Source organism: Solanum dulcamara, chromosome 11 (assembly GCF_947179165.1).
Source record: "Solanum dulcamara chromosome 11, daSolDulc1.2, whole genome shotgun sequence".
In the NCBI taxonomy this organism is placed as follows: domain Eukaryota; kingdom Viridiplantae; phylum Streptophyta; class Magnoliopsida; order Solanales; family Solanaceae; genus Solanum; species Solanum dulcamara.
This window is the reverse complement of record NC_077247.1, coordinates 59,996,431-60,048,435: the sequence shown is the minus strand read 5'-3', so window position 1 is coordinate 60,048,435 and position 52,005 is coordinate 59,996,431. Positions and strand designations below refer to the sequence as shown.

General features: G+C 32.9%; 5 protein-coding genes across 7 annotated transcripts; 2 read left to right on the top strand and 3 right to left on the bottom strand.

Moving 5' to 3' along the window:
• Positions 1-991: 991 nt before the first annotated feature.
• LOC129873200 (uncharacterized) lies at positions 992-14,953 on the bottom strand. Of its 3 annotated transcripts, none has more exons than XR_008762672.1 (8): positions 14,834-14,953; positions 13,012-13,091; positions 9,128-9,184; positions 8,872-8,969; positions 8,339-8,493; positions 5,960-6,073; positions 5,670-5,753; positions 992-1,611 (listed from the first exon to the last, which is right to left on the bottom strand). XR_008762672.1 is itself a non-coding variant. In XM_055948243.1 (7 exons), the coding sequence occupies exons 4-7, from the start codon at positions 8,914-8,916 to the stop codon at positions 1,506-1,508; spliced, it is 390 nt and encodes a 129-aa protein (XP_055804218.1). In that variant the 5' UTR covers positions 8,917-9,046; positions 9,128-9,184; positions 13,012-13,091; positions 14,834-14,953; the 3' UTR covers positions 993-1,505. The 3 variants fall into 3 exon arrangements, 1 of the variants encoding a protein (XP_055804218.1); XR_008762671.1 differs by having other exon boundaries at positions 995-1,611; positions 8,872-9,046; XM_055948243.1 differs by lacking the exon at positions 5,960-6,073 and having other exon boundaries at positions 993-1,611; positions 8,872-9,046.
• A 10,430-nt stretch (positions 14,954-25,383) lies between these two features.
• Positions 25,384-25,837, bottom strand: LOC129874087 (uncharacterized). Its single transcript, XM_055949312.1, has one exon. The coding sequence runs from the start codon at positions 25,728-25,730 to the stop codon at positions 25,530-25,532; it is 201 nt and encodes a 66-aa protein (XP_055805287.1). The 5' UTR covers positions 25,731-25,837; the 3' UTR covers positions 25,384-25,529.
• Positions 25,838-27,719: 1,882 nt separating this feature from the next.
• On the top strand, positions 27,720-28,800 carry LOC129874921 (casparian strip membrane protein 3-like). Its single transcript, XM_055950312.1, has 3 exons — positions 27,720-27,978; positions 28,316-28,439; positions 28,540-28,800. Exons 1-3 carry the CDS (start codon positions 27,767-27,769, stop codon positions 28,753-28,755), a joined length of 552 nt encoding a protein of 183 aa, XP_055806287.1. The 5' UTR covers positions 27,720-27,766; the 3' UTR covers positions 28,756-28,800.
• A 143-nt stretch (positions 28,801-28,943) lies between these two features.
• Positions 28,944-31,130, bottom strand: LOC129874920 (pentatricopeptide repeat-containing protein At5g15300). Its single transcript, XM_055950311.1, has one exon. It carries the CDS (start codon positions 30,944-30,946, stop codon positions 29,372-29,374), a length of 1,575 nt encoding a protein of 524 aa, XP_055806286.1. The 5' UTR covers positions 30,947-31,130; the 3' UTR covers positions 28,944-29,371.
• A 16,332-nt stretch (positions 31,131-47,462) lies between these two features.
• LOC129873199 (NAC domain-containing protein 92-like) lies at positions 47,463-49,113 on the top strand. Its single transcript, XM_055948242.1, has 3 exons — positions 47,463-47,897; positions 47,983-48,260; positions 48,356-49,113. The coding sequence occupies exons 1-3, from the start codon at positions 47,711-47,713 to the stop codon at positions 48,854-48,856; spliced, it is 966 nt and encodes a 321-aa protein (XP_055804217.1). The 5' UTR covers positions 47,463-47,710; the 3' UTR covers positions 48,857-49,113.
• The last annotated feature ends 2,892 nt before the right edge of the window (positions 49,114-52,005 follow it).

Here is a 52,005-nt window from a genome sequence, read left to right as displayed (position 1 = left end):
TGCGTGTTGGATTGGTTGTGGGGGAGGGGGAGGAGAGAGAGATTGAGTTTTCTCATATTCGAGATTAAATATTTATGTATTGCATCATAAATGCTTTTTTTAAAAAAAATTGATACTCCGTAATAATAATATTTTCTAGAACTAATTTATCGAATAATTTCAGGACAAAAATTTACTCTAAAAAAATTAATATTATTATATAATATTATTGCTTAAATTATTACATTGCTTATTGAGAATCAATTTTTGTATTTTTCAAATATATGCAATGACCAAACATTTTTTTTAATGTCTATGAATGATTTTAAGAAGTTTATTATCCCAATCAAATAATAAACAGATACTGTTCGTAGCGGTTATCTTAAGGTTGGGAAGGGAATAACCTTTCAGTTCACTATCAGTAATTTTATAGCTATCTGAAAACACACTTTCTTTTTATCTTGAGCATCCCGACTATTCCTTAATGTTAGCTCAAACACTAGGCAATATAGAACGAAGTTAGTTCCTAATCCCTACATTTTTTGCAGTGCTTCTTCTATCCATTTCGATCAAAAGCCCCTTATTTTCTTGTCTAAAGGATCTTTTCTTTCGAATTTCTTAATAGAAAGAGAATTTATTGTTCAGAAGAGAATATAAAAAATTCACGAGGAGCTAAAAAAGATTATTACCATCTAGCTATCTCGAAATTCAATGTATGAATAAAGGTCAAATTCAAAAATTAAGGTAATTGAATAGAAATTATCTGAACTTCAAACTTTTGCTCCGAAGTAATAGGTTTGATTATTACTGCAATCCATTATTTTCATTAGTCATACATATATTTACTGGATAGGCATATGCCGTGCTAAGCACGGGCCCAACATTACAACTTACATTTATACAATCATACAAAAATAACTCCACCAATAATCAAATGACATTCGATTCACCTATAAAGATAAACATTTTGCACCTCTGCTTGATTAATGCCAGATTCTTCTCCTATTTTTTTCACTTCTACTTGGACAGCTTTGTTGTGGATCTGATAAATATACTGATACATACATGTTTGTCTATACAAAGAAATGTTTAAGTTCATATATACTTTGGATTTCACATATACCCTTTGCTTATATTAATAAGCACTATATGTGAAACTTAAAGCTTCAATAACTGAGCATGAGGTAAGAGTAAGAGTGTAAACATACAGCTAAAACGGCAATGATAACCTGCCTAGTTGCCCTCAGATTAGCAAAATTCTTGTTACTTGTTCATTCTTCTAAACTCAATATATGATATATGAATGGTAAATCATGTAATGTAAGCATTAACAGATTCAAAAAAAGGGCCAATATATAAACTCATTAACCTCCTAATGGACTCGAAATCTACTTCTTGGCCAATTGGCTCTCCACCAATTCCCTCTTTGTAGTACTCTCATCTCCAGCATCAAGATAGGTCTTTTTTAGGTGATTTGTACATTGTTTTGTGAAAAATTGATGAATAGTCGTAGCTCTCCATTTAGCTTATATCGACCTAGAAATCTTGACTTTACTGCCCATGGTACCTTGTACCTGAATGGAGTTCTTGCTGAGCTTCGAAGCTAATTGTAGTTCAAATGCAAAGGCATTCCTAATTAATGATTTGCAAAGAAGAAAGAAGAAAATAGTGATATATAAATTAGAAAAGGTAAACTTGAAAAGAGAAATTTGTACACGCATATACACCATACAACATAGTGGACAAAAAATGAATGGACTTAAATTTTCAATATCTATACAACAACAACAACCCAGTGAAATCCCACAACATGGGTCTGGGGAGGGTAGAATGTACGCAGACCTTACTCCTACCAAGGTAGGACGGCTGTTTCGTGGAGACACTCGGCTCAGTAAAAGCATAAATGCATAAAAAATGTTAGATAAGAATAGGAAATTAAAAGCTTTATGAGAAAAACAACAAACAAATAACGAATAGATAACAAATAAATACAAATAAAAAATAACGATTAAATAAATAATGATAGCGTCACAGGTAAAATAGAGTAATCAAAGCATAGAAAGTAATAAATAATAACAGAAATAACAGAAATCAGAAGTCACAGCGCAAGAGATCGTAATGCACTACTACGCCTATGAATAGAAAAGAATAACGAGACTATGAACTAGCATTCTACCCTAATGTGGGTCCTCCACACCCTCCTATCTAAGGTCATGTCCTCCGTAAGCTGTAACTGCGCAATGTCCTGTCTAACCACCTCTCCCCAATACTTCTTCGGCCTACCCCTACCTCTTCTGTAACCATCCATGGCCAGCCTCTCACACCTCCGCACTAGGTCATCTGTGGCTCTCCTCTTCACATGTCCATACCATCTCAGTCGCATTTCCCGCATCTTGTCTTCCACCGAGGCCACTCCTACCTTGTCCCGAATAGCCTCATTTCTAATCCTGTCGCTCCTGGTGTGCCCACACATCCATCTCAGCATTCTTATCTCAGCAACTTTCATCTTTTGAATGTAAGAAGTCTTAACTAGCCAACACTCCGCCCCATACAGCATAGCCGGTCTAACCACCACTTTGTAGAACTTGCCCTTAAGTTTTGGTGGCACATTCTTGTCACATAGCACTCCGGAAGCGAGCCTCCATTTCATCCACCCTACCCCAATACGATGTGTGACATCATCGTCAATTTTCCCGCTTCCTTGCATGATAGACCCAAGATACTTGCAACTACTTCCCTTTTGGATGGCCTGAGCACCAAGCCTAACTTCAACGCCAACCTCCTGAGGTGTCTCACTGAACTTGCACTCTAAGTACTCTGTCTTTGTCCTACTCAACTTAAACCCTTTAGACTCCAAGGTATGTCTCCAATCCTCCAGCTTAGCGTTAACTCCGCGGCGAGTCTCATCGATCAGGACTATATCATCCGCGAAAAGCATACACCATGGCACCGCATCTTGAATTTGTCGCGTCAATCCATCTATCACTAAGGCAAATAAAAAAGGACTGAGAGCTGATCCTTGATGCAACACCATCACCACTGGAAAGTGCTTTGAGTCCCCTCCTACTGTCCTTACCCTGGTTTTGGCTCCCTCGTACATGTCCTTGATCACCCTAATGTATGTCAGAGGTACACCTTTAGCCTCCAAACATGTCCATAGTATTTCTCTTGGGACTTTATCATAAGCCTTTTCTAGGTCGATGAATACCATATGCAAGTCCCTCTTCCTCTCCCTATGCTGCTTCACCAGTCTCCTCATAAGATGAATGGCTTCTGTAGTTGAGCATCCCGGCATAAATCCAAACTGGTTCTCTGAAATAGACACGTTTCTCCTCACCCTCATCTCTACCACTCTTTCCCACAGTTTCATAGTATGGCTTAGTAGCTTAATACCTCTATAGTTGTTGCAACTCTAGATATCCCCTTTGTTTTTGTATAGAGGGATCATTACGCTCGACCTCCATTCTTCGGGCATCGTTACCGTTTTAAAGATGACATTAAATAACCTAGTCAACCACTCCAAACCTACCGAGCTCATGCTCTTCCAAAATTCTCCACGAATCTCGTCAGGTCCGATTGCTCTTCCCCAGCGCATCCTACGAACCACACTCTTAACCTCAACGACCTTAATACTCCTGCAATACCCAAAATCGCGACGCCTCCCTGTATGTTCTAAATCTCCCAACACAAAGTCTCTGTCCCCTTCCTCATTCAATAGTTTATGGAAATAGGACTGCCATCTCTGTTTAATGAGGGTCTCGTCTACCAATACTTTTCCATGCTCGTCCTTAATGCACTTCACTTGGTCCACATCGCATGCCCTTCTCTCCCGCGCCCTGGCTAACCTGAACAATTTTCTATCCCCACCTTTCTCTTCTAGTTCAGCATAAAGGCGTTCAAAAGCTGTTGTTTTTGCCATCGAAACCGCCGACTTCGCCTCCTTTCTTGCTATCTTATAAAGTTTCATATTCGTCCACTTCTCCACCTCATCTGTGCTTTCTATCAACTTTGCATACGCCATCTTCTTTGCTTCCACCTTTTCTTGCACTTCTTCGTTCAACCACCAGTCTCCTCGATGCCGACTATGACTACCAGTCGAACCTCCCAACACTTCCCTTGCCACAGTCCTAATACAACTAGCCGTCCTATCCCACATACTGGTCGCATCCCCATTACTATCCCAAGCCCCCATGACCTCCAACTTCTCTCCCATCTCCAGGGCATTTGCAGTGGTCAAACTCCTCCATCGGATCCTAGATCGATCATCCCCAACCCTCTTATTCCTCATCATCTTGATCCCTAAATCCATCACCAAAAGCTTATGTCGGATTGTAAGGTTGTCTATCGGAATGACCTTACAGTCTTTGCAAAGACCTCTATCGACCTTTCTCAGGAGTAAAAAGTCTATCTGAGTCTTAGCCACCGAACTATGGAATGTTACCAAGTGGTCTTCCTTCTTTGGGAAACTCGAATTGGCTATGACCAACCCAAAAGCTCTTGCGAATTCCAAAAGTGAAATGCCTCCTCCATTTCTGACCCCGTAGCCAAAGCCTCCATGCACATCATCATACCCTCCTAAAATAGACCCGATGTGCCCATTGAAATTTTCTCCCACGAAAAGCTTCTCAGTAGGTGGTATATCTCCCACTAACTCGTCCAAATCCTCCCAAAAGCGCCTCTTATCCTCCTTTCTTAAGCCCGCTTGTGGCGCATAAGCACTAATAATGTTGAATGTGTTTCCTTCAACGATCACCTTAATCGACATCATCCTATCGTTGACTCTCCTAACCTCTACCACCTGATCCCTTAGATCATTGTCTACTAAAATGCCTACCCCATTCCTATATTTCGATCTACCTGAAAACCAAAGCTTATACCCGTCTACCTCCCTAGCTTTAGAACCTACTCATTTGGTCTCTTGGACACAAGCTATATTAATCTTTCTCTTCTTTAGAATCTTAACTAGCTCTATGGATTTGCCCGTTAACGTTCCAATGTTCCAAGAACCAACTCTCAGTCTAGACGCTCCTTTAACCCACTTACCCCTCTTTACCCTCGTCCCCGACCCCGTCCCTGAATGAGAACATGACCTTAGTCTACCATCACTATCTAAAGCCACGAAAATACGTAGGAATTAATAAGTTATTCAAAAATTTAAAGTTAGCAAAATGCAACGATAAGTGTATGAACAAAAATATAGGTAAACCGGAGGTACCAACTCCAGTTGAAAATAACCTGATTCACGCCGGAAACACTGTTCACGCCGGAAACACTGTTCACGCAGAAAAACACTGTTTACGCCGTAAAAATGGAAAACCGCGAGACGACGTCGGAAATCAATAGATCTAGGCCAAATCTGAACAGATCTGGAGGTATTCGTTGGAAAACAAGCAAAAGGAAAGAAAAAGAAAAAGAAAGAAGAAGAAGAAGTAGTTCCGGATCCGGATCTGAAAGTTCTCCTGGCAGAGAACAAATAATATCTATTGGCTGTTTAGAAAGAAGAGCAGAGGAACTTCGAGGAGGCAATGGGTAAGAAATAGGTAAGCCTTATAACTCAACCATTACTTTGCAATTAGATGTAAACCATGAATTTACTCCAATATGGTTGCTCCATAAGAAACCGACATTGGCAACTTTCTACAAAGACCTGGAAGGTTACGGTCACACAACGATGAAAATAAAGTCCATACCTTCCAAAGGTATAAGAGTGGCAACAAATATCATCTATGGAATTGAAAGAACAACTGGATAATCCTTGAATCGTGAATGTTAACCTGTTAGTACGAATCACCAGAGTAAAACTCAAATTGAAATTCTGAACTTCTAAAAAAAAAATCAGAAATGAAACACAAGATTGAAATATTCCGTATATAGATCGATATATAATTTAAGCATTCAAAAAATGGTAGAAGAACAAACAAAAGGGAACTCATTCACAAGAGTGGATAAAACTTCAGCCTGAGAAAACAAAATTATTCACCTTATAATGGTCAAGCAGTAATAACCTTTTCAATTTGAGTATCAGCACAACTAAATTTGTTGCAGTGACAAAATAATTCAACTACATATGAGTTGTGTGTCACATTTCACGACCCTGCAGATATACAAGTATTTTTCATATCAAAAAAAGAACATGACAGCGGCATAGGATGGAAGAAATCAAAATTGATAACATACATGCTTGTGTTTCCAGATACTGCCACTAAGTTCATATAATATGTACTTCATTCCTCCGAGTTCTTGTCCAAGGATGGAATCCTCAGTTTCTTTTTTTAAACTACCTAATATTCAATTTTTCTTTAATACCATAGCAAACTAAAAGGATTTCAAACTGCTTCTTTATACCCTATTCAGAGTACCAAAGGTGTGTTAAAAGAACATTAAGGGTCTTGCACACAAGAAAGCAGCCAAAACAGAAGAGAATATCATAATCGGGCTTACCGTAAAAAAATAACTTAGAGCTTGTTTGGATTGGCTTAAAAGTTGGTTTGACCAATTTTTAAGTCATTTTTAGCTTATGAGAGTATTTGGCAAATTTAAAAATGACTTAAAAAAAGTTAAAATTAACTTAAAATAAGTTAAAAATCAAAACTAGGACTCTCCCTACTTTTTATTTTTTTTAACTTATAAGTCATTTAAGTTTGACTTTTCATTTTTTGACTTAAAAACTATTTTTTTTTCAGTCAATCCAAATGGGCTCTTACACCTATCTTTGATGAAAGAAGTCGCAGGTTTGGGTAAATTTAAAATAGTGGCATCAACATTATAGTATAATTTTTTAAAGCTTGTTCCTATCTCATGTATAGGTATTTTGAAAAAGGATCATATTGCAACTCTTATTAAAAAAGTGTTCCTATCCCTTTTCCTCATCTCTTACCTGAATTGACAGAGGATAAATCCATTTTTTTTTCTAATAAACAGTCCTATTTGACCGCTAAAAATTATTTTTCAATTCACAACTTTGTACACTATTTCAGGTGTACACACAGCTATGTACCAGTAACTATTGGTAGAGATACATGTTGATGCAATTTTCTTGTAAGATCTTACAACACTGATCGATTTCTAGAATTAACACCACTTCTGATACCACTATACTAACAACCAGTCAGCTTACAAAGACATTACACTCCTCAACTCCAAACATTGAACTAAATTTTGTCTGAAAAATGAAAGAATTTCAACTATAGTTATTGCATAAGTTTTGACGATAAAAGAAATCAATTATAGGATAGATAAGGAAATAGTGAAATATATCCATTGTTATTCAGGATGCAACCTGACAGCTTGTTTGTGGACCATTTGTTAGTAAGTTACAAGATAAAATAGTAAAGAAGTAATTTAACCTCTCGACTTTCATAAAATCAAAAGGAATTACATGCTCGAATAATGCTTTCTAAGCAAAGAATTATGTTGGATAAAATTTCTAACATTCACTATTTAATGAATTTATAAGACTGAAAAGAATTAAAGTCCGTTTGGATAAGCTTTTTTTAAGTTGGAAATCTCAGCTTTTCACTTTCAGCTTATTTTAAGTTATTTAAAATTATTGTTCAAAAGCAGTTTAGCCTATCCGAACAGACTCAAGACTCAAGTATATTCCTGAACCTTTCAAAAGGTTAAACATTTGTCTAGAAAACCAAATGAACTATACTTTGAGAAACTGTTCCGATTGAAAGAGTTCTGCATCATTTTCACCATGTGAAAGAAAGTAACAAAGGACAACACTATTATTAGGGACTTCCACTCCAATATACTCATTTCGTTTTCCATAATGAAGGCAAACAAAAGGAATAAAAATAGCATAAGGATATAAAAACAAAAATTCCATAATTAGTTAGACGACATATTCACGTCGTAACTACGGATGAAATCAAATTACTAAACTTTGAAAAATACTCTAAAACTCAAAATCAAAATAACTGATAGAATACAAATGCATTACTGACCTCAAAGAATTTTGTTCACATGGTCTTCTTCTATTCTCATTGAGTTACTTTTAGCATCACAGGTTGCTACCAAATTAATGCAAAACAGTCATGAAAACAAGCATGTGCAAAACTCTTTTTAAGGAGCCAAAGGCTTAAGAAATTCAATTATTGTGTTTTTGTATTGGAACCAGCGGTGATGGAGGACGATTAGACTAAGGATAAAAGGCAAAATCTCTAAAACAATGACTCATCGCAGGATGCTCAGATCTCTAAAACAGTAGTATGGTGAGAATTCATGAGGGGCCCAAAACATTAGTGGCCTAAAGCCAAAATTGTATGAAGTTTCTTATAGCCAATCCATTTAATCTTATATGAGAACTTTACATTTTCTACAAATAATAGTTAATATTATGAACCTTGAACCATACCAGATAGGCAAAGTGTAACTGCAGTACATAATATCAGAAAGTGACCCAAGACCTAATCCATTTGTCAGCCCTTCATTTGAACCTGAATGGTAAGCTTTAATAAGGGACTCGTTATAGCTGGCCGCAGCTTGCTTCTCATCTGTAAATGATGCAGCCTGAGGAGGAAAAAAGATACATATCATACTTCTACTGGAGGTGATTTTCTGAGAAAGTGAAAAAAATTGCTCTACTCCCATGCAAATTTCATCAGAGCATGGCATCCCAATAATTTAAACTTATATGACATACTATTCTAATAGAGACAATTATCAGTTCAACCACCGTTATTACCTTGGCATAAACATCTTGTCCACGGACACCATTCTAAATAGGATCAGGGATATAAATTCCTCTACCTTCCGCAGTTAAGGAAATAACATCAAGTATAGAAAGAGCACTATATCCTCCCAAAGTATCTTTTATGCAAAAAGTGAGTTACTATGTAATAGTTTCACAAAAAAGCACTTAGTAGAGTTGCTTTTCAACATGAGTACCTTTTCACCTATTGCTCCTTGTATAAGAAGAGTGTCACCAGACATCTGCCCAACCACCTCTCTGTATTTCTTTCCTTATCATAGAAAGCAATATCTTGCTGCAAAATAGCTTTTAGATAGAGACTTCTTATTCGAGAAGCCTGTCTTTCACCAGAGATCATCCAACAAGCAATCTCTGAACAACACTCATATTAATTTAAACTTCAATAATAATTCACAATTGCCTAAGCTTAGTAAGGGCAGAATGAAACCTTACCCAAAAAAATGCAACTGCTCCACATCACAAAAGTAAGTAGACAAATTTCAGTGAGACCTACATGAAATTACACATATAATTAGAAGATCTCATTTTCAGGAGGGTACTACTCAGTTTACAATAGATAAAATAAGGAGTTACGGTATTTGAAAAATGTTTATGAAAGCATTACCCTGGAGACTATAAGCATATAATGTGAGGATTGATAACCAGGTAAAACGTTTAAGTATGGAGAGCTCAGCAATATATATGTCGCAGCCAAAGGTTTCTCATTTTCATCTTTTAACTGTGAGTTGTATGTTGGAAGAAATTGAAGTTTCTTATTGCGCACCTTTTCTTATATTGCTATTTTCTGTCTCTTTTGGGACTATTACAATCATGCAAGGAAAAAAAATAGAAATTGCTTCATGGATTACCTAAGCTTTATTTTTAAAATGATGATGTTGATTATTGAAATTTTTTAACCTGCTGCTGATTTAGGTGCTTCCTCACCAAATATGTTACTTACTTGGCTAAGTCATACCTTGAAGGTCTTGCAATATCGTCATTCTAAGATCAAATCATTTTTATTGGAACCAATTTGATGATGCAACTATCAAGAAAGGAATAGATGAGAAAAGGAAGATACATCTATGAAGAATAAATAGGATGAAGAAAAGGATATGCTGGAGAAAGTTGGAAAAGAACAATGAGCTTATTTGTATAGCGAAAAAGATTGACTACTTCCATTATGTTGTTGCGAGCAAATGCCACTATTTGGTAGATGTAGACAAGTAAACTAACTCTCCAATGATCGAGACCACAGAATAATCAAGTTCACAAGCAAGACACGGGAACTAAAGAGAGAAATCACTTCAGAAATTATATAAAACAGTATTCAAGCACCCCCAAAACTATACTTTCTACAGAGTGCAAATTTTATTTTTATGTTGACTACACTTTAAAATTAGTAAAATAGGGAGGAATATAATGCTAAAAATTAGTCTTCCCGCGAACTGATAAACCCCATTCACCAATATCAACAAACAAAAGGTACCAAGATTAAAGAAATATTCAACTCCTTGGATCCGAGATAAGGAGTTGATTTCTCATTTGATCACTCAAATCAACTAATAGTTATTATCTCAAAAAGTCACCTTTTTGTTGGAAAAAATTGAAATTTAAAAAATATGGCTTTGTGAGATAATAACTACCCATTAGTTGAGCGACCATATGAAAAATTAACCCAAAAAGAAAGAGACATTAGAAGCCATTTGCCGAAGCACAAATACCAATTATATTATAGAAATATAACATTAAAAATCTAGTAGCAGCACATATACCTAACTTCTACAACTCATGAATTAAGAATTATCACAACAACAAGGTCTACTCGACACGAATTCCGCGTTAATGAAACTTTTCACAAGAATCTTTCACAAAATTATCAATCTCATTCTAACTAAGGATTCTTGTAGTTCCGGAGGATCCAACTACAAATAGATATATGAAAATTCAAGAAATTCGTTTTCAAAAACCCGGGATTTCAGAGGCGAACGACGACATAAAGGTTCTCCAAGTCATCCGTGGCGGCCGGGCAAGCTCTCCGTCGAATTCATTTCAGTTTAGTCGATATGAAAGCTAGCAGAGCTCATATCGCATTTGAAAGCAAGTGAGATATCACTATTGATTGATTGATTGATAGAAAGCCCTAAAGAGCTACCACTTCCTCATGAATTTATCTTGAATCGAGATCTTTTGGCTCAACTTTATCCCACCGAGGGAGCAACGTACCCCCTTGGTTTCGGGGTGGACCTTTTCACTCTATTTATTATATACGCTTAGCGAACCAGGAAAGGAGGGCTTTCCCCCCTTCCGCCCGACTCCTTGGTCTTAAGAACGTTGGTATTGTAATTATATAGACTATGCTTCCATACCAGAAAATTTTTAAAATTCTTTTTTGATTTTGGAGTTCTCAACAACAAATACCTACCCCTCTATTAGAATAGAAGCTCGTAGCATTGGTCCCGATAAACCTCAATTTAATGTCTTGTCTCTCCCAATAATGCCTACACCTTCAACTAGTTCCAATGACTTAAGCCTCTTTCTTCTTCTTATAGGGCGTTTAAAGAGCGTGACTCTTTAGTCTAATTAAGTTCCAATTTGAAAAATGAAAAGACCCCATTTGATTCAATTCATGAATTAGCCCACAGGCTTCCGCTCTTCTTTCTCAAGGGTTGAACATAGCAATTTTAAAAAACTTTAGAAGTTCAATCGTATCTCAAATACTTCATTAAGAACAAAATTACAGCACAATGCACTATAATATGCAAACAGTTAAAGAATGTAGATGTCAACCAAACTAAACTTTAAATTAATTTACTGAATTGCCTAAAAAAAGTAACACATAGATGAAAATAAATGAAGATTACTCATCTCAGATAGAGCTTGAGAGGAATGAAATCTCAAGAGAAGGAGTAATGTTGAAGTCAATTTTTGTGTGGAGTTGAAGGGACTGCTATGAAAGGTTTAGATCAGAAAAAGGAGAGAAGTGGAAAAAGCAGTACATATTTCTATGGCAGTAGTACACGAGACTAATTGCTAGAATCTCAAAAGTATTGAGAACATGCCCTTTAAAGTTGGGGCTTTGAAGCAAACATTTGATGATATGGAAAATTAGAAAAATTGTTTGTCGAAGCGTGATCAATTTGCGCACTGGGTTTCTACTTTCAGAAGGTTCAAATCATTGAAAACGACATTTCTCAAATTCTTCCCAACTCATTAGGCCCTTGGTTCATTTAAGTTGATAATATCATAATTGTGCTTCACCTAACATATGAAATCCAGCCACTTTAACCTTTTTCGCTTCGGTTGTATGTTGATTTTCAAAAAATTATTCACAAATGCCCAAATTAATGGGTCATTTGTGCCATTGTAAGTACAAAAATTCATCTTTGCATACTTTGCTACTGTCGAATATGAATTACCACTTGTTGGATGATTCTGATGGGCCAGTTGAATAGGCTTATTGCTTCTAGTAGATCTACCTGTCGTCGGGCTCGACTCAGTTCCATAGGTTGCAGATTTTGTGGAGCCAATTCAGACCACATAGTTCAAATGACAGCAATTTATATCAAGAATACTCATCGCTAATCAACTTAAGTAAGGAAACTAAGAAGAGAGCTCACTACATTGCAGCTTGTGAAAAATATTGTAGGAGTATAACCTAAGGCTATGAGTAACAACTATTTGTATTTTTACATACATTATCCAGAAGGATGCATTATTGATACAACATAACACGTCAAATCAAGTACACAGTGAAATACATATGTAGTTTCACTTCAACTCTACCAAACATGAAATTTTCTCACCATTTAATCTTTAAAAATATGCAAATTCTCGATCAAAAAATAGAATTTCACTGTCAAGCATAATTATGATTAAAGATAGCATGATTCACATAAGTAATAACTTTCCGCGAACATCATAGTATGCTATATTAGCTCAAGTTCTGAAGCAGTCATCTTACAGGTCACATAGTGAAATATTTGTGGCTCTTTAATAACCATGTGCATCAGATTGTATTGTTCCAATAAGAGTGTGCCAAATCCATCGGCAATAATCCAAAATTTTTTACGTGTTCATTGTGAAAGAAAACATCAACTAACATCGGAATAATTTACTAATCTGCATACATTTAGTGAGAAAGTCGAACTTAGACAATCCACAACAAAATTGATATTGGACTTGGCTTCTTCAAGATATATTGTACAAATTCTTTAGTTAAATCTGCATATAGATCTTCCACAAATATAATTAAATCCGAGCTACATATTATGACAGATATATACAATTGTTGGATTTATATGAAGCCATTAAAATTTATGCAGTAAGAATTTTACCTCATTGCTCTCAGACAGTCAATAAGACGAAGTTGGAAAATGAAAGATCATATCCACCAATGCTATTTTTCAAATTACAACTGAAAACAAAGTCGATCATCTATTATAGCTTAATTCGAACTTCTCGTGAGATGAAAAATTACGGATGGAATGAAAGAAAAATCAAATATAAAATTATTAAATAAACAGAAACACGACGACTCACACCTATAAAGGAAACCATGAATAGGAAGAAATTAAAATAGAATGTAAACAACTATCATTTAAAAATCGTGACAAAGAAAATAAAAGAAGTTATAGGCAGTTTACCAAGTAGATGCTATGTGAAGAAAATAAAGATGACCGAGATAGGTAACATAGGCCTACATGAAAGTTTTGTTTAAAAAATGCATAAATCTCCATAGGTTAAAAGTATAAAATGCCCTCAATGTATTTTTTATCGTCAATGAGCACACACAACGAACATGGAATCTTTTTTCCAGATTTCTATATAACAGAAATTTAAAGAATTACGGAGTTCAAAAGTGAACATAGAAAGACATGAAAGTTAATACTAAAATGGACATGTAAAAATAATCTTGATAAGTAGTAACTTTGCGCATCTATACATACAGCACATCAGCTAATATATGCATTACATGTTCATGAATATGAGATTTTCACTGGATATGTTGTTGTTGTGGTGCTCAAGAACATGATCTCATCTATCAGCCAGGCACAAAATTGAAAAGAGATCACCAAAAGAATGAACCTCATTTTCCTTTGCAGCTATCTAACATGCAAAACTGTTTTTTAATTGAGGCTGCTTTCTGCTTTTTTCGGATGAAAGGAAAAGGCTTGAGCATTTGAAAAGGCTACTGAAGAGATTGATGGACCATCGACACTCACATAGTAAGAGTAATATAGTGATACAGAGATGCAAAGAAACATTTTTCAGTATATATACTTATAGGCATCTTCATGTCGTTCCCACTTACATGCCCTTCAATTTAATAGACTTTTGACAAGCTCTCCACCGGGTTTTTTTGAAACTCAAGTCTCTGCCAATGAACACTATACAGACTCGACCTCAAAGTAATGATCGATTGATGTGGCCGAACAAATTATAGCACAGTTATTAAAAGCTTCATTATCGACATTTATAATCACATTAAATTAAAAAAAATCAAACTATTAAATCAATCACTAATTTTTTCGAAAAATTATAGTTCAAATAAGCAAATCCAACCTAGATGGAAAATAATATAATAAGAGCCGACATCGAAAATAAATGACAGTGTTTTTACTGATCAATACGCTGAAACAAAACTTGTATAAGACATAGTATAGGTGAACTTAACCATTTCTTGTTAGAAAGAGAAATGGATTATATGAGGGTTCAATTTATAACAAAGCTGAGAGCTAATGAAAAAAATAGAAGCGTTTAGGATAACTAGGAAGCACTTATCGGAGCCGAAAAGACAAAACAAACAGACGCAGAAACAATTGACAAGTACCACACAACCAAAAATTGACTCTTTGGGAGAAATCAATTGATATATCCTTGGCTCGTAGGAATTAGAAGAGACATATAATTAACATAAAAATTCACCTATTTAATTAAAGGAAAAACCCATGAAACATGAATTCAGGGCATGCAACAAACAACAACGGAAGCACTAAATAAACAGTAAAATTGAAACAAAAATCAAGCTAATCGAATGGAAAATCGACAAAAGGAGACATGAAACCAAAAAGAAATTAAGCATAAACAAATAGAGGAAGATGGAGAAGGAACTGTTAGAGGCTAGTTAGAAATCGAAGTAGAAATTTTGTGCTTAACCTTTGTCACCATGGAGGAACTAATCGTGCAAGAGAGAAACGCATAAGAGAAGGAATGCTATTGTGTCTAGACTCTGGATGCTTGTTCTCCCTCTCTCTATATATAAAGATTAGTTTGAGCAAAATATTTAGAATGTCTTCTGGACTAGACCCCCCCTATTCCACAAGTAGTTGGAGACCTGGAGGGTCGGAAACCCCAACGGGAATACGTTTAGATGAGCTTAAAAATAGTAATTTTATGTATGAAATACTTTTAGAATTTTGAAGTATTGAAAATTATTTTTATAAATAAGCAGTTGAGTGTTTGGATAAAAGTGCTGAGGAAAATGATGTGAATTTTAGGATTAAAAGAATAAAAAGGTAGTTTGGAAATTTAGTTAAAATATAAGGAATATAAAAGTAATTTCTATGGTCAAAGAAAATAATTTTAAGCATTTAGAAAAAAAAAAGTTAGGAATCCTAACTTTTCATTATTGAGTGATTTTAAGAACTTTATGACTTTAAGTTAACATTAGACGAACACGTCCAAAAGCTAAAAGGGGGCTTTAAATTGGTTTTGACCAACTTAAAGCCCATTCAAACGGGCTCCTAAAAACATAGTGAAAAAATTACCTTTTTAGCCTTGGTCGTCCTTGGCTTAGCTTTTCTATATAATAGAAATACTCTGCTCCTTTTAAAAACTTAACTGAATTATTATTATTTCTTTTAATTTTAATTTGATATTATTACTCTTCATCTCACCATAATAATTTCGCTATATATCCACTTTACTATATAGTAGAAACTTCTATAAGCACATACCTATTTATCGACATGTGTGCTTGCAGTCAGGGGTGATTTTTTAAAAATGTATGGGCCGACTTCGATATTCTTCGACATGTCTACTTATAGTCAAAGGTATTTCTGAAAAATATGGTACTGTATTCATTTTAATTTTTTGTCTTATTTTTTTTAATCTGTTATAAATTTGGAAGTTAGTTAAAAATAACATAAGTTAGAATAAGTGATAACTTAAAAATATTTTGTTTTATATTTAAATTTATGTAGAAAGTAGTAAAGTACCATAATTTTTTTGTGTTTTAGCAATTCTTTAATTACAACTTTACACGTGACATATTTAATACTACAAAATTAATAAACATTCTTAAATTATATGTCAATTCAAAATAGACCAAACAAATTGAACGGGGAAGTATTATTATAAAAGTGAATATGAAAGAAAATAAATTTATTTTAATTTTTAAAAATAATAGATAGGATAATTATTGTTATATCCCAAAAAGAAACTATTTATAATTGGATACTCATTACTTTCATACCCCTTATTTTTAACTATTTCCCGTATCTAATACCATGAAAGTATATAATATACTCTAATGGTATCAAACAGTTTCACTGAAGCACTGTATATACTCTGATGATATCAAGAAGAAACTGCTTGATACCATCAAAGTATAATATATTCTGATGGTATCAAAGAGGAACAAAGAACGGGACACTGGCATAAATACACGTTTAATATCATGAATAGATAAATGGTTTTACAATTGTAATATTAGGTGTAATTTTCCCTAGTTTAAACCAATTATATTTAGTAGACAATAAAAAAGGGACGGGTACTAAAGCTAAACTACTAGCAGTTAGTTTCTACTGAAGCGGAAAATAATTCGATCCACAACTGAAAGGAGAAAAGAACCGCGATTTCCACCAGGAGCCAACGAGGTGCGTGGTATATATATATTATTATTATTATTACAGGAAGAGGAGCGATCGAGCTCACTCCTGCGCGACGTGATCGGTCAAAACTCAAAACCTTGGCTATTGATCAACAACTGCAGCAAAATACGTGCTGCATTTGATGGATTGGAATCGATAAGTTGTGCAGATACATTAGCATTATCCAGCAGGTAGTTGAATCCACGGTATTCATCATTTGAATTTACAATTATACAGACGTAGTCTATTACGTACATTGAGAATTGAGATTAACGCATCTTAAACATTCATATTGAATTTCAGATCTGTCGGATCCAGTATGATTCCTTAAGATAGTTTATTGGATTAACTTTGATTGCTATAAGTTTACAGTGCCTTTAATTTCAGTAGACAAAAATATCATACCTCGTAGGCGCGAATTTCAATTTCAGGTCTATCATGATTTGTCATCCGAGGATGCATGTTTCGTTTGTTCATGCAATTGTAGTGATTCATTTGTCGTCAGGATTACTACAGGAAATCTTGTTAATCTAGAATCGATAGCTCCAGGTTGCTATTGTTAGCAGCTAGCTACATGTTTAGCATGTGAGTGACATTGATGTAATTGCAAGATTGTTGAATAGATATGTCTTCGGATTCTTTCTCTGGCAATAAATTGTTCTGAAGATCCAATGTTGTATAATTCTTCAGGGATACAACAATATGGTAATCATAATCTTTTGACTTGTTGCAATCTTTCAATGATAAGCAGAGTATTTTGTGATGGCTGGTCAACGAAATAGCTACGGGAAGCGCTCCAATTCGCAGACTGATAATGCTGACAATGAGAGAAATAAAAGGAGAATTACTGGCTCTGATAAGGATCCTTTCTCTATTGGTCCTGACGACACAGTTTATCGGTACTTATGTGCTGGGAAGAAAATTGGAAGTATTATCGGCAGGGGAGGTGAGATTATTAAGCAATTAAGGGTGGACACTAAATCTAAAATCAGGATTGGTGAGACCGTGCCTGACTGTGAGGAACGTGCTGTCACCATCTACAGCGCAAGTGAGGAAGCTATTAGTGGTGGCATGTGCTGTGCACATGTGATGCAAGTGGTGTGATTAGTTAGTTTGTTAAGGAGTAGGACCCGCATTAATTAAGTTGTTAGGTGTGTTAGGTACTTAGCTTAACTAAGCATAAGTAGTGTACAGCTATAGATATTTTTTACTTACTTCTCCTTTTTCTTCTTCAACACAAAAAAAAGGGCAGTCCGGTGCACTAAAACTCCCGCTATGCGCGGGGTCCGGGGAAGGGCCTGACCACAAGGGTCTATTGTACGCAGCCTTGCCTTGCATTTCTGCCAGAGGCTGTTTCCAAGGCTTGAACCCGTGACCTCCTGGTCACATGACAACAATTTTACCAGTTTCTTCAACACAAAAAGAAAAGTAAAAATTCTCTCTCAACTATTTCTCAGCTTCCTTTTCAACATGATATCAGAGCGGGTCACCGATTGAAGAATTGGAACTCGTCGGAGAAGAGTACATCTGTCATCGGAGCTCGAAAGCTGAAAACATCGGAGAATTGAAGACATCGGAGAGGAAAATTGAAGAATAATGGCTGACCATTCACAATCGCAATCGCCGACAGAAAAAATAGTTATAGAACATGGTCATCCCTTGGATGTGCATCCATCGGACACATCGGGATGCGTGTTAGCACCGGTGAAGTTCACCGAATCTGAAAACTATGGAGTATGGAGTCGAGCTATGAGAATCTCTCTTCTAACTAAGAAGAAGCTAGGGTTTGTAACTGGGACATGCACGAAGAAATCGTTTGATGAATCGCTTCATGAGCAATGGGAGATAGTGAATGTGATTGTACTCTCGTGGATCATGAATATAGTCTCGTAGAACCTATTGAGTGGCATTGTATATGCGTCAAATGCACATTTAGTCTGGGAAGATCTGAAAGAAAGCTTTGATAAGGTGAATCGAGCACGAATTTTCCAAGTACACACAACTATTGCAAATCTTAAATAGGGAACCAATCCAGTGTCAATGTATTTCTCCAAACTGAAGGAGTTGTGGAGTGGGTCTGATTTGATAGCTCCTTCTTCGAATTGTGGCTGTCCAAAGTCTAGGGACTACATTGAATATCTACAAGAGCATAGATTAATGCAATTTTTGAGTGGTTTAAACAAATCTTATGATCAAGCTAAGCGGCAAATTCTGATGAAGTCTACTGCACTATCTGTAAATCAGGCCTATGCCCTGATAGTGCAAGATGAAAGTCAACAGGTAAATGTTGAGAAGTCCAACCCCATAGCAATGCAAGTCAGAAGAAATGATGACTATAAAGGAGGCAGTTCAATGTATTATGAGAATTGTCACATGCGAAATCATACAAAGAAGGATTGTTACAGGCTTGTTGGATATCCTTCAAAAAGGATAACAAAGCTAACAGAAAAATGGAAGGAACTTATGATGGTTACAAGAAAGATAATAACTATCGTAAAGGATGGAGGAAGGACAGATACAAAGAAAGGTATAAGAGGGATAACAATGAAGGATAGAGAAAATAAAAACATGCTGCAGTGGCTAACAATGTAGATTTTGCTCAAGGGAAATATGCAAGTAAGGCTGATAATAGGGGTCAGCATGCTGATGAAAACAGAAGAGATAATGGCAAAAGTAATCACTATGATTCAGAAGATCAGTACAAATATGATTCTGGAGAATATCAAGCTCATATGACATGTATTGTGACTTGTCTAATGTCTCAACTAGAAAAGTGTGAATGGATAGTTGATTCTGGTGCATCTCACCATGTTACTGCAAATGACAAGATACTAAAGAACATTCATAGCCTACAAACTAATAAAGGAGTAAGGATGCATTTGCCAAATGAAAGTACAGTGCCAATTACACGTACAGGATGTGCAGAATTATTTGGCCAAGAAAAGATTACAAATATGTTGTTTGCGCCCGATTTTAAATATAATTTACTGTCAGTGTCACAATTAACCAAGAAACTATGTTGCTCAGTCAATTTTTTTCCTGATCACTGTATCTTTCAGGATCTCTACAATGGCAGAGTGAAGAGATTGGTAGGTTGTAAGGAGGCCTATATATTTTTCAGGGATCAGTTAAAGACTCTGATGAATGAAGAGGAAATATAAGACAAGTTTACCTAGCAGGTGCTGATGAAAGGTGCAGCTTATGGAATAGAAGACTAAGTCATCCTTCTATATTCACAATGAAGACTATGATGGAATTCAAAAATAAGATTGACACAAATGTGCATAATAATTGTAGGATTTGTCCTTTAGCAAAACAGACCAGATTACAATTTCCTTTAAGCATTTCTAGGGCTGATCAGCCTTTTGAACTGGTTCACTAGATTTGTGGGGTCCTTACAAAACTCCTACTTTTGATAAAAAAAGTTATTTCCTCACTATTATTGATGATCATACCAGATATAATTGGATCCATTTAGTACAACTAAAGACTGAAGTAATTGTTGTTTTGAAGCAATTTCTTGCCTTTGTGAATACTCAGTTTAATTGCAAAGTCAAGACCATTAGATCTGACAATAACACTGAATTTTTTAACTCTCAAAGCTGTGTATTATTACAGAGCCTAGGGATAATTCATCAAAGTAGTTGTCCTTATATACCTTAACAAAATGGGGTGGTTGAGAGAAAGCATAGGCAGATTTTGGAGATGGCAAGAGCTATTAAATTTCAGGCTACTTTTTCAACTAGGTATTGGGGTTTTTGTGTTGAAACTGCAGTGTATCTTATGAATAGGCTGCCATCAAGAGCATTGAAGGGTTGCACTACTTATGAATTGTTGCATCACAGCAAGACCTCTCTTGATCATCTAAGGGTACCTGGTTGCTTGTGTTTTGTCACTACATTGTCTAAATCAAACAAGTTTGCTTCTAGAGCCAAAGAAGCTGTATTCATGAGTTTTTTAGAGGACCCAAAAAGCTATATTGTTCTTGATTTATCTACTAACAAGTTTTCTGTTAGTAGGGATGTGGGTTCAAAGAAACTAAATTTCCTTTTAGTAACACTGCAAATTCAGATGGTAGAACATTTCTTCAACTAAGTCCTGTTAATGTCTCACAAACCTTGCATCCAAAAGGTGGTTGCAAGGGCCCGAAATAAAGTGAGAAACTTCGTGTGGCTCCTCTATCATGGCAGGATTCCCACAAATCATAGCCTTCAAAAGAAAGGCATGAATGTTGACCCCAAATGCAAGGTTTGTAAGGCACCTATTGAGGACATCAACCATATTTTCTTCCAATGCAACATTGCAACCACCTTTTGGACCAGAATCATAAATGAAAGCTCTGATAATATCACTTTGGACATCAGCTCCATAAACTCTAGGAACTGGACTAATATTTGGCTGAGTACAAAAAGGAAATGTTTCAATAAATGGAACAACTGGGATAATCTCATCCCCTTTTGTCTTTGGAATATATGGCTTATTAGAAATAGTAACAATTTCAACATCAAAAAGGATGTTGTTGACCATAACCATTCTATTGCGTTGGTCACTAAGTTCCATCTCCTGGTTACTAAAGGCAACAAGAAAGCTACCCAAACAGCCACCATTCATGTCAAATAGGAACCCCCCAAGTTGAGTAACTATAGGCTTAATATAGACGGAGCATCCCCTAGGAATCTAGGCCCTGCTGGGTTAGGAGGAGTCTTCAAAAACCACCTGGGACAATGGATACTGGGTTTCAATGAAATCATCCCCCACACTGACCCTATAGAAGCTGAGCTTCATGCCTTAAGGAGAGGTCTCATGTTGGCAGTCGAGTACAGTTTTCAACCCCTGAAAATCAGCACCAACTCAACTGAGGCCATTAGAATGATCCATTCTAACAATCTCATTTATGATAACGTTCTTGATGAGTGCAGGTACTTAATGCAGAAGGTGGACGTAAGAGGCCAATCTCATGTGTTTAGAGAGTAAAATGGAATAGCAGATGCCTTGGCCAAATCTGAATTGGAGAAGACATTTTTTGATGAATCAACACTTTTATTAATTTCTCCAATGTTTGCGAAAAGGAACCGAAAGCAAACATTTTAGGAACTACTTTTGTAAGAAAAACAAACAATATTTCTCATATTTCCTAGGATTGGGATGTGGCCCAAACTAACACTACTGTAAGGCCTACACACGTAGGTGTCTGTATTGCTAATGACTGCTAAGTAATATAAATTAACTCCTTTTTGCACCAAAAAAAAAAAGAAATCTAAAACAACATCGCCTGTAGTTCTGAACATGACATGGCATAATTAGCTCCCAACGCCTGTCTAGCCGAATAAAAACAGAACTTCGTGTAAAATGTACTATAAGGTATGACTTGTGCCTTAACCAAAGTGGTGGAGTGTTACTTCTTCGTCCTTAACCAAATGTCTCAAGTTCGAGTCCCTCTAAATATGGAATTGTTTTTGCTAGGGAGCTATTTACTTTCAATATGGGATTTTTTAGCGCGAATCCGAATTTAGTCGGGCTCCAACGTGGATACCAAACATCGAATGGAATACAAAAAACAAAAAAAAACTTGTAAATTTGTGGATTTCAAATTAATCCGATACTAAGAACTCTTAACTTTTCCACACAAAAATTGCTGCTAGTCTAAAATAATCCATTTATTGATACATTAGTTACAACCTCACTTATAGATTACTAATCATGTATGAAATACAATACAAGTGAGAATCTACACACTTTGGTTTTATGCATTATTTATTTTTTATGATGCGGTGAATAATCTTAAAAGAGTTCCGAGTTTAATTGTGTAAAAAAGTTTGTGTTTGTTAGTGTATATAAATTAAATTCATACGACCATAACTACTATGCAAGGTGGCAATGCAGTTTCATTGCTGGGTCAAACAGACCAAAGACTGCAAAAGCTGAATCAAGGAAATTCCATGAAAGAGAGGTTGGCTAATTGATATGTCTCCAGGCCAGCTTGGTAAAAATATGTAGCAGTAAATTCGTGTACCTAACTCCACGCCGACTGCGTTTATTGTCTTTGATAACATTTTTTGGACTGAAGTATTGGTACAACACTTTTTGGGAAGGTGCTTTTGGATTCACTGTCTCTTTATATCAAGTTATGGGATGATAGGGACTGTGGCTAGTCACCACCAAACCCTAAGAGCCCCTCCAAACTAACTTTGCTTTTTCCCCCTTTTCTCCATTGGGCATTACATAGAAATTGACTGATCCATACCTATCATTAATGTATTGGTAGATTTCCTTTCCCATACAAGAATCCATTATTTATCTACAGCTCTCCTAGAGGCAGCATAATTTGCTTCAATCCTCATTCATTTCATGCACTGTCAAATTAAAGTTACTAGTTCTTTTTTCTTTCTATTCCATCCAATGAGCTTCTCACAACTTGTTTTCCTTAGATGAAATAGGAAACCACTCTTTCTATTTGCAATAGGGAATGTTAGATTTCTCCTTCTGGAAACTTCAATAGACTGCTAGTTATATTTTTTTATTCATCTTAAAGTCTCGCATGAGGGAATAAGGTTATTGAATTGCAGCCAAGGATGACTTGCCGGCAAGCTCGACCAATTCTGCTTCTTGACTACTTTTGTAGTTCACAACTTAAAGAGCGGAGATAAACGACTGACTGGCAAGTCATTTTTGGCTACATGTCTGCCTCATTTTCTCATGCCAGATTTTTCGATGAAATAGATATTGTTGAAATCAGGAATTGTGGACAATAAAGAATCTATGAGACCACGGGTAGACTATGTCTTCCTTTCCTTACATTTTGATTTGTGAAGTACATATATACACGTCTGTAGTTTATCTAAGTAACTTAATATGCAGGGAGAAAGTATCTCTCAACAGGAATTATCGGTCGATTCGTGAAGGTTTTGAAATCGATGTTATGGACATATGACATGTTGTGGATCATAGACCAAATATTTAACCTCCTAATTAATGTGGGGAAATATGGGCTGAGAGTTTAACACGAGCTAGCGGATGCTGCTACAGCTTTACGGTTTGTAACAAACTTGCTCGATCTGATATCTAATCTACCACGACTCTAAATTGTATATACATCCAACATCACTTTCTCAGTCGAACAAAGACGATTAATATTGATGAACGCCCTACGTCGAAACACTATACTCTATTACTTATATATATAATGAATTTTAAAGACTCTTAAGGTTATTCTTGGCTTCGCAACATCCTAACAAATACAATTAAGTAATATTGGTCACAGTTTAGATGACGCATCCGATAGCTAGTTACTCTATGTTTTAACAGTAAATCATGTGTGGTTGGTTGGTTTGGTAGGTCATGGACCATGAAACATTTGCCGACTAAGAAATGTGATGTGAGATCACGGGCGGCTCTACAAGCTTACAAAAAAGATAGTTGATGACCTATTTTTATTAAAGAAGTAATAAATATTTTGAAAAAAATAAAACTAGTAATATTTATAGAAAAAATATAAACTTTTTATATAAGAGAAAAGAATTATACGAAGTTTGACAATTTAGAATACTATATCTCAAAAAAAATTAAACGAATTGACTTATAATAAACTTCATAAAAAAATTTAGAAATATTAAGGCCTCCATTCGAATGACTTCAGGCCATATATATATTTAAGAACCTGTTTGGATGAACTTATTTTAAGTAACTTATAAGTTGAAAACTGCTTATGTGTTTTAAAAAAATAAGCAGGTACAGTCCAACTTATTATTTTTTTTGACTTATAAGCTGTTTTCAACCTATAAGCTGTTTAAAATAAATTCATCCAAACAAACACAATTATTTATTGAGGCTTATTTTAAGCACAAAATAACTTTAAGTTGGTCAACCAAACACTCAAAAATGCTAAAAACAGCTTATAAGTAACTTATAAATCAATCAACACAGGCTCTAAGTTGCCCCTATGTGAGATAAATCAAACGACAGTACTATGAACTAACAAAAAAGAAACGACTTGTATTTAATTTTGTGGAAAAGATGGTTTCTAAAACTGATTTTTCATTAGCCAGCTCCCTAACCTAATGATACCAAAAACAAGCTATCCTTAATTTGAGAGTATGTTCAACAAGTTTGATAACAGCGAGATCTAAAATTTGAAGTTTATGAGTTTTAAAAATAAATTTGAGTTAATAAAATACAATAAATAATTGTGTTCAGAAGTCAAATACTTGTACATATTTAATAATTTTTTTAATACATATAGTACGTAAACAGATCTGCCCCCAGGTAAGGCGGTAACAACGTAGTATTCCATTAAGCAATAGTTTGATCATTTTGATGACTTTTTAAAATTGGCACCAGAGTGTTACAAGTTAAAAATTTAATTAGCTAATACCAATACTGTTTATAACATGGTGGCCCATTATTCCAAAGTTTCATTTAGTAGTATTTCTCTTTCATTTCCACTGTGTTGTTCGGTTGAGATCTGATGAAAAATAAATACTATTTGAAGTGAAGTTGGAGAAAAAAAAAAGGATATTTCAAAGGTTTTAATTGTGTGAGGCCATGAAAACATAATTATTATTTTGTGAATAAAAACGTTTAAAACATGTCCTTCAAGCTTGGAATTATTTCTACATTTCAAGTTCGAAATTGAAATACTTGATCAATTTGATAAAGAAACACTTATTTAAAATATCATTTCAAATCCTTGAACCAAAATCTATGCCCACGGTTCGAATCATATATAATAAGTTCTAATTTACATGAAAAAAATCTATTCCCAAAATATTTTACCAATTAATCTTCCATGAAAAGGACCATATAAAATCAATCTCCATATCACAATCGGACGAAAAGTAATAACAAAATTAGTAATCGATCAACCACATAAGCTCTGTAATATGATTTATTACACACTAGGACAAAAAAGAGTAAATTAAGTAGAAAACATAGAATTAGAAAAAAGGATGATCATAACCATATAGGAAAATAAAAAGGATAATTTAAAGTGAGATGAAACCTTCACGGACGAGGAGACCAAACATGAGAGTTACAAGACCCATTGTTATGCTTTGTGTCGGAGTCATCCATGTTTGGGAATATGCCCCGAGCGTAAAAGTAGCCCCAACTATTCCGATCAAGAACGAGCTTATGTTTTGATTCATGATTTTTATTTTTTCTGATGATGATCTAATTCTCTCCATTATTATCGTTGAATAAAAAGAGACAACTAATAACCACCCAACACTCTCAAGGGCCAAAGTCAACTCTACCTTGGGGAGACCAATACGCTTTTGTTTACTATATTTCTTTTTCCTTTTGATGCAGCTTTTGTTTATTACTATCCACTTCCTAACACAATTCTAAACAAAACATTTATTTATAGTGTATTTTATTAAATTAATTTTTTTTATGAAATTTTGAAATTGTAATTTGACTATTACTGTTTTATTATGTAGTTGTTTAATATTAAGGGTAGAACGAGAAAAATATATAAATCTCTCTTGATTATCTAAATTAGATAAATAAAAAAAACTATTTATTTTCGATATACAGATTAAGTAATATGAAATAGAGGGAGTATTGATGTGACTATTTATATTTGTTATTGCACCTGGAATGCAATTTCTTACATTTTCTGTGGATACGAGTTAGGTGAGCAAATCTGAATAATTCTATGTATTTATACTTTTTTATATATCTGTTGAGTTATCTAATCACGGTTGTTTATAGCAATTATCTAATATTGCATGGAGTTTAATTAACTTGTATACACTCAATATGTTACCAAATCATCTAAACAATAATTATAGGAAACTAGCACATAATAGGTTAAGTTAATAACTCATAAAAGAAGGCATCCTACCTGGTATAAGAAGTTGAAATAAACTGACATTGTAAAAAACAAATTGCAGAATTATCAATTAGTTAGGCTGTATTGCAATTAATCTAATGCTACTAAAATATTATCACAGTATCAATTTACAAAACTTAAGCACCTTTGCGAACTGGGCTTCATCACGGACTCTCAGCCCATTAAAGATTTTGTGACGGAAGCCCATAAATAAAAGACTCATGATGTCCAGAGGCCTATTAATGATTTCGTGAGGGAATTAAGCCCATAAATAACTCACTACATGGAGAGGCCCAAAATTTGACATTCATTTCAAGTTCCAAAGATTCTGACTTAAACTTCCCTTCCATAACCGGAGAAAGGAAATGAGTCCAAATATGATTAAAGAGATAGTCAATCCACTTTTTGATTAGATTGTCTTACATAAGTTGTTTAGGTCTTATTATTTTTTAGATTATTCCATTTTATTAAGATTTTGTTGAATTAATACTTAGATCTTTCATGTGTCGATATGCTATTACTCTCCTAAATGACCTTTTTCTTTTAAGTTATTTTTTAGTTTTATGTCATTTTTTTATTTCAATTTTATTCTCATGATTTTATATAAAAAAAATAATTAAAAGGCGACTTCATTGTTTTGCAAGAAAATAAAAGGTTAGGATGCATATCATGAAAAAAATAATCGATTTTGATATAAAGTTTATTAACATTGGTGCTTAAATAGGAGTATTTACTTAATTTTCTTTCCAAATTAAATGCAGGTACAATCTCACTTGCAAATTAATCAAGTCTTTTGCAAGTTTAGCACCTAACGTTTTTGATTATTGAGCAAGCTATTTTTAAATGCCCTATTGACTGTTTTGGTTATCCTTTTAAAAAATTTAAGTCGATGATTTATCCCACGGAAATTGAATGTTATCTTAATGCTCCTTCATCTGCTAATATATGTAATGCATTTTCACCTAATTATTCAGAACTAAAACAGGAAAAAATAAATTAATGCACTAACTGGAGAAGATGAAGTTTATATTGTAGTTATAACAGCTTTGTAGTTGCAACTCACCTTTTATTTATTAGAAACGATTACAAATTTAGTCATAAATCAACCAGATTGGCTTTAATTTAATTTATAATAGTAATGTGTAGTTGCCAAACAGCCCAAACCAATGGGACGAATTAGGAAAGTAGGATTTTCAAGACCAACCATTCCACTTATTGACTTACGTATGCTTTATAGTGGATTCTTGATTGTACAGTTTGAAATTAACAGATTTTTTTCCTCGTATAAATAACATGCTAGTATTGCTCTAAGTGTACCATAACAAAAGTTCACAAATTATCGACAATTAATTCGAGTATATAGCAAACTAATAAAATAAGGAGAAGATGGGTGCTAGTGAAGCTGGAGATGATTCAAAAGATTCAAAGCCAAATGGGAACAGAGGAATTTCTTTTCTTGATTTTCTTATGAGAATTGTTGCCATTTTAGGTACCTTAGGAAGTGCAATTGCCATGGGGTTAACATCTAATGAAAATCTTCCCTCCTTCGAGCAGTTCATTAGGTTTAAGGCTGAGTATAAGGACCTTCCTACTTTCACGTAAGATAATACTCTATTATTCTATCTTTTTGTTTCGAATTTAACTCATATACATGGACAGTATAAAGAACTTTCATACTATTGTTATTGCAATTTAGCATGTTATAGTAGGTTGTATGTTTTACTTTTCCGGTAACTTGTTTAACACTTATTAGGTGTAGTTACTTATAGTTATCTTAGTGTAAAGATTGTTTACGGTATTGGTGTAGTTTAACCTACCATAGCAAGTTTATTAATTGTCATTTTAATCAGGTTACTCGTTATTGTTTATTATGGTGATTTACCTGTAATTACGTTATAACTGACTTGGTTGTATAAAATTTATAAAAATTTGTAGGTTCTTTGTGGTAGCGAATGGCATCGTTAGCGCGTACCTTGCTGTATCTCTTGTCCTATCCATCTTGCACATTGTGATGAGTGGTGCAAGAATAACTAGGGTGGTCTTGATCTTCTTTGACACGGTAAACTAAAATCTTGAATGTATTAGCTTTACTTGAATCCTCCATACTTAAATTTTTTGTTAGTACAATAATTTCTTAGCTGATAATTAATCATTATCAGGTGATGATGGCATTTTTAACATCTGGAGCATCAGCTGCAGCAGCCATAGTATATTTGGCACACAAGGGAAATGCTCGTGCTAATTGGATTGCTATATGCCAGCATTACAACTCTTTCTGTGATCGTGCATCTGGCTCTTTGGTTGGATCCTTCATTGGAGTTCTTGTGTTTTTGCTGCTCATTATATTGTCAGCTCTGGCCCTATCAAGAAACTGATTTCGTCCCATAATGATTATCACTTCCTGCGCGAAGAAAGAACATGTTTCATCATTTGATAGTTTGTTTCATTCCAAGAGGTTTTTTGAATGATTCTTGTCATCTTAGTAGTTCCTAAAAGCCGTTATAACATCTGTTTGTCTTAGTGATTCTTCCTCTCAATCAATAAAATTGATGTTGCATTTGTTCTGATAAAAATAGATAACCATTTGTTCTGTTATTACATCTGTTTTTCTAAGACTGACAACTGTTGTCCTGCTGAAAACCAACAAGTACACCAAGTTTCTGTATAAAGTTTAGGACCATATCAAGCAATAAATTTTATTTGGAGTTGCAAGTCCTAAACTACCTGATACAGCCCTAGCCATCCCCAAAATATAGAAGGAAATATAAATTAATGGTGTTTCATGAACTACAATGGTCTACAATGTGAATAGACGGAAGAGTAGGATCAAAGGCGTTGTCTTTGTACCCTTCCACAGAGGATGGACCTTCTCGCGTAAAAAGTTTGAGAAAGAGGTATTAAGTTTAGTTGCTCCTTTCTCAGCTTCCGCCTGCTTTCTCTATTCTCAAGAGTGCTTAAGCTTTGGAATCAAAACAAAAATTCTTCAGAGAGTTAATCATCAGCCTCAATTGAAGTACAACCAGGTTCTTTCCAAACCCCATTGTCATCCATCAACCTCCTCACCCTTTCAACACCATCCCATTCATCCCTCGAAGCATAGATATTAGACAGTAAGACATAGTCCCCACTGTCTTCCCTTCCCAATTTAAGTAGCTGCTCATTAGCATACCTTCCCAGCTCGACATTGGAATGAACTTTACAAGCTCCTAGCAGTGTTCTCCATATAATAGCATTAGGTTCAATCTCCATAGTGTTTATGAATTCAAACGCTTCATTCAATAGTCCTGCACGTGCTAGCATATCCACCATACACCCATAGTGCCTTATGTTTGGGTCAATATTGTAGTCAGTTCTCATCATGTTGAAATATCCTCGGCCATCATCAACTTTACCAGCGTGACTACAAGCAACTAATACACCAACAAAAGTAATTTCATTAGGGATATACTTCATTCTCCTCATATCTTCAAAAAGAGAGATACATTCTTCAGAATGACCATGAAAAGCTAATCCTAAGATAATTATGTTCCAAGACGACACATCCTTTTCTCTCATGCCTTGAAACACTTCAACTGCCTTCCTAATGCTGCCACACCTAGCATACATGTCTACAAGTGCATTACCAAGAAAAACACTTAACTCTCCTGCACCCATCTCAATAATTGATCGATGTATCTGCTCGCCAACATCCAAGAATGCTGAATCCGTGCAAGCAGATAAAAGGTGCAACATGGTGACTTCATCAGGGTATTCCCCTGCACCTCTCATCTCTTCGTACATTTTTAACGCCTTCTCATTTTCTCCACAAAGGACATATCCAGAAATCATTGCATTCCAAGTCACAACATCCCTCTTTGGCACCATATCAAACAGCTCCCTCGCATTCTCCATCTTCCCTTGCTTTACATACCCAGTGATCATCACATTACAAGAAACCAAGTCTTTAACCGGTATACCATCAAAAAGCGTCCTTGCCACATCCAATTCCCCTCTCCTCGCATATCCAGCAATCAAAGCAGACCAAGCAACAACGTCCCTCTTAGCAGAACCATCAAAAAGCTGTCCTGCAATTCTTATATCTCCAACATTAGCGTGAAAATATATAAGGGTATTCCTCGAAAATTTATTAGATTCAAACCCATGCTTCACAATTTTCCCATGTACGGTAAGGCCAGAAACAAGCCAAGAAAGCTTGGTACATGCCTTGAGTAGAAACGGAAAAGTGTAACTATCCGGACGTATGGAACGTTTTTCCATCTGGGTATAAACGGAAACAGCAAGAGAAGGCCTGTGACTCTGAGCTGAGCCTCTAAGCATGGTATTCCACATGAAGAGATCTGGTTGAGTAATTTGAGCAAACAGCTTGTGGGCATAATAAATAGAGGCTGAAAAAGTCACAGCAGAAGCATAAATGAGCTCCCTCAGATCAATGCGATTGGTATTGAAGCCATTGATGATCATCAAAGCGTGAATTTGCTTTAGGGATTGGAGATCTTTGCATTTGCTCCATAGTGATGATTGTCGGTGAAGATTTGAACTCCTGCTTGTTATTGTCTTTTTGATCATTTATCTCCCACAGTCCCACTCATAGATCTGCTCCTACGGATTCATCAACTAATAATGGGCCTGGTCTGTTGTCTCTCATGGGCGTTATGTTTATTTTAGGCTCGCATATTCACTAGTTCCATTGTTTGTCATATCCAAACCTCGAATCATTGGCCCAGAACTCTCATTTTCTTTTTGTCTATTATGCAGAATTTTTTTTTCTTCCACGTATCTTTAATTCTAACTTTTCATACATAATATATTTATGACTATAAGATTAAAAGACATTTTGGTGAATATATTTTTAGTTTAAAATTATAAGATTTCAAAGTGTCATTTATTTTCTTAAATTTTGTGTCAAGTCAAAATCAAACAAATAAATTGAAACAGAAAGAATATTAATTTTACCGCAGAATTTGCATTAGATAGCCAATTTTATGTCTACCTCGCACAAAACAATGACTAGAAATAGCAAAATCAATCCAACCCAATCCGTTTAGGTTTAGGTTGGTTATTCACCCGCTCATTCATTGGCTCAATCCATTTCAACCTATAAAAAATTGGGTTGATGTGTAATCCGGATTGGTTCATGAGAAATCTTGATAAAATATTTTTAAAAAACTTCTTTTTTAAAATTTGATATGTTATATATAGCCATAATAAAGAAAAATAATAATTTTATTATGTACTAAAATAGTTTAAAAGAACAAATAAAATAATTAAATTTTGTAAAAATTAGATTGAATTGGATCTTGACTCGTTATATAACCCATTACCTAACTCATTTTGAGCCAACCCGTTTTGACTCAAACTAATTTGGATTGGGTTGGATCTTGACCCAATTGTTGTTTTAACCCATTATGATCCGTCCAAATTTAACCAAATCCGCCCAATTGACACCCTAAGTCAATGACGATTAGCCATTTTATGCCTTTCATATTGGCGATTTTCTATATATGTAACCGACTGCTATTTGTGCACTTGCCCGGAAATTTCACTATATGTCAATATTTTCTGCAGAACTCACATGTTGATGAGAATTTATGTATTGGAGATTTCTAATAACGACTATGCATTAATTGGATCAAGTAACATGGAGTTAGAGTAGAGATTTTTATAAGGAAAAGTCATTTTTTGTTTTTTATAAAGGATGTATTTTCTTAAAATGTTTTCTACTAACCAAAACAAAAAAATTGGCTTCACCATGAGAAATATATATATATTTTTGAAATTCCAAACACACTTTTTTTTCATTCCTCAGGATGATCAATTATTTTACTATTTACCCTCCAACGTAATTCGCCTTTCCAATCTATCGATCAATGGTGTCTGATGAAGATGTTCAACCATTTGAACAAACCTCACTTGTTCAACCATAATATTTATAAAATAAAATCATGATCAAGTATTACTGGATTAGTGATTTTGATTTTTATTCTTTTTTTTGATGAAGAAAAATTGAAGACGCGGATACAAGTTTATTTAGACTTTGAACAATGAGTTGCACGAGCACCGTGTTTTCCGTGATGTCAAAGTAAGTTGTTTTAAAATCTTTGCTTTTTTCGACTTTTTGGATTGAAAAAGAAAAAACTCTTTTATCAAACTACTAGTGCATATGTAAAACGAAAAAGGTTCATTTTGTATCAGTGCAAATAGCCAAATACATTTCTAAAGTGCAACGTTTTTTAGGTGTTCAGTGTTCCTAAACAATTAAAATTAGACTCAGAAAACAAGCCTTAATAAATTGAGGTGCAATGTTATACTCCAGCCATTCCCTTCTATACTTGTCACATTTTTTTATGAAAGTTAATTCGATTAACCTTCAAAGCTAAATTGAATTAGATTAATTTTATATGATAAATTTAAAATTTAGATGTTTGTAAACTATATGAAAAATTCTAACAATAACATACCCAAATATCCAATATATATTTAAAATACGAAAAAAATACTATAAGTTACAATGCTTATATAAATATAAATATAAATATAATGAAAAAATACATATTAACATGTTGGTCAAAGTGCATATACTTTGACTCTCGAAAAAAATAAAATATGACAAATAAAAAAGAACACACAGAGTTATATAACAAATAAAATATCACAGAAAATTCGTCATAATTTCACTCATAGGCTATTAATTTAAGGTTACCGGTAAGAGTCTTTTATTCGTTATAATGTCTTGTTCTCCCGTTCTCTTTTCTCATTTCCTCTGCCCTAGGTAATTAAAACATATTTTAAGGAAAAATAAATAAATCACAAAAGGATTCTTTAGGTTTCCATTGCAAGGCTGGGGCGACACTACTAAAAAAGAGGCCAAAAAGCGACAGAAAAAAAACGACGGATAGAGACGCTTAGTCCATCGCTTATTTTATCGGTTTTTTACATCAATAATATAGATTATTTTTATATAAATATTTTCTATATTTTTATTAAAAAATAATAATTTATAAATTAAATATTACGACGCCGTCCCTCTTAGTTATTAATCTTTTTTTAAAATAGCGAGAGACAGAGTCGCTAAATTCGTCACTATGGATCAAAAGATTTGGTCAACCAATTTAAAATAGCGACAGACTGGGTCACTTTGTCCGTCGCTTTTTAGTCAAAATGGCGGTCAAATATTTTTAAAAAAGCAATGGACTTAGAGACGTTGTCTGTCGCTTTTATTAAAATATGTTGGACGTAGATTGTCTTTTTTTCTGTTTTGCCTCTCTCTCTAAACACTTTTTTCTCTGCCTTCTTTCTACAAATTCGTCACCGCTCCTCGTCCCACTGCCGTCCTCCCACCCCGTCGCTGTCCATCGCCTCCACCGTTGTGCCGTCACCGTCAAATGGTGCTTTAGGAGTGTTTATTCATCTTTAAGAGGTTAGGGCTTAAACCTTATAAAAAAAATTATTTTTTCTTTTCTTTGTCATTTATTAGTTAATTAGTTAATTAGATTTAGTTTGTTGTAGTTCATTTGTATATTAGATAGTGAAATTAGTGAATGTAGTTATAGTTTTGATTTTAGGGCTTAAGTTAGATTTGGGTTGTTGAATTAGATTATAATTTTTTTAGTAATTTGTGATGTTAGTTAGTTAATTAGTTTATGTCATTTAGTTTGTTGTAATTTATTTGTATATTGGATTATAAAATTAGTTAATCTAGTTATAGTTTTGATTTTAAGCTTTAAGTTAGATTTGGGATTTTTGAATTAGATTGTAAATTGGATAGTAATTTGTGATTTATTAGTTAGTTAATTAGTTTATTCCATTTAGTTTGTTGTAGTTTGTTTGTATATTGGATTAGAAGTTTTGAAGTTTGAAACTTAGAGAAAAATATTGAAACTTAATTATTATATGAATTAATTAATTATAACTTAAATTAATTATAACTTGAATTTAATTATTATATAAATTGATTAATAATAACTTGAATTAATGACACTTGTAATCTCGATGAATTGTAGTCTTTATGATCTAATTAAGCTTGAATATGTATATAATTTTGTAGATGGATCATCGTTTGTGGATGTGTAACATGCATTATGAAGTTGGTGGTGGATTGAAATCTGAATTTATTGAGGGTGTAAGAAGTTTTATCGATCATGCAATGACACTTGATATTTTTAAGAGAAATGGATTGGTTAGATGTCCTTGTCGTGAATATAGGTGCTTGAAAATTTTTAATCCAGATATAGTTATGATTCATTTGTATGGTAATTAATTTAAGCCTAGATATTTTGTATGAGTTGATCATGGAGAAATAAATGGATTGAATAATATATTTTATAATTTTCTGTCGGTGGATAAAAATAATATGTTTGCACTACATGGTCAAATTAAGGTTGAACATGATAGGGTTCTACATTATAGAGTTCAACACGATACACTTCAACATGATAGAGTTCATGAAATGGTCAACACTGATAGTGGATTAGAAAATTGTAAGTTTTGTGAACAAGTTCGTTATAAGAGGACTCCTACTGAAAAGATGATCCCAATTAAGGCAATGCATTATTTACCTCTTATTCCTATATTAAAGAGGTTGTATGCATCGATGATGTTTGCCCCACATATGATAACATGTATTCTGATTTTGTTAGTGAATCAAGAAATGTAAGATTGGGGTTGTGTGCAGATGGCTTCACACCATACTTTAATGATGCCTCACCTTATTCTTGATGGCCTGTATTTCTTACCCCGTACAATTTTTCTCCTGAAATATGCATGACAAGTTCGTACATCTATCTAAGCTCTGTTATTCCGGATTTTCGAAATCCTAAAAGTTTGATTGATGTCTATATACGGCCATTGATAGATGAGCTTAAACAATTGTGGTTTGAAGGCGTAGTGACTTATGATATATCAACTAAGCAGAATTTTGTTATGCGTGCTGTTTAATGTGGACTATCAACTGCTCGAAAGCTTGTTTGTCCTCATTGCATGGAAAATAGTAATGCATTCACCTTAAAGAAAGGCAAAAAAAAATTATGATTTGATTATCATCGTCAATTTTTTTAAATGAACCATGACTTTAGAAAGATAAAACATGCATCGAGAAAAAACAGGATTGAAAAAGACCCTCAACCTCCATCACTGACAGAACATTAAATTTGGGAGAGAGTTTCTCAATTGCCTAAAGTTACAGAAACTCAACCTTCTGGACTTCCTGGATATGGTGTTGAACATAATTGAAACAAATAGAGCATATTCTGGAAGTTGTCGTATTGAAAGGATAATCTCCTACGACATAATCTTGATGTGATGCATATTGAGAAAAATTATTTTGACAATTTGTTAAACAGAGTGATGGATGTTAAGGGCAAGACAAAAGACAACCCAAGAGCTAGAATTGACTTAAAGGAATACTGTAGGAGAAAAGAATTGTGGTTGCAAGAACTACAAAATGATAGAATTGTCAACCCTAAAGTCAGTTTTTCATTCACATTGGATAAGAAATGTGAAATATATGAGAGAGTTAAAAATTTGAGAATGCCATAGGGATATGCTTCGAATTTGGATAAGCGGACAGATCTGAATGAAGGAAAGTTGATAGGTATGAAAAGTCATGATTGTCATGAAAACTTTGACTCTATCGCTTTTAGCCATCTACCTGACAAGATGTGGAAGCCAATCACAGAGGCGAGTCTTTTTTTTTAAAGATTTATGTTCTAAAAAGTTGTTGAAAAGAAGTTTAGACAGAATGGAGGAAAATGTTTCTGTTATTACTACAAAGCTAGAGAAGATCTTTCCATGTGATTTTTTTTATGTGATGGAGCATCTTCCGATTCATCTTATAAAAAAAATCATATTGGAGGTCCAATTCAAACAAGGTGGATGTATATTTTATATATATATATATATATATATATATATATATATATATATATATATATATATAGAGAGAGAGAGAGAGAGAGAGAGAGAAAAGAGAGAGTAACTAGTAAAGTTGCTGCCATTTGACCAGGAGGTCATGGGTTCAAGCCTTGGAAACAACCTCTAGCAAAAATGCAAGGTAAGGCTGCGTACAATAGACCCTTGTGGTCGGGCCCTTCCCCGGATCCTGTGCATTGCAGGAGCTTTAGTGCACCAGACTGCCATATATATTGATTATAACTTTTATTTTCTAATATGCAGCAAGATTATGAGGGCACATACGTGAGATTGGAGAATTGGTCTAGCTAACGCCTGAACAGTCCATTCAAATTTGAATAAAAAAAGTGGTTGAAGGAAGCTACAAGCGCAAAATATATGGAATACACTCTAGGAATGACGTACGATGACTACAATCAGATTTAGAAGGTATTGAATCATCTCGTCAAACCGAGGCCGTTAACGGGGTTCAAATAGCTGCTATATCTCAACAAATTACAAAACTTACACGCGCATTGGCAGAATCTGAGGCAAAAAAGGTTGAGGAGCAAAAAATTATGAATGAACAAGTTGAGCAAATAAAAGAATAAGTGTTCAACCTTGCCCGTCAGCCTTCACCCCGTTATTCAATAGGGTTCACTCTGGATAACTCCGATGATAGTGATGAATACATAGCAAATAGTCCTTAGGTTCCCTATGTTAGTTTATGAAAATTTTGAATTTTTTTGTTAACTTTGAAGACTTTAAATTATTACTTTATTCGTTTTAAGTGCTTGATTATGTTTATTATGTTTGTTATTATGAATTTTGCGTATTTTGTTTATTGTTAGTTGTGTTGGAATAGGCTGAATTGACATGAAGTGACTGTAGGTTTCTGCTGTAAAAAATATTGTAGAAAAGCGACGGACATGGTTCTTGAGTCCATAGCTTTTGTGGAATTTTTTCTAAAAAAATTTCTAAAAAAGGGACGGACATGGACTCTACATCCGTCGTTGTTTTGGATATTTTTAAGAACACCAAGAACGAAAGCGACGGACGGAGACCATTTATCCGTCGTTTTTCTGGAAAAAAAATTAAAATGAAAAAAGAAAACAACACAATCCCTCGCTTTATATTAAATAATTAATTTTAAAAAAATTAAATCGACGTAGTCCGGCGTTTTTTTATTTAAATTTTTTTAATTAAAAAAATATTAGAGGCGACACAATCCGTCAGATTTTACGTCTCTGTTCATCGTTTTTTAAAAAGCAACGAAAGTGACTGACTCGTTTTTTTAGTAGTGTGAGAGGATCACAAAAGACTTTAATTTTGTTTTATAAGGTCATTTTCTTTGATTCAAATTATATAGAATTAAGTTTATGCATTGCCTCGTTAACTTTTACCATCTCAACAAACATGCACTTTTAAATATGATATATAAAAAATATTTTATTACTAGAAAAGGATCATAACAAGAAATTATATTGTGCAAGATTGAGTGTATTCAAAAAAATCGCTTTTATTAAAATACACATATAACAAGTTCTTTGATTGAATCCAAGCTTCATCAATTCAATGTGAATTAATGCAAGATGATTTGATTTTGTCAAATTTAATTAAGTTGATGTTACCATATTTAGTCAAATACTCCTAGAGAGAAGTGTCAAAAAACATTTAAACTATTCTCTTTTTGAGTTTCACACCTAAACTATTGGAAGTGTAAGTTTCATACCTAAACTATGAGTTATTAGTTTGAAAAACACACCTTAGTGGTGTGTGTAATACACTCCCTCTACTCTCTTTATTTTTCAAGAAAATATTGTCACGTGGATAAAATATTCCACCTTCACAAAAATCAAATAAACTATTAATATTAGGTAAAAGTTAAATACTAAAGTATTTCTATTCCCAAAAAAAAATTATTTTTTTATAAAAGAAATTACTTTTTTAAAAAAAAAATAATTTTTTTTTAAAAAAAATTAAAATATTTTGATCACGCACTCCACCACCTCCACCTCCCCCCACAATCCCAGTCATTTTATTTTTTAAATTTTTTAAAAATTTCTTTAATAAAATATTTTAAAAAATCATACCTCACCCCCTCCCCGACTCCTTCCTGAAAAATGTTAAAAAAAAAAATTAAAAATAAATTATACCCACCCCATCTAACCCTCCGCTCTTTATTTATATTTATTTCTTTATATATTTTTCTCATTTTGTGTTAGATATGTACATATATTTTAGAGAAATATTTTTTTCTACTTGCGTATCGAATATAATAGAAATAAAATATTTATTTTAAGAGAAGTCTTGCGGCAAGTAAAAAATACTTTCGTAAAATCAGATGTATATATTTAACACAAAACGAGAAAAAAAATTAAAGTGGAGGGTTAGGTGGGGCAGGGTAGAAATTTTTTTTAAAAATAAAAATAAAAATATCTAAATTATTATTTGAAGGGGAAGGGGAGGGGGAGATGAAGTAAGATTTTTTTAAAAAAATTCTATAAAAGAAAATTAATAAATAAAAAATAAAACTAAAAAATTAGGGTGGGGTGGGGGTGGGAGTATGGTAAAAGAAAATGGTGTAGTGAGGTAAGAAAAATATTTTATATTTTATTTTATAATTTTTTTTGGGTGGGAGATAGTAATACTTTAATCTTTAATTTTAACTATTTCTAATAATTTATTTAATTTTTGTTAAAATAGAATATTTTGTCCATGTAAAGTGTGATGTGATAATTCTTTTTAAATGAAAAAGAGAGTATACTATACACATAATGATGAGGTTATAATATAAGATAGATGTGTATTTTTCAAACTAATAAGTGATAGTTTAGGTATGAAACTCACACTTTAATAATTTAGGCATGAAACTAAAAAAAATAAAAATTAGATGTGCTTTTCACACTTATCTCAATGTTCCTATATATTATCTTCAAGCCACCATTTTTAAATACTTGTACGATTTTCCATAGTATTGTTTATTTATCAAACGTTGGTATAACTAATTAAATACTTTGGCATTTGGGACCAACCTAGCTAGTATATAGCTTAGCCTGGCTAGTAAACAAATTAAACAAACGAAACTATCCTTAATTTTATTTTTCCCTCTCTTTTTTTGTGTTCATTTTTTATTTTTTCTTTAATAATTTTGGAAAGTAGCTGAGGTTACTTCATAGTATAGGAAACTGCTAAATAGTAGGCTGTGGTTCATGCATACATTGTTTGGACATTATAAGCGCAACTTGTCATGCATATGATGTTCATTCTTACCTAACTGAACTAACATTAGTCCCAAATATTGGAACCTCTACAAATCCTCACTTCCTAATTAATCTTTAATTTAATTAATAGATAAGTGTCAAAAACACACCTGAATTATCAGTTTTTTTTAATTTCATACCTAAACTATTGTGAGTGTGAATTTCATACCTAAATTATCACTTATTAGTTTGAGAAACACACATTTCTCTTTTGTTCCACTCTCATCATGGTGCATGTACTACAACCTCTCTTTTATTGTTAAACAAAATTATCACATCACATTCCAAATGGACAAAATATTCCACCTTGATAAAAATTAAATTAGTTAAAGTTAACTATTAAAGTATTACTATCCCCCCAAAATTATAAAATAAAATATAAAATATTTTTCTTACCCTACCCTACTCCACTACTTCCTCTCACCGTTAACCCCCAACTCCCCCCCAAAAAAAAAAACTCTTATTTCATCTCTCTTTCTATATCCCCAACCCCCCACCTCGCCCCATATAATAATTTAGATATTGTTTTAATTTTTTAAAGAAATAATTTTATTCTATCCCATCTACCTAATCCTTTGCTTTAAATTTTTTTCTCATTTTGTGTTATATATTACTTACCGCAAGACCTTTTTTTTTAAAAAAAAATATTTTTGTTATATTTGGTATGCAAGTAAAAAAATATTTTTCTAAAAATATCTATACATATCTAACACAAAACGAGAAAAATATAAAAAAAAATCAAAATAAATTAGGAGCGGAGGGTTAGATGGGGTGCGTAGAATTTTATTTTTTAAGAAAATAAAAATAATATCAATTTTTTTAGAAAGGAGCAGAAGAGGAGGTGAAGTCAGAATTTTTCAAAATATTTTATAAAAGAAATTTTAAAAAACATAAGTGTAGGGGATTGTCGGGGGTGTGGGGTGGGGGACATGGTAGATGGGGTAGGGGGAGGTGGTATAGTTGGGTGAGAAAATATTTCAAAATTTTATTTTTTGGACAGTTATACTTTAATTTTTAAATTTTAACTAATATTAAAAGTTTATTTTATTTTGTCAAGGTGAAATAATTTATTCATATGCAATGCCATGTGACAGGATTTTTTCAAATAAAAGAGAAAGTGTAATACATACACCACTAAAGTATATTTAGCTATAAAGCTCAAAAAAGGGATAGCTTATTTTTGACACTTATCTCTTTAATTAATTTTCCCTCACTTCTTAATTATATTTCAGATAATTAATCAACTAAACGGCCAGAAATTAAATCTATTCGCCGCATACATGAAATGGGGCGTCGCTAGCGACAAGCAAGTCCAAATCGTAACAAAAAATAAATCATCTTAATATAATAAAAAATTATTAATTTAACTTTACTCTTAATAAAATAATTTGCAATTATATAATTATTTAATGATTATTTTATATGACAAGTTTTAAAAAAAAATTCTTTTATTTGAAATCAAGTTAAACGGTACCATATAAAATGAGATGGAGTGAGTGTGTATATATATTGACACTATTTTTATCTTTCATTTGATTGTATTTTGATTTGACATATAAGTGATACCAATATATGTATCATATATTTTATACCAAAGTTATGGCAAAGTATTGTATCACATTCGGGATAACAATCTAAAGCTTAGTATTCTTGGGTAAAACAAGTAGCAGGAATATGCAAACGCTATTGTAATGAAACCAAAAAAACAATCATAAATAGCAAATAATTAAAGGAATTATTTATTAATTTCAACATGATTATTAGTCTCTACGATATATTCTTATATAAAATGAATAATCATTAATTTACTTGTTTCTTTAATTTCAAAGGCTACTCATAATCTATACGTTTTTCTATATCTATTATGCTATAGATAATAGATTATACTATAGATATAGGTCACTATAGAAATGGCTAGGTGGATAAATATTTTTCAGAAGAATTTCACATATAGTAGGACCTCATCATCACTGGTATTAACAAATCTAATTAAGATAGTAATTTTTATATTTAAGTACAAAATAAAAATGAATAAACGAAGTCTTTTTTATTCTGCAATTTTACATGACTCAATAAGAGTGATTGACCAATTTCATACTTCTTCCTACAACTATTGTTGGACAATGTATAGAAAACAATATCAAATTAAAAATAAATGAAAATAAATAGAACTAATTAATTAGTAGTACTATTGAATAGATTAGGAATAGCATTCCATTTTGGTTGGTGTTAGGATTAACCAACCGCAATCTACCATATCTAGTTCTGAAAATAATTTGTAGCCTTTTCTTTTTCATTTTCCCTTGTGGAAAGTCTTGTCATAGTAGTGATATATAATATATATATCATCAGTAGAATTTTCTTTTAATTTTTTTTAGCTTTGCTAAGATATAAAACATAAAAATAATCTGATGAACATATTAAGTATATTATCTTTGTAATCTTTGCGAAATCAGCTCATTGACTTTCAAAATCTTTAACTATCAATTAGTTTAAATTTTGTTTAATCAAATATGCTAGCTACTATTTTCGATGATTTCCTATATTTTAGTTGTTGTTTTATTTTTTATTTTTCTTCTTCATGGATACAAGTATTCATATGAGCTAGTCGTCATAGTTTTGGTCTAAGGGGATAATTCTATAATCATTTCAAGGTAAGGCAAAACAAGATAATTAATAATTTTTAAAATGTAGATTAGCCAAAAAAAATCTCTTTTTTTTTTAGATTAGCCAAAAAATTCTATATCATCGTAAGAATCGCTCGAGAAATATGTTGCTTCAGCCCTCCAATCAAGAAAAAGAAATTAGAGACAAGAATCTGAGATTTCAAATTACACTCATCCCCATTCCCTCATACTTGGAGTGAGTCTAAGAGTCTTTTAACGTCGGAAAACTCTATAAGTCTGTCATCAAGTTAGGTTGAGAACTGTACGATCTTTTTCCCTATTGTATTGAATTGCTCTGTGAGATGTCTACTAATAAAAATATCTTTTTAAGAGATTATTTAGATTAGGCCTCGCATCTATATCGCTCACAAGGGGAAGGCCGAATCGATCCATTTCTGTCTTGCAACCAACACTCTTCTAATTCTTTTTCTTGCTCTTTCCTAGCCTACTAGAAGAACAATTTTTTGTTAAGTGAAAAAAGAAGCTCCTCCTAATCGATGAAGGACAGTACTATCTTTTTAGATGCCTACTAGTTTCATCCAACAGGGAGTGTATCTGTGAGGTGGCCAATGGCCACTTGATTCAGCTCAACTTTCAGAAGAATATGACATGCCAAAAGCACAAATAAAAAAGGAAAGTTTCTAAATTTGGTTGATCATTTCATTCATAGCTTTGCCTCTTTTTTGTTTGCTGCTCTAAATTAGTTTAGACGACCTAATCTATACGTACCGATTCTTTGAATTTACTATCCTTTCATAATATCTACACCTCCTGACTCATTTCCATACAATGAACCATTTTTCAATCTTTATCCATTACCTAATATTCTACGACTTAATTCTTAAGTATTAATTAATTACACCCTAATCATCAACTCCTCAAAATTGAGATTAATTAATCAATCACAAATATAATATCTCCCTTTGACAGATTTTCATTATAAATTAGTTAACACTGCTTGTGCCATAGCTAATATTCAATCCTAAATTAGTTGAATTGTTATGATCAGAATACGAGAAACAAAGAGGTCACCTTCAACTTTTGCTGCTTAATCTTATCTTAATCTAATTAAGTATTCAATTAGTCTTCTGAACCTAATCTTTGTTAGTAGTATATGTTCTTTCGAACCAAAAGAAGACACGTGAATGTTTCCCGCAGTGGCTACTTGTCGGTATGGATGAAACATGGCCCACAATTTCCATCTCAGCAGAAAGAAAGTCTACAGTCAAATGTCAAATGTCAAATGTGTGTTGGAAGTATTATTTAGTTTAACAAAAAGTTAGGCTCAGTTTTACGTTTTTGGAGAAAGGCACCAATAACATACAATCTCCTAAAGTGGAAGTTTTGGTTTTTGAATTAGCTTCTCCATCGATATTGGTTGCATAGACTTATTTAGATAATATATAATAACATGGCTTCAGAGCATTAAAAAAGTTTTTACCTAAGTTTGACTTTCATCACTAGCAATAAGAACGTCACTAATTTGGCTCATAAAAATAATAATTATGTATATGAAGAACGTAGCGTGGGAACACTAAGTAAACAAGAATATGCTCTACGATAGAGAGCAGTATAGTTTAGAATAAGATATATTTGAAATAGATTAGTTTGATGTAGTTTTTGATATGGATGTAGAATCCTAAAACTATATTACAGTAAATAGTTCTGGATTATAGAAGAACCACCTACGAATGTGCATGAATCAGTTGAGAAAAGGAAATATAAAGAATTGTATGTTTACATTCAATATTATTCCATAATTTTTTTAATGTTTATCAACTTAAATTTTTAGATAAAATGATTATGTAATTTTAATATTACTGAATAAAGATTGTTTCAAATTGGAAATAATTATTTGTTTGTTTTTAGCTTTTATCATATATACTACTTTTCGATGCAAAATGTATCTTATATTACTCTATTCTTTTCAATTTATGAATCTTGGTTACTATTTGTAAAATCAAAGAATATTTTTTTTGATATAATTTTTCCTAATATTTTCTAATTATTTTAAATGAAAGGACATTTTTACGTAGTTTCTCTACCTATGTAGTTAATTTTCTAAATTTACGTAGTTTCTCTACATATGTAATTAATTGTATTTTAAAAAATTTAATATTTTGTGTCTAAATTTGTATCAAAGATTAGTTAATTTGACCCTCATACTCCAAATCAGGCCACATAAATTAAATGGAGGGAGTAAGATATTCACGAAACTCTCTAATTAGTATCTTATAGCTTAATAATTAACAATTAAAATACATTCTAGTAGCTAGATGACGAAAGAGGTTGGCTTAAGTGATGAGGCATTTTTAACTTAAATCTTTAACTTGGAAATTCGGGTCATGTGGGATGATAAGTGAAGAACCAGTGGACCACTATTGATTATCCCAATTAATTGAACAAAGTTAAAAGGGAGAAAAAAAAAATCCAGTGGAACTCATTAGAAAGTGTACTTACACATGATAAAGATAGAATGCCAATTATTGTCCTCTTTACGAAGGTGACTTTACTAGACGAAGAAAAGGACAATTAAGCTCACATGAACAATTATTTTCATTCCTAATGAAGCAGAAGTGCATAAAATCAATTTTCCAATAGGCTCGTACGACTAAGGTTACGACAATGTGAACCATCTATTTGTGTCGTTCAAATGAGGGGTCAATAATAATAAAACTGAAAAAATGAAAGTTACTTAATTATAAGGATAGGTGCAAAAAGTTAGGACGATTTGGTTAGAAGCAATTCATTATGTATGTGTGTTTTGCGGGGTTGGGGGGGGGACCACGGCGGTGGGGTCATTCAAGTATTTTTAATTAGCACACTTTGGCGATTACGTAAGGAGGAGGAGGATTAGACACACTAAGGGATAATTATCTGTTAAGAACTGCTAATTAAAAAAACATTAGTAATGGATAATAAAGAATCTTGAATATACTGTACTACATGTATATAGTAATATAATATATACTTTACCAGCAGAAATGAAAAGTGATTACATGTGAATGAATGTAATTGACGGCTCTCTGCAACTATTGCTCCATTTTATATATTTTTTGGCTTACAAATATGCTTTTTACGACTTCAAGGACTATTACGATTTGTAGCATTCGGACAAAAGTTCTTGTTCGCCACACCGCACACCAAAAGAAAGAAAAAGGGAAAAAAGAAAATAATTAAAAGACTGACTTGAAGATAAAGCTTAGGGTGTTATAAAACAAATTATTTTTTAATTTTTCAGGCTGATTAGTCAAAATATTTTAAAATATTTCTCCAAAAAAATGAGTTTTTATAAAAATTAGAAAAAAAAGATTTTATTAATAGAAACATAAAGTGCATAAAACAAGTTTCATAATGACATTCAAAGATCATTACTCACAATCCCAGAACGCCCACCCCTTTGATCAACCACCCCATACCATCGTTGACTTCGATCTCCTGCTCCCAACCTATTTCCACCATATAATATTTTTTTAGATTATATATAAAATAATTGGCTCAATATATTTATTTTCTTATCAAACATCATCAGAATATAAGTAATAAATTACTTATTTTTTAAGAAAGTGTAATTTTTTTAAAAAAAATAAAATAAATCAGTGAATCCCATTTTCCGTCCGTACAAAACACACTCTTGAGGGAATCGATTTTTGAAGGCTTTTATTCAAATACGACACCGCCCACAAAGACTTTAAATTGTTGTTTTATCAAGTGTAAATAAAGAGAAAAATTAAGAATCAATGGAAACTGGTAAGAGTATACGTGAGTATTATGAACTAATGTGGTGCAGGGATGGACTCCTTTCACCCCAAATCATAGATTTTGAATTCGAGCTTTGAAAATGAAAAAATCATATTGAAAATGTCACTTTCAAATAAGTTTTGCAGCGAAGATGACGGCAAGGTGGGTGGTGTTGGAAGACCACTGATAGGGTGTAGGGGTGGAAGTTAATAGTTGCTAATTTTTATTTTTTAAAAAAATTATTATTTGGATTAAAAAATGGCACGTGTCATCAAATTATTGGTCATTTTTTTCTATTCAAAAGTCATTATTTGATAATTATTTTTGATATATATATATAAATATCAAGTGTCTTTATTTAATTCGTTGCGTTTGACACATCAGGCGAGTGCATTACACACATTTAATATATTTTGGTGATTGTAAAAAAAGTGTCAAAATAACATATCGTAGCCTTAATTAAGGTGTCTAAAATAAACAAAACCTAATTAAAATATTTAAATAAAAATTGATGTCAACTTTATGGGCCACCGATGAATTTTGCCTCAAGTAAATAAAAGAGTACAAGAGTGTGAGACAGATGTAAGCCACGTGCATGGTACAGCATGACATGATTGAATTTAATTTCTAATTGATCTTAAAGATAAAAGTTCCATATGATCAATATATAGCACAACAATCTAATTACGGAAAAAATTTAAACCTGGTTAAGGACTAAACTATGTTTTTTTTTTCTTTTACTTTTTATGGTCATTGATTGGTCTTGCAAGATTTATACGCTGTACCTAAACATATAGTATAATTAATTGCACCTTATATGCGACTGTGTCAGCAGTAATTTCGCAGTTGACATTGACGAACTTTCTCGACAATTTCGTAAAGGCTAACTATTTTGTTTCATTTACCATAAATCATTTTGTATAGTATTTTAATTATTCCATCAACAAGATAAACTTCGAAATTATTGTGTCACGAGTTTGAAGCAAAATTATAAAAGTAGATTTTATTGGTTAAACAAATGACAGCTAACACATCTATTTTCCAGCCCGTTTGAATTTCCAATGTTACCTAATGGCATACACATATGATTACTCCATCTTATCATTTTAATTAATCTTTAAAATCGGATTTAAATGTGAAAGCAGAGTATGGAGATAAGGAGGTGCTTTTGGTCAACTTCAACACGAAAGCGACGATTTATTCAATAATATTTCTCCTTTATTTTTATTTGTCCACTATTTTCAAAATAAAAATTCACACCCATTGTCACCTTTATCATATATAAAAAAATATAATTTTTTTGTTTATATTTTATTCGTAACATTAATTATATATTTTTTAAATTATTTTTTAAAACCTAATACTAAATAGCAATAAATATGGATATCATGGTAACAAATTCATGTCAATCATTAGTTTTTAAGGGATATATAAAATTTAAAATAGACAAATAAAAATGAAAGGAAGAAATAAAACTAAAGCCAAAAACTGCCCAACTCAAGTTGATTTTAGAAATTATTTGTGTGCTGACAAACTCCTATTTAGAGACCCGGTGTTCCTCCTTGGCTACACTTTTATCTGAATACCAATAATCTTTATCCTATAAAATTTCTTCTTTTCTTCCCTTAGCTCCACTCTCCTTTTGTGCAAATTTTTTCACTACTTGATATAATTGTCCTCTTGTATTGTTTTCAACTATCAAATTAATTGTAAGAATCCAAAAGGTTCTTTTGTTTATTTATTTATAGAATTTGGAGAAAATTAAACAAGAAAGTATGGAAACTATGTGTGGATTTGGTGGGCAGGAAGAAGAAATGGAATTGCCTCCTGGTTTTCGTTTTCATCCGACTGATGAAGAGCTTATTACACACTATTTAGCCCCAAAGGTTCTTGATAGTAGCTTTTGTGCTAGAGCTATTGGTGAGGTGGATTTGAACAAAGTTGAACCATGGGATTTGCCATGTAAGTTTTTTTGCACCATAATTGTGTTAATTAATTATCTAATTATATGTTTGATGATGATTGTGTTGTTTTTTGAATTGTTCAGGGAGGGCAAAAATGGGTGAAAAAGAATGGTACTTCTTTTGTATGAGGGACAAGAAATATCCAACAGGACAGAGGACAAACAGAGCCACAGAAGCAGGGTATTGGAAGGCAACAGGCAAAGATAAGGAAATATTCAAGTCAAAAACACTTGTTGGTATGAAGAAAACTCTTGTTTTCTATAAAGGAAGAGCACCTAGAGGTGAAAAAACCAATTGGGTCATGCATGAATACAGATTAGATGGCAAATATTCAGTTCACAATCTCCCAAAAAGTGCCAAGGTAAAACTAAACCATTCAAAACTTGCCTATTATTTATTTTGTAACTCCCAAATTCAGGATTTAATCTCTATATCCAATTTTCCCACTTGTCGCAGAACGAATGTGTGATTTGCAGAATTTTCAAGAAGAATTCAGGAGGGAAAAAGATACCAATCTCCAATCTCATGAGAAACGATAATTCGAAGTCTTCAAATTTACCACCATTAATGGACATGTCACCATACAACAATAACACACAGATTACAACAGCAGCCAGAAGTAGTGGTGAGACAAGTAATTCTCATGTGACCTGCTTCTCCGATTCCGTGGAGGACCAAAAACCTCAAACACATCATCATCATCCGCTGTCTAATTCACCTGTTTCTGTCGATTTCCCAAAAGACCCTTCAAATGTTGTACCAAATCAATCCATGGCCTATATGGAAAATTTCCAGTACGGAGATTCTGGATTGATGCAAGATAACTCGATAATGAGGCTTTTGTTAGATAACAATTATGGGTCAGAATCAAAACAAAGTTTGAGGGGTTACGAGGATCATGACTTCAATATCACTTCAACTGGCCCAGTAGACATCGATTGTCTATGGAATTATTGATATTTGAGAGATGGATAAACATTTATTAGGGACTTGAAAATGCAATAGAAATAGAAAGGGGAGAAAAATATATATATTAGATTGAATGTGGGACAGAGGAATTGTGCTAATTATTCCCAGATATTGTTTAGATCACTTGCAGTTGCAGTAGTACTACTAATCTGTTGTGTATAAATTTGTCTCCACTAGAAATAATACATAATTGGTTTGTTAATATTACTACAATGAAGTTTAATATAAAACATCTATTATGCTAATTTTGTTTTCCTTTTTATTTCTTTTCCGCATCCAAAATCAGTTTGTCTGACTAATCTGAATTCAGTTTGGGTTTTATTCATACGGAATAAGAAATTTCTATCGAAAAGTTTCTTTATTTTGATAACTCAAATTCGAGATCAAAGCGCATCTTCGTTTCTCGATGTTTTCTTTGAGTAGATGGGTATTAGAAAAATATGATTGTGATGCTTTCAAAATCTCAGTTAGTTAGGAGTATTCATATTTTATTACGTATTAGTTAGATAAGTTGGTTTGTTATTGCATCATTTGTTGAAGTTTTGGGCTGCACCATCTAACAGCCTTAGCTCAGCATCGCATAACTTACACAGGAGGATTCGTATATGAACTCTTTGCAATTCCAACTGTTAGGCTACCAACCCAATTCTATAGCTTATCTACAAAATTAATTACTACAACTTTTTTCTGGGGGAAATTCATAGATAGGAAATTTACGACTGCTACTTGAAAATTAACACAAGTTTTAAAATTTAGTCAGCTTTTCTATGCAGAAATAATATTTGAATAAAAATCTTTAAAAAGTGGCATATTCCCCTTTGTCTATTAAACTCCATTATAGGGGTTTTCGAAAAAAGGAAAGAAGATGAAGAAGCGGGTTGCTACCCCCTTAAGTCGTTGATATTTTTGTTCAACAAATCAAACAATGACTATTTTTCAACTATATTTTAAATAATGACTTTTTCCGATTTATCAATCGATTACACAAAAGCCATATTCCATATTTGACATTCTTTTGTTTTTATTATATCATTTTCGTCTATATTTAATATAGGAAAAGAAAATTTACAAAAAGAATTTCAATATTTGTGCACTACCAATGTATGCTTTATTTAAATATATATAATTAAACTTAGAAACCTGTAACAGTATGCAAACCATTTGAGATATTATCTCCTTACTGGTTACCTAAAAGTACTTAAGTAAATAACCTATATAGTGTGAAAAACAACTGTAAAAAGTGAAAAACAACTGTAAAAATTCAAACTAAGTGACTGTTATCTAAAAGAAAAAAAATATAACTTACAGTAGTTAAATCCTGAATATCTTTTTTTTAGGAAAAAAAGATCCAATAGGGACCATATTATTAGTCGACCCTTCATATCAAAAAAGTACAAATAAATTGGGAGGATAGGACCAAATCTTGAACTCGTGATAGCAACGTAACAGCTTTCTTGTGTTAATTTCAAGTCTATTTAAAATTCTGAATTCAAAATAGTTTTAAAATTATAAGTTCAGATAGTAATTTTTTTAAAGTTTAATTTTATATATAAATATATATTTCGTATTAAAAATCTTTGGTTCAGTTGAACATGTAGCACTAAACTCTAATTTTTTCGTCACGAACTCTACACAAGAACACGTCACAACTTAATTTTAAAGAGTCTTGATATAATTATTCCATGCTTCAAGTTGCTAAGTACTTAAATCACATTAATTAAACTAGGATAGGTATAAAATTAGGAGTCTAGGGACCTAGGCTTGAAAATTCAACTTTTCTGTGCTCATAGGGCAATAAAAAATTCAAATTCAGATAGTTTGTTTTAGTCATTTGGAGGAATATTTATTGCGATCCCAATGCAAATGGTCTTCTGCTGATATTTTATTATTGATCTTTTGGGTTTCATTTTTTTATTCAAATTTTTGAATAATTGGCTGGGAAAATGATGATTTGACTCCATAAATTTTAGTAATGCTGCTGGATCTTTCTATAAAGAAATATAAAGTGGGGCAGTTGATGTTTAATTTTTGCTTATGTTTAAAAAGTTTAGTAAATAGAGATATTCATTTGTTGCTTATTCGTGATTGGTTTGGATGAAAATTTTCAATACATCATTGTGGGATTTTATTCATGAGCTTGATTATTAAAGAAGATAAAATTGAGTCTATTGACTTTTGAAAGTATGTGGATTGTATCAAATCATTGGGAATTCATGGGTTTGTATTAAAATGTTTTGAATATCAAATTTGGAGTCCTTTATAGTGATATCAATTTGGAAGTACAATATGTTGGTAAAGTTTCTGTAGAGTAGTACTTGTAAACAATTTGTTCTAAAGTTACGATATAATTTATATTAAATTTTTGGTGATCTATCATGACTGATAGCAAGTCTATCTGTAATTAATGTTAGGTGAATTTAAAATAGTGTAAAAAAAGTGTTTCAAAAGCGTCACAACAACTACTATTTCAGCTTTCACTATTCTAACTAGGGGTGGTAGAATGAGTAATATAATATGGGTATCTATTCAAATTAACCCATCTTAAATGGGTTGAATACAAAATGAATAAAAGCATATTACCCGTTTAAAATGGGTAGTTTAATAGACAAAAGTTATTCATTCATAAAAGAAAGAAAAGCGGGATTAATATTTTTTTTTTTTTTTTGGGGGGGGGGGGGGGAGGTATAGGTGGTCGAGGCAATGGTTGGGGTGGGTGGGGTAAGGAGAAAAATTTTAAAACAGTTTTTTGGGGAGGGGTGGTAGGGGCTGGGGGTTGAGGAGGGGCTGATAATTTTTTTAAAAAATAAAATAAAATTATTTTTTAAAAAAAAAAAAAAAAAAAAATTTTTTACATTTTTTTTTGGAGGTAGGAGTGGGGCCGTAGGGGTAGTAAAAAAACAAATTTAATTTTTGGGGTGGATTGATAGGGGGTGATAGAAAAAATTGTTTTTTTTAAAAAAATAAGTTTAATTTTTTTTTTTTTGTGGCAGTGGAGGTGATGAGTGGGTGTAATAGATTTTGCTTTTGAAGCTTTTAAAAGGATCCCTACTATAATATGGATATTCATATTTACTCATATTATTCGTTGAGTAATTTATTTTTATCCGTTTAAAATATAAGTCAAGTATTTAATTTAT

Bases quoted from the DNA above. Each gene is read 5' to 3' on its own strand.
- LOC129873200 (XM_055948243.1), bottom strand. From the start codon at position 8,916: ATGTCTGGTGACACTCTTCTTATACAAGGAGCAATAGGTGAAAAG. The intron at 8,494-8,871 runs GTACTCATGTTG...TTTCCTCCTCAG, and splicing joins AAGGAGCAATAGGTGAAAAG to GCTGCATCATTTACAGATGA. The intron at 1,612-5,669 runs GTATGGACTTTA...ATCATTAATTAG, and splicing joins CACTCTTATACCTTTGGAAG to GAATGCCTTTGCATTTGAAC.
- LOC129874920 (XM_055950311.1), bottom strand. From the start codon at position 30,946: ATGATCAAAAAGACAATAACAAGCAGGAGTTCAAATCTTCACCGACAA.
- LOC129874921 (XM_055950312.1), top strand. From the start codon at position 27,767: ATGGGTGCTAGTGAAGCTGGAGATGATTCAAAAGATTCAAAGCCAAAT. The intron at 27,979-28,315 runs GTAAGATAATAC...AAAAATTTGTAG, and splicing joins AAGGACCTTCCTACTTTCAC to GTTCTTTGTGGTAGCGAATG. The intron at 28,440-28,539 runs GTAAACTAAAAT...AATCATTATCAG, and splicing joins TCTTGATCTTCTTTGACACG to GTGATGATGGCATTTTTAAC.
- LOC129873199 (XM_055948242.1), top strand. From the start codon at position 47,711: ATGGAAACTATGTGTGGATTTGGTGGGCAGGAAGAAGAAATGGAATTG. The intron at 47,898-47,982 runs GTAAGTTTTTTT...TGAATTGTTCAG, and splicing joins TGAACCATGGGATTTGCCAT to GGAGGGCAAAAATGGGTGAA. The intron at 48,261-48,355 runs GTAAAACTAAAC...CACTTGTCGCAG, and splicing joins ATCTCCCAAAAAGTGCCAAG to AACGAATGTGTGATTTGCAG.
- LOC129874087 (XM_055949312.1), bottom strand. From the start codon at position 25,730: ATGGAGAGAATTAGATCATCATCAGAAAAAATAAAAATCATGAATCAA.